General features: G+C 33.1%; 1 protein-coding gene across 3 annotated transcripts; it reads left to right on the top strand.

Annotated features, from left to right (window-relative positions):
- The first annotated feature begins 31533 nt into the window (after positions 1-31533).
- Positions 31534-40859, top strand: LOC123217265 (protein POLLEN DEFECTIVE IN GUIDANCE 1-like). 3 transcript variants are annotated; one of them, XM_044638170.1, is made up of 12 exons: positions 31535-32123; positions 32964-33115; positions 33490-33593; positions 34587-34675; positions 35972-36045; positions 37117-37267; positions 37350-37517; positions 39164-39261; positions 39356-39478; positions 39579-39647; positions 40343-40500; positions 40594-40859. In XM_044638170.1, the coding sequence occupies exons 1-12, from the start codon at positions 31583-31585 to the stop codon at positions 40682-40684; spliced, it is 1818 nt and encodes a 605-aa protein (XP_044494105.1). In that variant the 5' UTR covers positions 31535-31582; the 3' UTR covers positions 40685-40859. The 3 variants fall into 3 exon arrangements, with proteins under 3 accessions (XP_044494107.1, XP_044494105.1, XP_044494106.1); XM_044638172.1 differs by lacking the exon at positions 35972-36045 and having other exon boundaries at positions 31534-32123; positions 34591-34675; XM_044638171.1 differs by having other exon boundaries at positions 40343-40859.
- The last annotated feature ends 31230 nt before the right edge of the window (positions 40860-72089 follow it).

The following is a 72089-nucleotide window of genomic DNA, read 5'->3' as shown; positions in this document are numbered from 1 at the left end:
TGACTTTCTATCATTCATATTTTCTATAATGCAACTATTTAGCTTGAAAATAACTTTAAATCTTTTATCACATAGTTGACTAATGCTAAGAAGATTATGTTTAAGACTATCCACCAAAAGAACATTTTCAATGATAATGTGAAAGTTGTTACCAATATCTTCAATGCCAATAATTTTACCATTCACATTGTCTCCAAAGGTGACATGTCCTTCATCTTTCTTGCTAATTGTCAAAAATTGTAAAATATCTCCAATCATATGTCTTGAGCAAGCGTTATCGAGGAACCATTTGCTTTTCCTCCTTTTGTTTTTCCATTCCTAAACATAATGAGATATTTAAGAATTTGTTTTAGGTACCCAAATCATGTTGGGTCCTTGGTGGTTAGTTTTTGTTCCCTTAGGAACCCATACTTTCTTAGTGCTCATATGATGTTTCTTTTGAATTGGAATAATTGCAAGTTATATTTGATTCACTTAAAATTGAGGCTTTGACAAAATAATTTCTTAAATATTTTGCTTTGACAAAAAATTTATAACCAAGTCCTCTTTTGTTTAAAACTCTCCTTTGTACACCAAGTATTTTATCAAGAATGTCATTTCCATTTTTGAATTTTAAAACTATTTTAGTTAAATTTTTTGCTCCCTTTTTAAAGCTTCAATTTCACTTTTTATAGTTTATTTTTCCTTTTTAGCTATGCAAAAATCATTTACAAACTTTTGTTTTTCTTTGTCAAAAATGTAACACTTCTTTTCTTCATTTTCTTTTCCTTTAAGTTTAAAGATTTTTTGGTTAAGAAATTCATTTTCTTTCTTTAAAGACTAATTTTCTTTTTCCAAGTTTAAATTTTTCTTTCTAAGAGTTACATTTTTAGACATACAAAGTGCAAGTTTTTCATTCATTTCTTTAAGTGTATCATATAACTCTTCTTATGAGGGGTTTTCATCTATCTCATCATCTATATTATCTATATCATCAAAAGTATTAGATGAGTAAGAGTTAATTACCTCATTATTGGTAATTGTCATGAAACACATGTTAGCTATTTTATTATTCTCTTTTTTGGATTCACTTTTGTCGCTATCGTCCCATGTACCCTTTATTGCTTTCTTTTTCAATTTACCAATTTTGAGGAGAGGACAATCATATTTGATGTGTCCCGACTTCTTGCATTCAAAGCACACAACTTGTTCTTTCCTTTGTCTTTCTCTTCTTTCACCTTTAGTAGCCTCATTTTTGTTGAAGTTTCAATTTCTTCTTAGTTTTTGATTTCTTAGAAGCTTTCCAATCTTCCTAGTAAATAGTGCAATGTCTTCATCTTTATCATTTGACATCTCTTTTTCTTCTTTTAGAAACTTTTCACTCTCTTTGATAGATGATTTGAAGGAGATACTCTTTTTCTTCTTCTCCATTTTTTCAATGTCATTGTTTCATAGTGAGCTCATGAGTGAGAAGTGACCCCAAAAGTTCTTTAAGAGGTAAAGTCTTGACATCTTTTACTTCTTTGATTGTCGTCACTTTGGGATCCTAACAATGAGGCAAACACCTAAGAAGTTTCTTGACATTTTCTTGGTTAGTGTAAACCTTACCAAGATTTTCCAATTCATTTATAATAGTAATAAATCTATTAAACATGTTACTAATAGTTTCATCTTCTTTCATTTTGAATAACTCATATAAGTATGTGAGCATGATAATTTTAGTCTCTCTGATTTGTGAAGTTCCCTTATTTGACACTATCAATAATTCCCAAATTTTTTTAGCCAAGGTACAAGCTTGTACCTTGTTAAAGTTATATTCATTTAATGCACAATATAACACATTCATAGCTTTAGCATTAATGACAATATTTTTCTTATCTTGAGGGGTCATTTCTTCCTTAGTTTTAGGCATTTATATTTCATCTACTTCTTTCATAGGAACAAAAGGTCTATCTTATAGTACATCTCACAATTCATGGTTACTTTGAAGGAAAATTGACATACAATTTTCCCAATGGGCATATTGGTGCTATCAAATGATGGCGGTCTATTGGAGGTAAGCACTTCATTAACGGAATGGGATTTTCCTAGGTTCATGGTCGTTGCTCTAAATGGTTAAGTTTACAAAAATGAACAACCTTACTCTGATACCAATTGAAGGATCAAATGGCCTAAGAAATGGGGTGAATTAGACAATTTAAGATAATCTTTACTAAATTAAATAATTAAACTAATTTATTTGATTTAATGAATGTTGACCACTTTAATGCAATTTATGAGAATTGTAACCTCTCCTAACCATTGGGTGTGTTACAGAAAAACGGCATGAGTTCCCCTATTTTAGAGGGCCCGGGAAATTTTTTTCTCTATTTAATTACGCCCTGTAACACTCCCAATTAACAATTCACATAAACCAGTCCTACCAATCGACTGAATTTTTATCACATAATCATAATAAATAAAATAAGTACATAATAATAACTATCATAAAAATTATCACCTACAGAAACTTTATAACCAATTTTCAAAACTACTATATATATATATATATATATATATATATATATATATATATATATATATATATATATTACATATACATTATAACATTTAAGTCAACAAAATTATGGTGCTTTCCTCCCTTAGCCTCATGTCTCATTAGTGCTTCCCGGGAACCTTTGCTGCATTTCTTTACCTGTAAAATATTAAATTAAACGGAGTGAGCGACTATGACTCAGTAAGAAAATCATACTTAACACTTAAAGCATTTTATACCAGTACTAATCTTTTCTAATCTTTTCCATACTCAGCGTGTCTGAACTATTTACAACAAAATAATTGACACAGGACACGCATTTAACACATATCATAATTCTTTTCTTTCACACATTTATTCATTTTCTTACTATACAGATATGATTCACTCATTATGATTTATGCATGTATGAGTGCCATGACATTTTTATTTTCTGATCGTACATCTTTCTCAACTCTTTATCAACCACACAGGCTTGTATGCATAATTCTAATGCAAATGACTTTCATAAAATATTTACTAATTTGTTTCTCTCTCATTCTCATTGACTAGTCTAGACTACATATGATAGTACTTGCAGTCACCATACAAAGTATAATTCTCTCTTACACGCATATTTTTTCTTTGTTGTCCACACAGTACAGCTAATATTTTTTTTTGGCTGTCCACACAGTACAGCTAATATTTTTCTTTTGCTGTCCACACAGTACAGCTAATATTTTTTTTTTCTTTTGTTGTCCACACAGTACAGCTGATATTTTTCTTTTACTGTCCACACAGTACAGCTGATATTTTTCTTTGCTGTCCACACAGTACAGCTGATATTTTTCTTTGTTGTCCACACAGTACAGCTGGTTGTCGACACAGTACAACCGATTATTTTATTTGCTATCCACACAGTACAGCTGGCGTGTAAGGATTTTTTAGTATATTTTCTGCGTTCCTGTATCATATGAGTCATTATAAAACTAAAAATATTTGTTTTCCATTTTCTAAAAGCATGCATGACTTAGAAAATATTTTTCCTCTTTCTGTATTTTTTCTAAATCATGCATATGTTATGATTCCTCATGTATGTATATATAACCATAATATGAAATATGCGCATTTGTTATTTTCCCTTATTCTTTTCATTCCTTCTCAAACATCATGTTATTTTCTCATGCATTTATATATAAATATATATCATGTCTCAAATTAATTTCAATTATACAATATAAGCTTAATATAAGGGTTATTTCACATAACATGCACATAATTAAACAACATTAACCTATATCGCATAAAATGACATTTTTGCCCTTATGGCCAAAATTACCTTTTTACCCTTATGTCCAAAAATTACATCATGATTCCTAATGAATTTCTTTATCCTTTTAAGCATAAATCATCTTAATTCTAATACCTTACACACTTATATAAGTAAAGGTTATTTAAATAACCTAACTCAAATTTACTTCAAGTATGTAAAGTATGAAATTCTTACCTTTTATTGGCTAAATAGATGATTTAAGCTTATTCACCTTCTTTTCTTCTTTCTGGCAACCTTAATCAACCAAAAATATGATCATCCATCAAAACCCTAAACTTAACATATCTTAAAAATTAAATTTCTTACCTTAGAATTGACCAGAATTGACAGATCTACACTTTTTATAACTGGAGGCACTGAAAATTAGGTGGTTTAGCTAGGTTTTTGGACGAATTTTGGTTAAGGGAAGTTTTTAGCTCAAACAATGGAGGTTCTCAGCAAAATGGAAGAGAAAATGAATAGAAATAAGTTTATAAGCCTATTGGACCATTTTGCCCTTAATCTTTTCCATAAATTACTATTTTATCCTTAGCCAATTACCAAAAACCCTTAGCACCACCATATAATTTCAAGTGTGCCCTTCAATTTTAATTCCCACTTTGTCCCTTGAATCTTTATAAAATGACCATTTTACCCCCTTTAAAAAATATTGCTCATTTAGTAGTTTTCTATAATTCTTTTGCAATTTCTTTACACAACAAGTTATAAAATCAACTCTAGGGGTAATTTTGGAAGTTGAGTTTACTGACACACCTGAATTCGGATGTTACAAGAATGACAAGAGATATTTTGAATAATCAACACAATCAAAATAATATAACACAAAATATAAGTTTGAGGGATAACTCGGCCTACGTCCATTCTTCTAAGTCATCTCTCTTAGAGTATTCCACTAATCCTTAGTTGACAAAATCCCAACCAAGCTTTTTTTCAAAATAAAAATAGCTTCCAAGGTGCTATTAACCTTTACAAGTGCTAGAATTTAATTTCTCTCATTAAAAATTTTCTAGTCTCTTCAAGAGTAAACCTTAATCTTTTATAGTGCAAATTTTTGTATTAATTCGAAATATAATCTCTTTCAAAGAGTGTATATGAAAATTTAAGCTTATTACAACTCAATGCAAATGAAATCAAAAAGTGTATAGACAAGGGTTTTGAATAGAGAAGAGGATTTGCAAGTGAATAACTCAAAATTGGTTTGCTCTCAAATATATGAAAGTTTTTAGTGGCAAAAGTCAATCCCAATTGGATTTGATTGGGTTTATATAAGAGAAAATGAGGAAAGCTATCATTGTGCACAAAAAACTAGCCGTTTTAATTTTCCAAAAAATGCAAAATTTGATCGATCAGTTGTAATTCGCCAATTGGATGTGACATGGCACTTTTGTGGTGTCTACGTGGCATCAGCCGTTAGAAAATTCATAGCATAATTCGGTCGACCAAAAGGAATTCGGTCAATCGAATTTCTAAAAGCTAAAATACATGGGTTCTGGATAATTTGAAAGCTACCATCAAAAAATTCAGCTGGTAAATTTTGGTCAACCAAATTTTATTACATTTTTACCCATAAATTTTTAAAAATTTTACTTACCTCTTAAACCTTTGAAAAGTGACAATTTAACCCATTTTTGAAAATTCTTTCAAAATCAACTTTGAGATATGAAAATGTAGTTCACAAAACTTCATCATTTTAAATGAATTAATAAAATTTGATAAATATTTGGCTTAATCTAATAAGTTTGAAAAATAACATTTTAACCCAAAATGTGAAAGATATGCGAATAAGTTTTTGAGTAAGCTTTCACATACAAATAAATATTCTTATTAAAATAAATGCTTCAAGATTACAAACATATTTACCTAAACTTGAGTTTTTCTTCAAATCTTCATGAATTCTTCATTTGAGTCTTGTCTTTGATTTCCATCTTGATATTCCTTCAAATGCATTAAGTAAATTCTTGCAATCTAAACTTACACTCAAGTAAAGTCATTAGTTAATATGCTCAAGGACATATTGGTTTGTTATCATTAAAATAAGTGTATGATGACTCTTTGAGTCAATAGAAAATCACTAGGGAAGAGATCTCAAAACTTTTTAAGTAAGGGTTGAACTAAGGCAAGGGATTCACTAACTTTTCCCTCTTTTTTCCTTTTAACTATAAGTAATGCATACACGGGTTTATGTTTGAGGATGGTTCTCTCTATTCGGCCTCCACTTAAGAATAAGTTATCCCTATTAATTTTTGTCTCCTTTGGTGTTTGATGGATTTGATTAAGGCTTAAGGGTACTAGGATAATTTTTGTCTCTTTGAACCTAAAGGAATAAACATTCTTCCTACTATCAAGCTTCACACTTCTATCAAATTGCCAAGGTCTCCCCAACGACATGTGACATGCATCCATAGGTATAATATCACACATTACTTGGTCAACATAATGCTTACCAATGGACAAAAAGAGAAGTACTTGCCTTGTCACTTGAAGACTACTCTCATTGCTTAGCCATTGTAACTTGTGTAATTGTGGGTATGGTGAGAAAGGTAATTTAAGATTCTCCACAAGTGTAGTAAATGTCATATTAGCACAACTCCCACTATCCATTATGATCAAGCACACTTTGCCATTGATAGTGCACCTTGTTTGGAAGATGTTGAACCTTTGATCCTCATAAAGATTTTTTTATATGAGTAAAGCTTGCCTAAGCACCAAAATGTTACCATTGTCTGCCTCTTATATCACCTTTTCTTCCTCTTCATGTTCAATCGAGTCCTCATTCCCTTCATTATCTTCATTTTCCATGCATTAGTAAGCCTTTTCAATTGCTTGAATCTCTTTAAGAGTCATCACACTTCGATTAGCATAATTGGCTTAGAAGTGCCCATAGCCATGGCACTTGAAACATTTTTTGTCATTTTGGTTAGTTTTTGTCAAGTTAACCTTATCTTTGTACTGTTTTACCACTTTCTCCTTGTTTTTGTCTCTTAAAGAAGTCTCAAGTTTGGCATATGAAAAAGACCCCTTGGAAAAGAAAGTCCTCTTGGTGAAGGTTTTAGTGGTAGAGAGTCTTATGTCCTTCTTTTGCTTTTCAATTTTAATGGCAAGCTTACACACATCCTGAAATAAGTAATCGGGTTGTAACTCCACCATGTTGGTTATATCTTGTCTTAGTCCTCCAAGAAATCGAGCAATGGTTTACTTCTTCAATTTAGGCATCTCACTCCTTATTATTAGTTTTTCAAACTTCTTTATATACTCCTCGACATTTCTTTCCCCTTGCTTAAATGCATAAAGCTTTAGGTATTAGTTTTTGGCTATGATTTTCAGGCAAGAATCACTTTTTTTTGAGTAATTTCTTTAATTTCTCCTATGATCTAACTCTTTCTTTTCCTTCCCTACTTATTTGCTTATTAAGGTTTTCTTACCACAAGGATGTATAGTTCTTAAATTTCAATATGGCCACCTTACACCTCTTTTCATCAGAGTAACCCTTATATTCCAACAGTCTCTTAATGGCATGAAGCTAATCAATAAAATCATCTAGGTTAAGACTCTTTTCAAAGTTTAAGATATCAATTTTTAGTCCATGATCATCATCCATAGTCTCTTCCTCCTCTTTGTCCCCTCATTGTCACTTAACTCACTAGTGATGTGCAACTCTTGCTCATAGTATATGGGTAGAGGTGGTTGTCTAAGTGGTCTTTGGTGGTTATGGGGTTGATAGGATAGAGGTGATGGTGCTTGGGCTTGGTGAGATGGGTTAGGTGTTTAGTTCAGTTAGAGGTTTCTCACAAGTTATAAAACTTAGCCTAACTATTCCCTAAGTTCATGGATCTCTTTTTTTAGTTTTTGGTGCCTATATTACCGAGGATGGGGTAGAGAAGATGATTCTCTCCTTTAGGACATTTGTTTGTAAATGTGTTGTTATGGTCTCGGGTTTGAGTGTTTGCGGTCTTGGGGAAGATTTAGGATAGTGTTTGAGTCAATTGTGTCTCGGCTATGATGGATTTGAAGGTACGTGGGTGGCGTTTAGTCAAGGTTCAATGGTGGAAGGTGTATGAGAGGGTGAAGCAAAACAAAAGTACACATACAAGCTCAACAACAAGCAAACCAACCAACTATTTTCGACAATAACAAGTCAAGTAAACTCACCTCTTGCAATCAAAACTCTGATACCAAATGATGAGTTCCAAGTTCAAGTCAAGCTTTTAGTTCAATAGTTAGGTGAGTTAATGAAACAAGCATAAATAAACAACATGCAAGGTTTAAAGAATTAAATGACCAAAGAGAATCTAAGGCTTTAAGAAGTCACCACCGGTCAAGGATAATCCATCACTAACTTCGGTCACAAGAGGTTGGATAAAAGAGAAAAAATGTGCTCAAGAACACAAGACATATATTTTCATTCATCAAGCTAAAGAGTATAAAATGAGTTTATGACCTTTATAAAGGCTCTAAAAGATACAATAAACTAATACATTTAAATTCAAAATAATATAAAATAAGGTATCTAGAGATCTCAACCAAGATAATCAATAGTTTATGGGATATGTCAAAAAGGGTAAGGGATAAAGAGCCACTGTAGCCTTGCACTCTTGTCCTTATTGAATTAAGTAGCCTTGAGTCACCCACTTGTCCACCTTGCCTCCTTCATTAATTGCTCATTTGACTTTGTTTTTGTACTCTTCCAAGCTAGATACAAACTAAATATAGAAGTTTAGCATAACTAAATACAAGATTAAGCTAATACATGCATGATTAAACAAAGCTAATAAAATAACACTCCAATGGACTTGCTTTAGGCTTAATTGCTATTTGTGCCCAATTGAACGACTTGAACCCATTGAAGCTTGTTGGGCCAAATGGAGAGGAGAGTGAGCACGAAGTTGGACATTATTGTTAAGGATGGGAGTGTTGGAGCTTGATTGCAAGACATGAGTTGGTTTCTCATCAAAAATTGAGGTTGGGGGTGAAATAAGAGTTTTCAAAACACAGGATGAAAAATGAGATAAAATTATATAATTTTTAATATTATTGATAAAATAACGATTTAACCCTTAACCATAACAAAAAATTTTAACATCAATTAGTTCATAAATGGATGTTTAAGTTTTTAAAGAGTTGCGTATGTGTATTTACCTTTGTATTAAAACTTGGGTGGAAATTAGTCTTTTGGCCAAAGGTGTATTGAGTTTCTTACAATAAAGTCAAAAACAACTTGGTAAAAGTGATAATGTATTAAGCATTTGGATTAAATATTTAGATTATGAATCATTTTGTTATTTAGTTTTTAATTTAAAACTAGACCATTACTACTACTACACATTATCATACTTTATCTAATTACCTATATTTTAATTTTTAATTTTCAATTATTTATTTAAATATATAATAATAAAAAATTGCAACATTATCTCAACAATATTTTGGTATTTTTATCTTATTATAATTCGATTTCTTTTTATCTTTATTTCAATTTTAACATAACATTTAGGGTTTATAATTATATTGTGTATTGTGCTAATCAATATTTTTAAATCTGGCTAAATAGATGGATTATCTCTGATCTTTTAGGTAACCTACTCAAAAACATGTATGAAATTTAAAATTTTGAATCTATATCCGTTTAGATCCGCACTCATTTATAATAGATTTTTTGCAAACGGATCGAGTATGCTTGTAAATATCCACATGGCACCTACGAATTTTTTTTTTTTTACTCATCTTCTTCTAGCTTTTCAACATTAGACTTACAACCTATTCAACATAAACTTTATATATTTTCTCTTTTCTTGATATAAAATGAATTCAAATTCACTTTTAATTAAAGAATTTATTGTATTAAAAACAAATTTAAAGAATTTGAACTCTAAACACTTTGTTATAGTACTTAATACTACAATTCTTCAAATATATAAAAAACATTTTTATAATTTGAAGTAGTTTTCATTTCTCCACAAAATATGTATATGCATAAAGAAAAATATTAAAAATTATGAAATAAATACAATAAAATGATAAAAATAAAAAAGAAGTTTTGAGAAATTAATGTTATCAGGGGTGACTCATACCCACAGGGTTGGGTATGAGTTTTAAAAATTATTACTTATAAAAATCAATCCGTATTGCCCAACCCGCATTGAATATTTTGGATACATCAGTTACTATCAGAAATCCATAGGTGTCTTGTACATTTCCAAAACTTTGAGGAGTAAAGGGTCATATGAATATCCAACTAACAATTAAAAAAAAGGGAAATTAATTAAATTGCCCCAAAATTAAGGCGGTAAAACGAAATTACCCCTAGATTTCACTGTTAAACAAAAATGCCCCAAAATTAGGAAGAGACGAAAATGCCCCTCAGAGACGAAATGGATGTTAACCACGCGCATTCGGCCAAACACACGAAAACAGAATTTTCAAATTCGCGTTTCGCGCACTCGACAACATCGATTTTCTCCGGCCATTTTTGCGATGTTTCCGACAACGAAGATGGACAAAAAGGTTAGTAAAACAACCCTTGTCATATCTTTATGCATTTTGGTTGATGATTTGAGCGATTTGATGTGAAATTACCCAGTTTAGCGTTAGGGTTCCGATTTGGTATGATTGACGAAAATGCTTGATTTCTTTGTGATTTGGATGAATATTGTTAGGGCTTTTGTGTTATATTAGGTGTAGATTTTATTGTTGTTGAAATGGAGTTTGAAAAACGAAGTTTGGAGCATGAAATGTGGCCACACGAATTCGGTGGTCACCACACGAATGACGCAGTGACCACACGAATTCGTGTGGTGAGAATTGTTGAAGACGGGGTTATTTTTTGCACTTTTCAAACTTCGTGGACTACACGTAATAGTGTGGTTGGGGGTGAAACTGCGCGTTTTCATCGTGTGGTGGGGCATAATATAAATTGGGAAACTTTGTGGACTCTCATAATTACAGTCAACCCACGCGCGAATTCGCGTGGTTGACGTGCGAATTCGCGTGGTTGATGCACGAATTCGCGAGGTGGGGGCAAATTATGGTTTTCCAGAATTATCTAGCATGCGTTTCTTGTGGTTGGAATCAGGGGGCAGAATGCGATTATATTAAATTTTAGGGTTTTTTTGATATTTTCTATATGGGATCAAATTGAAATTTATCCATCTTAAGGTTTTTTGACATGCAGAATTCGAATTTGATATCTGTTTTTTTAAATAAGGCCTATATGTATAGAATTGAATAATTTATTCCCTAAAATTTATATAAATTTAATATAATTGTAATTTAATTTTCATACAAAGAGCTGTACAAAAGAGAAAAAGGGACGAAAGCAGAGATGAACTGCGATTTCCTCTCGAAAAACACTTCAAGGCTTAAGTTACTACACGTGGATATAGAGATGTGGGAGCCATAACAGAGAGGCAATTACAAATGTTTCGACGTACCTATTTCGGACACTTCCTAGACTTGAAGGATAGTCGATTTAGTGGGGTTCTAATACATTCCTTCATCCTTCGAGCGGTAAATAAGGTGTCGGGAGAGGAGTTATGGTTTCGGGTTAATGATATGGATGTCAGATTCAGTGCGTATGAGTTTGGCATTATGACAAGCCTTCGATTCAGTCATCTGGTAGATATCGACCTCTATATTCCATCGAAGGCCACAGATCGAATCCTCCAGACATATTTTCACTGGTGTAAATCAGTTACATATGCTGATTTGAGTCATGTTTTCCAGTAGAGACTGTGGGGGGAGGATGACACTAATGCAGTGAAGTTAGCACTGTTGTTTTATCTTCACATAGGGTTATTAGGGAGTGATTTGAGGAAAACAATTCCCTAGAAGATATTACAATTAGCTGATCATCTTGATGGGTTTAATGCATACCCGTGGGGAGTACGAGTGTGGCAGATGACATATCGCTCTATATGCGATAATATCTCTCGAATTTCTATAGATTTTGGCCCAAAAAAGAAAAAGAAAAACCAGCTTAAGCAGTATGACATCATGGGATTTCCACTAGCGTTTCAGGTAATTATGGTATTTATTAATTCAAAGTAAAAATTTGTTTTTAAAATAAAATTATGTTTTTAAAATTTGTTGATATTACAGTTTTGGATATATGAGACGTTGGACTCGTTATATCGATGGGTAGATATGTCGCCGATTGTAAGAGTCATCCAGATGTTGAGATGACACACGAAGGACATTCCGAGATGGGATTCTATCTCAACTATCTTCACTAGAGATACAGTAAGTACTAATTTATTAAGCATTAACATATAATTTGGATATAACAATAATAAATACTGAAAATAAATATTTTGTCGGATGATGTTAATTTTCCATTAAATTTATCTCCCGTTGAGAGAGATACGAAGTGGTATAAGGATGTCATCCGATATACATGGGTGTCGGATAGTCGATCTTTTTCAGCATTAGAAGATGCATCATCGAGTCCTCGTGACATTAGTTATTCGATCGTTGCTTCTCCTTCTGTTGATGCTCATGTTCAACCCCCTCCCATGTGCCCGATTAGTGACCTTGTCGAGGAGCTTATATCACCGGATCCCGTGCCTATGCCCCCTACCACTGAGCAGATATCAGATGATCCTTCTATCACTAGACCAGATTTCTCCATTTATCACTTCGATGCTGTATTGGCTCGATGGGAAATCTTATCTTAGCTCGACTTATTGGGTTAGAAGCTAAGATGGAGGATAGGTTTAGTTGCATTGAGGGTAGGATGACTCTTATGAAGGATAGATTGAGTCGTATTGTGGATACGACGACTTGTACAGAGGCCGGACGATCTCATCACCATACAGATACTGTCGGACAGGTAAAAAAGTTAATACTTTACATGATATTTCTTCTATTTATATACACAATCATATAAACCTTATAATAATTGTACATGCTATTACAATCTTCTCGGGATGATGGTGACAGACTATTGACAAGGGCTTTGACATTCCCGTCTCCACCTATTGTCGATGTGAGTGCTAACTGTTTCGAGTATTTTAAGAATGTTACTTTTGAAATAAATTTTAATCTGTTAAAATTATTACAGCGTCAGTTGTTTGATGAGAGACCATCCTAAGAAGATATGATATTGACTCTTGATATTGGCGATTATATATCATCACATGAGGTCTTCTCGATGACACATTCTATGATGGTTCAGGTAATTATAACGTCCTTTTGAAATAAATGTTATATCTGAATTCTTTGATTGTACATCTATTAATCCCGTTAAATATAACTCTTCGATTAATTAATATTAATTGCTAATACTGATACAGGATGTTGGTGACGATGGATCATTTCACATGAGGTCTTCTCCGTCGACACGTTCTATGATTATTTCGGTTAGTATAACATAGATATACAATATTATATCTCATTTACACATCTGCAATTTGATTTTCTCTAAACTTGTTATTATCGATATTGTGACAGCGGCCTGACGTTTCTGCAGCTGCACCGATTACGGATCCCATTATGACGTCTGTTTCGACATTAGAGGTACGTACATTGTATAATGAATACTTTGTTGTTTTTTTATTCAATAGTTTGATTTACTAATATTAAATGTTAATGTTGTCATAGGATATTGCCGATGTCGATCGATTACCACATGCGGATGCTCCAATATCGCTTTATGAGGAGGTTGAGGTGAAGTGTCAGAAATTTCATCTATTAATTATTACATTTGTTAATTTCAACGATCGTTATCCTATTACAATAGGATCTCTGTTCGGTCTATCTCAACACTCCAAGCAAAGAAAAATAGGTGATCGATATTGTTTCCCAGGATGATGAGGTCACTGATGATGTTGTTGAGATCCCTGCACACGAGGACCAAGAGTAGGTAATTAAATTTTCAAGAAATTTAATAACTACAATTGAAATAATTTATCATCCCATTTAGTCAATTCATGTATTTGAATACAACCGGTCTCGAGAGAAAATGTATTCGATATAGCTTCACTTGCGGATTCTATAGCTATTACTCTAGCATTACAGAAGATATTAAAAAGTTTAGATTTTTAAAAAATTTATTAAGTTCGGTTGGAATAATTTATTGTTTATTTTACCTAACGTATTATTTGCATTGGGGTAATATTTTCGTACAGTTCGTGGTAGGATTGTCAAGAAATGACCCCTAATTCATAGTCTATACAAGAATCCTCTTAAATCACGGAGCCAACGAACGAGACCGCCTATGTAGTTATCGAGCACTGAGCATGAGGAAATATTCAAGAAGTGGTATACAGAACCAAACCTGTTCGAGAAACGTCATGTATATGACATAGGTGAGAGAACTAAAATTGCATTTTGGGGTACACTTATGGACACCTCTGGATAGTTGTTTGACGATGTGAGTTAACTTTAACAAATGAATTTCGTATTTTGGTTAAGTAATCCTTCAATGGCCTGATAACTTTATATTTTCTATTTTTCCAGCATGTTGATTCGTTTTTGGGGTTATTACGTCGACGCCAGCATGATGATACAATGAATGTTCGACAGAACTGGACGACGATTTTGAGTTGCTTTGTAGAATACATCCCTCATAAGTATGCGGCCTGGACAAGAGATTAGGATAGCTACCAGTTTCCTCCGCTCTTTACACGTATAGTGAATGCAGATTACCCACCTGAGTTGCATTTGCAACTTTGGGGTATGATTGATGAGGTTAGTATTCGAATCTCAAGTACCTTTCTTCTTAATAATGGATTAAGATCTAATATGTATTATATCAACGTGTGCAGGTTTACATCCCAATAAACTTCGATAATGCGCATTGGGTAGCAGGGGTGTTGGATTTAAAGGAGTGGAAGTGATGTGAACCTTGACGATTTGTCGCAAGACCCAACACTCAAGAAGATATTTTTCCCAGGATTGAATCGGTTTCGTCACGTAATTAAACCATGACCCGAATCGATATGGAATCGAATGAACCTTGGTATTGAGAATGGTGAACGCCACAAGACAAGCTTGATAAGTTCAGAGATTGTAAACTCAATAGTAAGCAAGCTATTTGTGAAAAATAAGCAAAAAGTTTTTTTCATCATGAAATGTTTTGTTTTTATAGTGCAATGCCAACTTAACCCTAACTACCCATGACCCAATGGACTTCCAAACTTCCCAAGCCCATTACCTAAGTAACTACCCAAAGCACTAATTAAATTAAAAGAAAAGATGTCACTTGGGCTCAATAAAGTCTAGCCTAATCACAAACAAGATCAAAAATCATAAAACTGAAAATCCTAGATTTGGGTAACAAAAAAACTATGAAATGCGGACTGAAATGACGTTATTTGGGCCTCCAACTTGAGTTCAACCAGAAAACCTCCAGGTTATGGTTATAAATCTTGAAACGAGCTTCGCGTTGATATATTACAGGCCCCATAACTCTTCCCGGATCAAAAGTTATGGCCGTTCAAAGTTTGCTCGCACATAAGCTTGGGCCTGAATCAAGTTGATCTCTCTGTTGGCTCCTTCAAGCATCCAATCGTCCTTGAGTGAGTTGATCTTAGTCTCCAAGCCCTCCACGAGTCCAACTAAGGCTTGTTGCATCTTCTTAGCTCTGCTCCTCGTAATTGGCCCAATCGGAATATGTAGCGGATCTTCTTAAGGGCTCGATGCGTCTATGATGCCTCTATCATCCCCTCCCTCTTGAAAAGGATTTGTCCTCAAATCTGCATCATCAAAAGGAGATAAGTCAGAAACATTAAAAGTAGCACTTATATTATACTCACCTGGAAGATCCAATCTATAAGCATTATCATTGATCCGCACGAGTACTTGAAATGGCCCATTGCCTCTCGGATGCAACTTAGATCTACGTTGGGATGGAAACCGTTCCTTTCGCATGTGCACCCAAACCCAATCACCAGGTTGGAAGACCACCTTGTGCCTTCCTTTGTTAGCTTGTTTGACATATTGCTCAGTCCTCTTCTCAATATTTTGTCTAACTTTCTCATGAAGCTGTCGAACTAACTCTGCCTTCCTTTTGCCATCTAAACTGGTACGTTCCTCAACAGGCAAAGGTAACAAGTCCAAAGGTGTAAGTGGATTAAAACCATAAACAACTTCAAAAGGTGAATAACCAGTAGATGTATGCACCACCCTATTATATGCAAATTCTACATGTGGCAAGCTTTCCTCCCAAGTTCTCAAATTCTTTTCTAATACAGCACGCAATAACTGAGATAAAGTTCTATTAACTACCTCTGTTTGTCCATCTGTCTGTGGGTGACAAGTTGTAGAAAATAGTAGTTTAGTACCTAACTTACCCCACAATACCTTCCAAAAATAACTTAAGAACTTCACATCACGATCAGATACAATACTTCTTGGAACTCCATGCAAACGCACGATCTCCCTGAAAAACAAATCAGCAATGTAAGTTGCATCATCAGTTTTACGACATGGAATAAAATGTGCCATTTTTGAAAACCTATCAACTACTACAAAAACTGAATCACTACCCTTCCTAGACCTAGGTAATCCTAAAACAAAGTCCATAGAAATATCCTCCCACGGTACAGAAGGAATATGTAAAGGTGTATATAAACCATGGGGTAAGACTCTAGACTTGGCCTGTTTACACTTAATACAACGAGTACAAACACGCTCTACATCTCGTTTCATATGTGGCCAAAAGAAATGCTCTTGTAGTACATCTAAAGTCTTAGCTATACCGAAATGACCCATTAATCCACCCTCATGTGCTTCCCTCACAAGCAATTCACGTAAGGAACTCATAGGCACACATAATCTATTTTCACGAAATAAATAACCATCATGCCTATAAAATTTACCAAATGCAGTCTTCTCACAAGTTTCATAAATACTGGAAAAGTCAGAATCATTCACATACAAATCCTTTATGTACTCCAAACCAAGTAATTTAGTATCTAAAGTCGAGATTAGAGTATACCTGTGAGATAACGCATCTGCCACAACATTTTCCTTACCTTGTTTGTAATGAATGACATAAGGAAAAGATTCGATGTATTCAACCCACCTTGCGTGTCTCTTGTTCAACTTACCTTGTCCCTTTAAATGTTTTAGGGACTCATGATCTGTCCTGATGACGAACTCACGTGGCCAAAGGTAATGTTGCCACATTTCTAATGCTCTCACCAAAACGTACAACTTTTTGTCATACGTAGGGTACTTTAAAGCAGGTCCATTGAGCTTCTCACTGAAATACGCTATGGGTCTATTTTCCTGCATCAAAACAGCTCCAATACCAATACCTGAAGCATCACCCTCAAGCTCAAATGGTTTAGAAAAATCAGGTAGCGCAAGTAAAGGTGCAGAACTTAACTTATCCTTAATTAATGCAAATGCACGCTCTTGATCCTCACCCCACCTAAATCCTACATTCTTTTTAATAACTTTAGTTAGTGGTGCCGCTAGTGTACTAAAGTCTCTTACAAATCTCCTATAAAAACTAGCTAAACCATGGAAACTCCTAACCTCAGTCACAGAAGTAGGTGTTGGCCACTCTCGGATAGCCTTGACCTTCTCCTCATCTACCTTAATTCCGTTAGATGAAACCACAAATCCTAGGAACACAACTTGGTCAGTGCAAAAGGAACATTTCTTAAGATTACCAAATAACCTCTCTTTCCTAAGCACAAGCAGCATATCATGCACATGTCCTATATGCTCATCTAGACTACGACTATAAATAAGAATATCATCAAAATAAACGACTACAAACTTGCCAATAAATGCACGCAAGACATGGTTCATTAATCTCATAAATGTACTAGGCGCATTAGTAAGCCCAAATGGCATTACCAACCATTCATATAGTCCATACTTGGTTTTAAAAGCAGTTTTCCATTCATCACCCTCTTTCATCCTAATCTGATGATACCCACTTTTTATATCAATTTTTGAAAAGATACAAGATCCATGCAACTCATCAAGCATATCATCTAACCTAGGTATAAGATAGCGATACTTTACAGTGATTTTGTTGATGGCAAGACAGTCAACGCACATTCTCCATGTCCCATCCTTCTTGGGCACTAGAATCACTGGTACGGCACACGGACTCATGCTCTCTCTCACGTATCCCTTCTTCATCAACTCCTCCACTTGCCTTCGAAGCTCTTTTGTCTCATCAGGATTACTTCTATAGGCTGGTCGGTTGGGTATCGCCGCTCCAGGTATGAAGTCAATCTGGTGCTCGATCCCACGAATTGGAGGTAGTCCATCAGGAATCTCTTCAGGGAATACGTCTTCAAACTCCTGCAAAAGAGAAACAAACACACTAGGAAGGGAATTGTCAACATTAGTGAAAGATATAAAACTTTCCTTGTAAACTAACAATAATGGATATTGTTTAGTCACAAGGGCAGTCCTCACATCACTCATCTTCCCATAAAAACTCTCTTTTTTTCGCTCCTTGTTTTCTCTCTTATTTTTTCTCTCATGGCCGAATTGCTCCCCCTCTTTTTCCTCTCCCCTCTTTTTGGCCTTACTTTTTCTTCGCTCATCTTCATTCACATTTTCTCTCTTTTTGTTTTCACTCTCACTTTCTTTTCTCTCTTCATTCATCTTTCTTCTCCTCACTTGATCCTCAAAAACTTGCTTTGGTGACAATGGTACAAGTGTGATGAGTTTATGGCTTATTATGAAAGAGTATCTATTCTTAAATCCGTCATGTGTCACCTTTCTATCATATTGCCATGGTCTCCCTAACAAGATGTGTCCAGCATGCATGGGTACTACATCACATAACACCTCATCTTGATACCTACCCACAGACAAAGCCACCACTACTTGTTTGTTCACCCTAATTTCTCCACAGTCATTCAACCATTGAAGCTTATAAGGTCTAGGGTGTTTGATTGTGGTTAAACTAAGTTTTTCTACAAGTTCGGTACTGGCTACGTTCGTGCAATTAACCCCATCTATAATTAAAGTACACACCTTACCCTTCACATGACATCTAGTATGGAAAATATTCTCTCTTTGGTCGTCATTTTCTTCCTTATAATGTAAACTTAAAGCTCTCCTAGACACTAATGCCTCACCCTCTACTGCATACTCCAACTCTACATCACTAGCATCCTCTATTGGTGGCATAGACTCATCACTAGACTCTTCCTCTGTCTCATATTCACCATCCTCTCTCAACATCATGGTTCTTTTGTTAGGACATTGGGAAGCTATGTGACCCCTACCCAAACACTTAAAACATTTTATCTCACTGTTCCTCTTTGATGGTTCAAGTTTAATATTAGACTTTTCTCGGCTAGACTCCTCTCCCTTAGGTTTAGAGTACTCAGTTTTTGGCTTAAAAGGTGGCCTATCATCTCTCTTTGACACACTCGATTTTCCAAGACTAGAATAGAAAACTACATCCCTTTTACCCTTACGCTGTAATTGTCTTTCTACCTTTATTGCCATATGTACCAAATCCTCTAGCTCTACATAGTGTTGGAGCTCTACAACATTTGCTATTTCCCTATTCAACCCATTTAAAAACCTAGCCATAGTGGTTTCCCTATCTTCCTCTATATTAGCTCTAATCATGGCTATCTCCATCTCCTTGTGATAGTCCTCCACACTCTTAGTCCCTTACCTAAGCCCTTATAACTTCTGAAGTAAATCCCTATGGTAGTGACTAGGAACAAAACGCTGCCTCATTACACTCTTCATATCATCCCAAGTATCTATAGGTCTACCCAAGCTCCTACGTCTACTTTTCAACAACTGGTCCCACCAAATGCTAGCATAATCAGTGAATTCTACAGCAGCCAACTTCACCTTTTTCTCCTCGGAATACCTATGTATATCAAAAACCTGATCTACTTTTCGCTCCCAATCTAAGTAGGCTTCCGGATCGTTTCTACCCTGAAAAGGTGGAATTTTCATCTTAATGCTACTAAGGTTACTATCACTCTGCCTACCCTCTCTATACATACTATTTCTATGACTTCGATATCCTCCTTTACTCCTTATATTATTCAACCTATCACTTATTCCATCATCCTCACTATCGGTAACTATCCTATCCTCATCCCTCACTACTGGTGCTTGTCTCCTACCTTTAGTTGTACTACTTTCCCCTCTATCACTTTGTTGCTGTTCTAATTTGTCCAATCTATCATTAACACTCCCTATTACATTAAAAAGTCGCTCAAACTATTGTTGGATTGCTTGCAATGTAAAAGCCTCGGTTTTACCCGAATCTTCTACCATGTTATAATTTAGAAAACAAAATGTGTTTGTGAACAGTAATCCTCACAAGCTCCCTCACGTGTTTGCACTCGCGCTCGTGTTTTCACTCTAATGTTCTCACCACTCTTTAATCAAAACGATACTTGTGACAAACAATCACCAGTCAATCTAGGTTATGTTACGATTACCGACAACTAAAATAAAGAGACTAAGATTCAAGAAGAAAAAAAATTTTCAGAATCAGAAAAAAAAATGACACAATTTCAAGAATGAATAGTCAAGGGAAAGAAATTCAAAAGAGATGACAAGAAAAAAGGAAATCAAATTCAAAAGAGAGATGATAGAGGCATCGTAGACGCATCGAGCCCTCAAGAAGATCCGCTACATATTCCGATTGGGCCAATTACGAGGAGCAGAGCTAAGAAGATGCAACAAGCCTTAGTTGGACTCGTGGAGGGCTTGGAGACTAAGATCAGCTCACTCAAGGACGATTGGATGCTTGAAGGAGCCAATAGAGAGATCAACTTGATTCAGGCCCAAGCTTATGTGCAAGCAAACTTTGAACGGCCATAACTTTTGATCCGGGAAGAGTTATGGGGCCTGTAATATATCAACGCGAAGCTCGTTTCAAGCTCTATAACCATAACCTGGAGGTTTTCTGGTTGAACTCAAGTTGGAGGCCCAAATAACGTCATTTCAGTCCGCATTTCATAGTTTTTTTGTTACCCAAATCTAGGATTTTCAGTTTTATGATTTTTGATCTTGTTTGTGATTGGGCTAGACTTTATTGAGCCCAAGTGACATCTTTTCTTTTAATTTAATTAGTGCTTTGGGTAGTTACTTAGGTAATGGGCTTGGGAAGTTTGGAAGTCCATTGGGTCATGGGTAGTTAGGGTTTAGTTGGCATTGCACTATAAAAACAAAACATTTCATGATGAAAAAAAACTTTTTGCTGATTTTTCACAAATAGCTTGCTTACTATTGAGTTTACAATCTCTGAACTTATCAAGCTTGTCTTGTGGCGTTCACCATTCTCAATACCAAGGTTCATTCGATTCCATATCGATTTGGGTCAAGGTTTAATTACATGACAAAACCGATTCAATCCTGGGAAAAATATCTTCTTGAGTGTTGGGTCTTGCGACAAATCGTCAAGGTTTACATCAGTTGGTATCAGAGCCGAGTCGAATCAGGTTCCGTATCTATCTTTCTTGTGTTTTCGAGTAGGAATTCTCTTCTTCATTAGTCGTGATTTCGTTCTCTTGGTAATTTCGTTTTCGTTTTTTTATTGTGTTTTGGTGTCCTTGTTTCCGTCAAATTCTTGAATTCTTGATTGTCTTTTGGTGTCCTTATTTCCATCAAATTCTTGAATTCTTGATAGTGTTTTGGTGTCCTTGCTTCCATCAAATTCTTAAATTCTTGATTGTGTTAGTGTCCTTGTTTCCATCAAATTATTGTGTTAGTGTCCTTGTTTCCATCAAATTCTTGAATTTGTGATTAACCTTGGAATAGTCAAATTCTAGGTTGTGTAGGTGTCTAATTGTCTTCTTGATTGATCCAAAAAAAAAAAAGAAAAAAAAACGAAATAAATTTATTGTTGAGGCTGAAAATATATATCCTTTGGGGAGTGAATTAGGGATTGGCTTTGTGTGGGAAAATAGCTTCTTGAGTGTTGGGTCTTGCGTCAAATCGTTAAGGTTCACATCAGGAAGATTACGGTTTACGACTCCTTACAGAGTTTCACTGCTGACCTGGAGCTATTTAGGCAAAAGATGTTGGGATATACATCGATGATACCACATTTGCTAGCTGTGACATCATTTTGGTCTGAGATGCGCCGAAGTCCACGGGACGATCCATTTGCATTGCATAGAGTGGTGGATGTACAGTAGTAGGCGCCCCTATCAGGTGACTGTGGGGTGTTCATGTTACGATACATCAAGTGTTTAGCACTTCATCGATTGTTATCCTTTGAGGGGGAGGACTTGTTACGCCTGCGCACTCGTTTAGGCACACAGCTATATTTTTAGGATATTGATTGACGATTATTTTATATGTTACTTGTATTTGTATATATGTTTATTTATTCATTTGTATATATGTTTATCCATATATTAATTCATTTATATGCATTTGCCTTTTATATAGTTACCGTAAGTGACAAATATAATGGGAAAAAAACGACATAAAAACATAACATCCTATAGTTAGAATCTGTCATCTGTAACAATCACAAGCATTTGGTTTACAGAAACATCTACAAGGACAACATTTATATTAAAATTAAAAGCCACAAACATTAGAGTTACAAAAACAAGTACAAAAACAACATCTATATTAAAATTAACAAGTACAATTAACAGGTGCAACTATTTTTCATCTTTCTTCTTTTTTCCTGAACTTGATGGTACAGAATTAGGTACTGGAATAGGGCTTCTACAATTTTGCCTTATATGTCCAGGCTGGTGACATCAGCTACAGATAAGTTGTTTAACAACCTCTCCTTGAGAAGGACGTCTGTTTTTATTTGTTGGATGACCTGCAACACAACGATGCACATACGGTGGGTGGATAACGCGTGCTTCCTCCAGATGAATCCACTCTGATTAGTCTCCCAATGGATTGACTACGTCTGCATAAACTGTACGATAAAAAGCTGTGTTGTAGTATGGATGCACCCATTGAATGCAGGTTGTGAGCTTCATATATCTGACTACAATAATAACATGCATGCAGGGAATCTGTGATAATTGAAATTTTCTATAGGTACATATATGCTCCGTCAGGTTGACCAGGGCATCATATTGGCTACTACCAAGGGCCTAGTATCGATAAGATGTTATAGGACGCACCTCCAAGTTTGAAGACTTCCGTACGCGTTTTGCGATCTTATCTTCAACCCAAGGTATGATTGGGCTGGTACAAACATTTGTAACTCATATAAATATAAACACATTTGGTTAGTAATCAAGTATAAGTTTAGTAACACGCAATTATAACATATTATAATATTGAATATGAACTTACTGGCATGATTTCTTTTTTCATAAAACCATCGTTGCAATGTACCTCTTATGAACTCGATCAGCATCGTAATAGGTAAACCTCGAGCGTGTCTGACCAAGGCATTAAATGATTCAACAATATTGGTAGTCATTACATTGTACCTATGCCTTGGAAAATATGCTCGTGCCTATCGCTCGAAACCAACCTCGTACAGGTATGCAGTTACCTCAAAGTGCATACGGGCCAGTGACTTCATTACTTGCTGGAATTCATACTCTGTGTATGCCTTAGCTGCTTTCCAATACATCCATGCGACTTTGGCATTCTTCTTGTACTTGGACCGCATATTACAATAGAGGTGGTGACAGCAATAACCGTGGTGCACACTAGGGAATACTTCAGCCATTGTAGAAAATATGTTGACATGTCGATCTGAAATGATGGCTAAATGGGGTACCTCACCAATAAAATCCCTCAGCTTTATTAAAAACCAACACCATATGTCATGATTTTCCTTGGGACCAATCCCAAAAGCAACTGGATATATTTGATTATTCTCATCCAATGCAACAACAATAAATAGTTGACCTAGATATCTACCCTTTAAGAAAGTAACATCAATACAAATAACCGATCGAATATGTTGCTGAAATGCACGGATACTACAACCGAATGTCATGTAAAAGTATTTAAATCGATCGTGTTCATCCGTTAATGTATGTGTTACCGTCCCCGGATTACAACGTTCTAAATTGAGGCAATACTTCGATAGTGATATAAACGACTCTTTTGGTGTCCCCCTCAATGATTGAAGCGCCCAATTTCTCGCTCGCCATGCTTGTGCATATGATATATCAATTTTATATCGATCGGCGATATCAGCAATGATCTCTTTCTATCGATAAACACGATCAACTAAAATGAATTTGGTCCTCAAAATTTGTCCCGAAGCTCGGACACCTGCTTGCCTATGATTAGGTAATATCTGATCTCTGCAACATGTGTAACAGCTATCCATACGACGTAATTCAAAGCTATCACTTTCTCCCACCCTAACTGCCCATGCACGCCATTTACATTCTTCGTTGCGATATTTAACCACCCATCTAATCGTGTCTTATTTGTCCACGAAAAATTGATATCCCTTACGAAACGCGTCTTGATTTATCGCATCAATGACATGTTGTTTACTAGGAAATAATGTACCAACTTTTTGAGAATCAGTATCGGTTGATGCTTTAGAGTTTCTAGATGTAGATGGTTGATCAGGAAAATGTGGTAACCAATGAAATGCATCAGTAAGAACATTCCTACCAGCAGGATTTGTTTCTGGAAAATAACTTGTACCTCTAATATCGTTATTAACATAGGTCCTCTCTTCAACCTCTAGTTCTTCGATTGGAATATCATGTACAACCTTTCCATTAAATTCACTCCACTCTAGAAAAGTTGTTTCGTCCCTATTAAGGAATTCTTCTGCGCGATACAATGCATCAACATTAACTTCATTTATATATGCAAAATTTTCCTCTAAGAATTTTTGTTTCGGATTGATCTCGATATTTTGAATCTCTTCTACACTAATAGTTTGATTTTCTGGATAACTGCTCGGCTCACCACCTTGAAAATCTTCATCTGCTTGTTGAGCTTTATAACTATCATTAGTAACTATAGTTATAACAAAAACTGGAACACATTCTTTGAAGAAATTAGAAAGATCGTTAAGAACCTCAACATCTTCATCATTCAAAATTTCAAGATGCCTCAGTTTCATGCTTAACTGAATGTTAAATATCCGTCGATCTATATTATACTTGTCGCTCACTATTTCGATTAATTCTTCGAATGATGTGTGTTCTGGAATTTTAATCAATTTTCTATTACCTCTAACATATTTTATAACATTGTCACCATTTTCTATCCAATTTTCCTCATATCTAATTGAAACATATCCAGTCATTTAGATTAATCCTACAATAAAATATATAATCAACATAAATAATACGACTAAAAATACTATTTACAGATGTCTATTGCACAATTATACCTATTCCATAATTCAATTATATATTGTGTCTATTTTTATCTTATTATAATTCAATTTCTTTTTTATCTTTATTTCAATTTTAACATAACATTTAGGGTTTATAATTATATTGTGTATTGTGCTAAATAATATTTTAAAATCTGGCTAAATAGATGGATTATCTCTGATCTTTTAGGTAACCTACTTAAAAACATGTATGAAATTTAAAATTTTGAATCTATATCCGTTTAGATCCGCACTCATTTATAATAGATTTTTTGCAAACGGATCGAGTATGCGTGTAAATATCCACATGGCACCTATGATTTTTTTTTTTTTTTACTCATCTTCTTCTAGCTTTTCAACATTAGACTTACAACCTATTCAACATAAAATTTATATATTTTCTCTTTTCTTGATATAAAATGAATTCAAATTCACTTTTAATTAAAGAATTTATTGTATTAAAAACAAATTTAAAGAATTTGAACTTTAAACACTTTGTTATAGTACTTAATACTACAATTCTTCAAATATATAAAAAACATTTTTATAATTTGAAGTAGTTTTCATTTCTCCACAAAATATGTATATACATAAAGAAAAATATTAAAAATTATGAAATAAATACAATAAAATGATAAAAATAAAAAAGAAGTTTTGAGAAATTAATGTTATCAGGGGTGACTCATACCCATAGAGTTGGGTATGAGTTTTAAAAATTATTACTTATAAATATCAATCTGTATTGCCCAACCTGCACTGAATATTTTGGATACATCAGTTACTGTCGGAAATCCATAGGTGTCTTGTACATTTCCGAAACTTTGAGGAGTAAAGGGTCATATGAATATCCAACTAACAATTAAAAAAAAGGGAAATTATAAAAAATAGCCAAAATTTAGGGGGTCTAAGCGAAATTGCCCAAAATATTCAGGTTTAAACAAAAATGCCTAGGTTTTGTGAAATGACGAAACTGCCCCCATATATAAACACAACAAATTTCCTTACTTCCACGGTCATTTCACTATACAAATTCAAAGAAAATTCAAAATTTCCCACTATCCCACGGTCATCCCACAGTCGACCAGATTTCCATCGATTTTCTTGCTTTCTGACAACCGCAAATGGCAAAGAAGGTTAGTATATCTCCTGTAATTTTGTTTGAATCAAGTTATTGCTCATATTATTGAGATTTGATTGAGATTTTGTGGTTTGAAATTTTAGGGTTTCGATTTGAATAATACTTAAAATGTTTTGATTCTTGGTTGTTTTCGTTGAATTGATTGAGGGGTTTTGTGTTACACAACGTGTAGATTTGATTTATGTGGAAATCAGAGGTCGAAACAACCAAAGTTTGGCCAAAAATGGCTGCCGAAGGATCGGCAGTCCGACCGTGGGAACAGTGTTTCCCACGATCAAACGATTTCTCTCACGGTCAGCAGACATTGACTGTGGGTTAGGGGGGTAAAATAGCTTTTTTAAAATATTGAGGTGTCTGAGAGAGTCCTTAGCCCACGACGGGTTTTTCTAAAATTTGCCACGTGACCGTGGGTTTGGCAAAATTATGAAACTGCCCCTATATATAAACATAGTAAAATTTACTTACTTCCCACGGTAATCTTTGCGATTTTACTGTACAAATTCAAAGAAAATAAAAAACTTCCCACTCTCCCACGATCATCCCACGATTTGAAACTTCCCAATCAGATTTCCGCCGATTTTCTTACTTTCTGGCAACGACAAATAGCAAATAAGGTTAGTATATCTCCCATAATCTTATTTGAATCAAGTTATTGCTCATATTATTGAGATTTGATTGAGATTTTGTGGTTTGAAATTTTAGGGTTTCGATTTGAACAATGTTTAAAATGTTTTGATTCTTGGTTGTTTTCATTGAATTGATTGAGGGGTTTTGTGTTATACAATGTGTAGATTTGATTTATGTGAAAATCGAAGGCCGAAACAGTCAAATTTTGGCCGAAAATGGTTGTCGAAGGATCGACAGTCCGACCGTGGGAATAGTGTTTCCCACAGTCAAACGATTTCTCCCACAGTCAGCAGACATTGACCGTGGGTTAGAGGGGTAAAATAGCTTCTTAAAATATTGGGGAGCCGACAGAGATTTCTTAGAACACGAGTTTTTCTGAAATTTGCCATGTAACAGTTGACCTGTTTTAAAAAGGAATTTTCATGAGGGGGTAAATTGAGAATTTTCTTATCTAGGGTTTCTGATCGTGTAGTTTTCGAATTTTACATCCGTTTTTTTCTATTTTAGAGTTTTTCCATATGTAATTTTCAAATTTGAGATTCGATTTTTTGAATTTTGGTGCTTTTGGCACATTTTACGATGTAATGACGTAATTTCAACTCAATATTTCGATTTTTTCGTTTATAGGATATATTGATTCGTGTTTTTGAATTTTAGTTTCGTTTTTTCGTATTTTATCTTTTTATGATATATCGATTTGTATGTTTCAAATTTTCAAATGATTTTTTGGTTAGTGACATTCATAGGTATTTTAACTGATAGAGTTCGAATTTCAATTCCGTTTTTTCGATTTTCACCGTGTTAGGATAAATCGAGTCTTCTTTTCAAATTATCTAACAATTTTTTGATTGTTTACATCCTATGGTATTTTATCGTATAGATTTCGAATTTCATTTTCTTTTTTTCAAATTTCGCCGTTTCAACTTTTAGAATTCGAATTTCAATTCCGTTTTTTCTAATTTTACCGTTTCAGGATATATCAACTCGTATTGATTCATTTCTGAACAATTTTTTGATTATTAACATTAAAAGGTATTTCAATATATAGAATTCGAATTTCAGTTTCTTTTTTCGAATTTCACCATTTCAGGATATATCTACTCGTATTTTGTTATTTTCGATCGATTTTTCGATTGCTAATATTCTATGGTATAAAAACTTATAGAATTCAAATTTCATTGCAGTTTTTTCGAATTTCACCTTTTTAAGCTATATCGACTCATACTTTCTAGATTTTCGAACGATTTTTCGTTGGTTAGCATTCTAGGGTATTTGAACGTATAGAATTCAAATTTCAGTTTCATATTTTGGAATTTCACCGTTTTCAGACACTTAAATCTTATTTGTTAAGTTTTGTCATTTCCTTTTTGATTATTTGGTATTTGTCATCTTTTTATGTTTTTTCCACGAATACATTTATTTACATATTTGTTTTTATGAATGTTTAACGAATTTTTAAAATTGTTACAGGATATTTCTCGCAAAAGAAGACGGGTTAATGGCGAGCTGCGAATCCCTGACAAGTCCAGACACTTTCGAGCAGATGCAATATGTCGTGCACAGCGTACCGCATTATCTCGGATTACTTCTATATTGACCTGGGATCAACTACGACTATTTGATAGGACATGTTTTGGGTCTCTCCTTCGCTTACCCGAAACCAAATTCTCTAGAATATTGATTCATGCATTTCTACTTCGACAGTTACATCCACCCTTTGCCAGAGACGAGTTTTGGTTTAGGGTTAGTGGGGTTGATGTGAGATTTAGCCCGTTTGAGTTTGCGTTGGTGACAGGTCTTTCGTTTAGCCGACGGACTGATGTTTCTTCATATATTCCTCGCTCCTCCGGACATAGGATTAGGGATACGTACTCCGGAAGTTGAGGTTAACTTTTTTTAAAAATTATCATTGATTGATCTGTCTTTTCAATTATATTGTTTATTTAATGATGTTTTGACTCTTTTTCAGGACGAGCGATTATGGTTACTTATTGATATCCCGAGCTCGACCAAAAAGATAGTGGATATAGGTTCACAGGAGGAGGACTTCCAGGAGGACGATTTTGAGGTCATCCATATTGAGGTATATCAATTATACTTAGTATATAAATATTCGTATATATTGGTCACTGAGATGTTCAAAATTACAATTTTCTAGTCTGTTGAGGGAGCACGCATTGTGGACTTGACCGTGATTCAGGATTCTCCAACTAAACCTCCTCCCGCATACATGAAGAAGGTAAAATAAATCGATTAATGCTAATTGTTACGTAGGATAAATGATGAATTAATTATTTTTTAGGATCATGCAGATGATTCGTACAGCACGTGGCCGAATCGTCTGGTAGGGTCCGCTGGTTCGCACCCCGTATACAAATCCACTCAAAGGGAAGACGAAACGACAACTTAGGACCATTCCATCCTCTGCCTCAGAGCGTGAGGAATCTTTCCTCACGTGGAACACCAGAGCTGTGGCTTCCGACGCATATGATGTTTACTTCATCAGGTCGAAGTCAAAGGATAGTTTTTGGAGGCTTGTGGTAGAGTTACGCCAGTGGCTGACCGACGATGTAAGTTGTCTATACTATATAATTCGGGAAAAAGTTTGATATATTTACCAATAACTAACACATGTGAACTTGTTTATACCATTTTAGTATGTGGATTCTTTTTTGGTTTTATTACGTCGGTAGCAGGATGAGCACCATGCCACTGTTTCCCAGCATTGGACGACTACCCACACATTCTTCGGAGGCCATATTGAGATGGCTTGGAAGAGTTAGCAGACCATACCGATTGACGAGTTTGAGTTTTTGGGACTCTTCAAAAGGATGGTTGATGCAGCGTACACCCCGAGATTGTTGTACAAACCATAGGGGATGGTTGATCAGGTATAGTATATATATATTTCTATTACATTGAATTGGTTGATGACAACGATAATTAACTAAAATTTGTCACTGTTTATAGGTTTACATCCCTATAAACTTCGACAACGCACAATGGGTCGTTGGAGTTATAGATTTCTGTGAGTGGTCGATTACGGTATACGATTCGGAGGTATCATATTCGGGGAATTAGAGACTCTTGAGCAGCGCATGCGACCGTATATGACATTCAACCCCGCGTTATTAGAGGCGATGAGTTTTTGGATAGCTTCTAGGAGGACTCCATAACATGATTCCCTCACTTTGCATCAAGCAATGGATGTCCCTCAGCAGGGATTGGGCTCCGGTGATTATGGCGTGTTTATGTTATGATTTTTTGAGTGTTTGGCGTTGTCACGGAGCTACGATTTTCCCCGAGAGTCATCTACCTCTATGCGTCGACGTTTAGCGACACAGTTGTATTTTCACTGTATCGAGTAGCTCACGGATGTATATTTAGTTGACTCATTGTTTATTTATCGTTCTTCCTATGTTTAGATGTATATATTTATTGTATGTGCATATGTGTATGATATACTTTATCTGTGGTTATATATAGATATGTGATTTCAGTGATGTTACTATTAAGCATGAGTTGATATATCCTAAAACGATGAAATTCGAAAAAACAGAACTCAATTTCGAATTCTAAAAGTTGAAATACCCTAGAATAACAACAATCGAAAAATTCTTCAGAAATCTAAAAAATAAGAGTCGATATATAGTAAAATGGTGAAATTCGAAAAAACGAAACTGAAATTCAAATTCTAAAAGTTAAAATACCCTTGAATGGTAACAATAAAAAAATTCTTCAGAAATCTGAAAAATAAGAGTCGATATATCGTAAAACGGTGAAATTCGAAAAAACGGAGTTGAAATTCGAATTCTAAAAGTTGAAAAACCCTAGAATGACAACAATAAAAAAATTCTTCAGAAATCTGAAAAATACGAGTCGATATATCGTAAAACGGTGAAATTTGAAAAAACGAAACTAAAATTCGAATTCTAAAAGTTGAAAAACCCTAGAATGACAATGATCAAAAAATTTTTCAGAAATCTGAAAAATACGAGTCGATATATCGTAAAACGGTGAAATTCGAATTCTAAAAGTTGAAATACCCTAGAATGGTAACAATCGAAAAATTCTTCGGAAATCTGAAAAATACGAGTTGATATGTCGTAAAACGGTTAAATTCAAAAAACAGAATTGAAATTCGAATTCTAAAAGTTGAAAAACCCTAAAATGACAGTAATCAAAAAATTCTTCGGAAATTTAAAAAATACGAGTCAATATATCGTAAAATGGTGAAATTCGAAAAAACGGAATTGAAATTCGAATTCTAAAAGTTGAAAAACCCTAGAATGGCAACAATCGAAAAATTCTTCAGAAATCTGAAAAATACGAGTCGATATATCAAAATGCCCCCCAAATTTTAATAACATTTCATTTGACTACTCAATTATCTATTCCTAAAATTTTATTGAGGAATTTATAATGCTCTTATAATGTTTAATATCAAAATATCCCATAATTTTAATAAAATTTTATTTAACCCCTTCTAGTGAGTGAGGAGGTTTATATAAATGAAGGGAAAGGTAATTTTGGTATTTTAAAAAAAGTCATGGATATTTTTGCTCAGGAATAGTGACTTTGGGCATTTTTGTTTGAAAATAGTGACTTTGGGCATTTTTTATTAGTGAGAGGGTATTTTGGCCATTTTTAATAATTTCCCTAAAAAAAAATCCCTAAAAATTCCAAATTAAAAATATTCCATCACCTCTTTCTTCTTTCTTCTCTGCTCCAAAATTAAAAAAAAAAAAAAAAATGGGGTTGAGATCTTCAGAGAGAAAACTCTCATTCGATATCCTTAGCTTTGATAATAATAAAGAAGATGATTCGCTTTCCCTCTTTCGCTCTATCTCCGATTCTTCTCACAACCGGACGAAATCTGATGCCGATATCCCACCTACTCCGAAAAGTCGGAAGAAGAAAAGGCAAAAGAAGAAGAAACCGACATCTCCCAGTTTCGATGCGATCCCGGAGGATGTGGTATTGGATTCGGATGAGAGAATTGGGAGTGGGATTCGTTTTGAAAGCAGAAGCGATGTGAATTGCCAGAGTAGTAGTTACGGCGGGAGTGTGTGTACAGTGGTGGCGGCGAGTGGTGAGAGTGGGACTAGTTTGAGGCAGAGGAATGTGAATGGGACTGATGACTTAGCGGCGGAGGAGAGTCCGTCGGAGAAGCAAGAGCGGCGAAGTGAGACGATGCCTAATGGAAGTAGTGGTGGTGGTGGTGGTGTTCTCACGAAGTTGGAGACGGCGGAGTCGTTGGATTGGAAGCGACTCATGGCGGAAGATCCTCACGGTGAGAAAGCGAGCCTTTTTGTTCTCATTGTGTTTTAAGTTTGTTTTTATATGCGAGTATTTGAATATATTTGATCGAGTTAATTCTAGTGTAAGAAAAGTTTATAACGTAACACTATCGGATGAAGTTAATCTTTTTTTTTTTTTTTCCCAATATCAATAAAAAAGTCAGCAATTTGAGTGTTAAGGAATTGAAATATGTGTGATCGAGGGTTTTCTGGCTCTCTTTTTGTCGTTTAAGGTTGTGCATTACACTAGTGTTGAGTTTTTTTTGTCAAGATGGTTTTGATATAAGCGCATTTGGTGATGATGCTGGGATTAATGACTAAAGTGGCTACCAGAATGAAAATGTTTTTGTTATTTAAAGGTAGGTGGAACATGTGATCTTTGTAGCTATATTGGAGATTCGGAAAGACTGAGGAACATGTTTGCTACTAAGAATAATTCGCATGAGAAAAATCATTGAAATATGAAATAAGGTAGGAGGAAATGAGAGATTTTTTATTTGTTAGGGAAATCGTAAAGTTGTTATAGCTTGGATGGGCACAGTGAAACATAAGATTTATTTATTTGAGCTGAAATTTTTGCAATGAGTTTTGTTGTGTTTTGTTATGTATTTTCTGACATTAAGTAAATTATAAACTGATGATGCTGTTTCACATTTTAATATTCAGCTTTCACAAATTATAGTTTCTGGATGTATATTTGATTTTTCAAAAATGTAATTAATTCAATGCTACTAATTGTTGTGGTGGCAACAGATTGTTGTTATCACAGACTATTATCAAGCATTTCTATCTTCTACTTCCCCTTTGATTTTTCGCAATTTTTTCTCTCTTAGGTACTTATCCAATAGAGCAGTCACCTTGGAAATACTTTATGGAAGCAATGTATAGTGGAAATTCATTGCAGAGCACAACAACAATTGGTGATGAGAAAGAACGACAGAGAGTATATGATACCATTTTCCGCTTGCCATGGAGATGTGAGCTGGTAACTTTGGCCCTTTTTTTTGTACTCAAATAAAAAGTGGGCAATCTGTTAGGCTGTGATGTATAACTATTCACTTTATCTTGCATGATTGAGTCATTCATCTCTTATTTTTGTTTGCTTTCTGTTTTATTACATGCACAGAACTTTTGTTCCTTGAATTTTGGAGTTCTATCAAATTTCTGAAATGGTGCACTGCTTAGTTTGCATTGGGAATTATTCTCTTTTCCTCCCAGAATCATTCTGGAATTTTTGAAGTTTGACACTGAAATGACAGCCTGCATTAAGACACTTTAGTAATTGAATAGTTGATCGACTGATTTATTGGTACTTATATCATTGTGGTTGATATTCTTAAGTAAGATTTCCTTTTTCAGATTATAGATGTTGGCTTTTTTGTCTGCTTGGATTCATTTCTGTCATTGTTAACCATCATGCCAACAAGGATTCTGATGACTCTTTACAGGCTTCTAATTAAAAGGTTTGTTACTTTGTTCAGCCTTTTTTAAATGAGCTTTAATATCTTTTTTCTCTAATTTAAAATTTTAAGGATTTATCTTTATAAACTATTTCAAGTCTTGTTATGGTTGAATGTGGAAATCCTTTTTTACACAATCATTGTAAAAACTGATAAATGATGTCTTGAGACACTGAAAGATTTCTTCTACACAAAATCTTTAGTTTGTTTTATCCACCTAATTGAGTATTCAAATTTAATGGTAGAGCATTTGAATTTTGGGTAATTTCCAATGACCTTCCCTCACATTTGAAGAAATATCAGTTGCAGCCAAAAGTTTTTGAATTATAAGGAGACCTCCCTTTAAAAGAGCAATCCAAAGGCATTACTGTGATTTTACATGCAAAATATTTTATATATATATATATATATATATATATGTATATGTATATGTTAAAAGAAGTTAAATGGCCTAATCTCCCTGAGGTGTGGTAATTAAAAAGTTTTTATTTAAAAAGTTTTTGGGTTTTAAGGAGACATCCCCCAAACCTCAAGGGAGTGATTGCAAATCACCCATTGTTGTAATTTTTCTTTTGATAAACCAAAGTTTGTGAGGTTTGTTTCTCCAGTTGCTGCTGTGTCAGACTGATTTGTTGATTTGAGTTATAAAGATTGGGAAGAAGTGTTGTGTATAATATGTTTCGGAAGTTGATGGTTAGAAGGTGGATAATATTTTGGTAATTTTAATTGGCTGACTAGGTGTTAAATTGTTTCTGCATGTTGGAAGCAAATAAACTAAATGTTTGGGACTCTCACATCTATGTTTTTTTGGATAAAATTGCCTGAAGATATTATGTAGTGAATCTTGCATGTGGTCGCTATACCATTTCCAAGATACTAAGCATTATGTTTATCATTTGGCTACACAATTGAATCTTCCTACCTCTTTCTTTTTTACATGTTAAAGTCATGGTATGATGAAATATTTGTAGAATAACCTAACCGTGCTTGTGGCAGGCAGTTTAATAGTCCTTCTACTGCTGTACTGTGTGATTTTTCTTGCTTCATTGTGCTGGCTTGTGGAGTCACCCTTTTGGAGCGAACAGGTGTAGTAAGGATTATTGCACTTTCCTTTTTTTGTGATTTTAGAAGATTAAATTATATTGGCTGCCTTTGAAGTACCACCAAACCCACTATTAATTTAACAACTTAATACTGAACCCCATACTTTGAGGCTTGTATGTTAGTTGCATCTTCTGTCAGCCATTGCTTAAATGGTTAAATTTACTGAGTGAATTGGAAAAGCAACCACCAAAGGAAAAAAATTGTCAAAACAAGATGAAAAGAATAATATAGTCTAATGACCTTTTTTTTATTTCTCTTTATTATTATTATTTTTTATGGTTATTTCATAAATAAGATTTTATATGGTTGCATCTACTATTAGTGATAGCAACACTAGAATTCAGCAAAAAATGTATGTTATGAGTTTGGTACTCATTTGGTAAATGTTTAGCCAGTGAGAGAGAGAGAGTGGTTTTGCTCTAGGAAAGGTGGGTCCTTGGTTTTGCTCATTATTTTATGGGACATTCATTTCCCAAATAAAAATCATATTGATTTTTCTATTCTGACTGTCACTCTACCAGATTTTGTACCAGAAATCTTCTATACCCTCCCTTTCACTGTAAGTACAGGTGCATTATAAGTGCAAAATAATCCCTCTTATTTTCCCAAGAAATTCAAGCATGAGAGGTGCAAAGCTTGGGTAAGAGAAAAAGAGAATATTTGAGAGTTTGAGATAACATTGAATGTTTTTGGGATATTGGGTTTGAGAGTTTCCTCCATATTTGATAGTGATTTTTTTTTTAAACTTCACCCATTGACACAGGCTAAAAGTGGAACCATGTTTGTGTGTGCTGTTATTTTTCTTATTAGCCCTCACCATTAGTTCTTATTCTTATTAGCCCTCACCATTAGTTCTTATTCCTAGGGTTGGGCCTATCGCAACAGTTTACATTCTCCCTTTCTTTTCATTACAGTTTAGCTTCCCTGTGTCTTACCTTTCTCTCTCAGGGTTTATAGGGCAGATAAATTTTTTATATGATTAACATGAATTGAGAGTAAAGCGTAAAGTGCAGGTGCTATAAATTTCCATTAATCATATAATTCTGTGATGGACTCATAGCCCAGTTGAAAATAAGTTTTGTCGCTATGTATAGTTTTCTCAAATCTTGAGGGTGGCCCCTGTAATTTACTCTATTAGACATGTCTGCTAATTACTAGAACTAAGTTATGAAGTATTTATATGACACGTACTTATGGTATCCTCTGATTAGTTGGACCAGATGGTGAATATCATTATCTTTTTTGTGCATTTTTTAATGCTATTTTTGTTATTTCAGATATCAGTTTAATTTATCACATGATTCGGGGCCAAGGAACAGTCAAACTCTATGTCGTGTATAATGTCTTGGAGGTGAGAAGTATTTAATGAAGTTAGGATTCTCTTGCTTCTGAGGAATATGAACTTTTTAGTTTAAAACTTTATCTTGAAATTCAGGAAAAAGGTATTTCTCAATTTAAATTTGTAAATCAGATGAATTGCTCATCTAACAGTTTATTACTTTTATTGAAAAGGATTTCTGCTTGATCAAAAGTTCGGTAACTTATTTCAATAAAGAAAAAAAAGACCATGGAAAAAAGACCATGGGCATCTTTTTTTCAACTGGATCCAACTAAGTATGAAAGACTGACTGTTATTATTTTATTAAAACTGAGATTTAGATAATAAGAGTAGCAGCATCTTGGAGAGATGAATTGATTTCTATGAATACTTTTATTGAAAAGGATTTCTGCTTGATCAAGAGTTTAGTAACTTATTTCAATAGAGAAAAGAAAGACCATGGGTGTCTTTTTGTCAACCGGATTCAACCAAGTAGGAAAGACTGCTGCTAGGATATTTGAGTTGGGTTCCTATCAACTGCCTGATATAATTTTATTAAAATGGACATTTAGATAAGAAGAGTAGCAGCGTCTTGGAGAGATGAATTGATTTCTATGAATACTTGATATTGTTTTTGTCTTTTGGGGTTTGTACTGATTTATAAGGTCTTATTCTGTTCATGTAGGAATGATTACTAAGTGCAGTTTGTATAGGATTGTTAACTGTTCCTTGGTTTTTCTACTCTCTTTGGACACCCAGTCCACAACTTCTCCTTGTTGTATTATTTTATTTTATTATTTTTAATATAAATTATGTAGTTTTGTTTTATAGATGTATGTTTGATGGGGGGAAAAAAGGAAGAAACTAAATGTCATCAAGTAAAAGAGAATGATAAGACTTTATATGCTAATTGAAGGGTTATAGTCTAGCAAGAGTAAGGGGTTAATCACATTTGGAATGAACTATTGTATGCATTAGACCCGATGTAGATCACGTGTAATGAATAGGCATAGTTCTTTGACATCATCCTATCATATTTTTTTGTTTCCTGACTTTTTTTCTTTAATGACGTGGCTGAATGTGGAATTTAACTTGATCTTTCAGATATTTGATAGACTATGCCAAAATTTTGGTGGAGATGTATTGGAGACACTATTTTACTCTGCAGAAACACTAGCGAATTGTTCAGAAGAAAACAGGAGCTCCTGTACTTGGAAATTCTTTTATGACCTAGCATTAGCTACAGCTTCTTCAAATATCCTTTTTGTTGCAGTGCTCTTTTCTTTTTGTTGCTTGCATATTTTATTTTCCCAACTTGGCTCCTTGACACTTTCTACTCTTTCATTCTTTTATTTTATTAGCTCAGGCAATTACTTTATCGACTTGTATTGTTGCTCACAATAATGCTTTACTGGCTTTACTGGTATCCAATAATTTTTCTGAGATAAAAGGCAGTGTGTTCAAACGCTTTAGCAAGGAAAACATTCAAATACTTGTGTATGCTGGTGAGTTACCTCTTTATACTTTTTCTTGTACAGTCTAATTAAATCATCAATGATGCTGTTCTTTGTCATTTTGTACCATTGTATATAATAAAATACTTGTTTACTTTAGAGAATAACATTAATTATCTTGATTTATGTCTTGCATGGACATTGTTTTCCTCAGTGTGCCATAGTTTTATGGATGCATCAGAAAACTAATTGGATTGTTTGATGTACAGTTGAGTTGATCAATGTCTGCCGGCACAGTCCAGCTTATAATCACTAAACTCAGATTGCTATAAAATTTTTAAATCTTTCTTAAAATCTTGGATCTGCATACTCTGACCCATTATTGAATCTATATAGTGGGAAAAAGTGTCATTGGGCTGGTGTTGGGTGATAAAGAACCTAGAATCTAAGTACAATTCATTTCTATTCTGTGATACCCATACATAATCAAGAACTGATTAGATCTTACCCAAGTCGTAAGTGAATCTTACCTTTTCTTTTCCCTGGGTAATGCTGAACTGGAGTTGGGCAAGCATACATTTCTCTAATTTCATTAAAATTATCTTGTTTCTTTGTGTGATCATGGAAAGGTTTTGTTCTTTTCTTTCAGGTGATTATTTTGCCTTCTGAATCATAACCTGAGGTGTCTACTTTAATGAACTTTGGACCAGAGAAACAAGAGAATATATGATGATATATCAATTGAGAGTAGAGAATAAGATCTTTGAGCAATTAAGCTGGATTTGAGTGTGAATCCATAAAAAGAACTGGTATTTATTATTCTTTTTCCAAGTTTCTCAACAGCCTAATAAAATATTAAACAAAAAAGTAGAAAGAAGAGAGGATGGATCAAAGAATTCCTTACAAATAACCATGTCTGCACCCTCTCCCTGTTGACTTTGATAGAAGTACTCATTAGTTTGGTCTCTGTGTGTCCCTCTCTTCACAATTGCCCGTCTGCCTTGGGTTAATATATGAAATACCGTATTTATATCCATTTCTATCATTAAAGTTCCTTGCTTAACCAGTTACAACCCAAAATAAGTGAATGGCAGGAGTTGCAGCCTCTGTATATCATTAACTGAAATTTCTTTTAGCCTCTATATCCATTTCTTGCTGTTGGTTGCAAATGGGATTCCAGTTCTTTGGCTTGTTGTTAGTTGGGCTTCCTCCAGCAAGGGGAGGAGGCTATTGAACAAGCTTTACTTTGTAGAATCTCTTTGATTCGGAGGATGAAATTAAGACTGCTTTGAAATGGCTGGCTGGGGTTAATATGCCTTTCTGTTTTATTCATTTGATTGAAGATTTAGTCTTTTTTCCTGTATCTTATTCCTTGGGGTTGTTAGCATCACTTTGTTGTCTCACTGAACTGACTAATTAACTTTTTTTACGTATTAATGATTGGTGAACTTGTAGAAAGAGAAGAAGCTCAAAATTAAGAAATATTTTAACATGCCCTTGTATCTCACTGGCATTTTGTAACTAAAATATTTGTGAACTAGAATGGCATATATATTTTTTACTTAACATGAGACTGTTTCAGCTCTGTAATTGCTTCAATAAGTTGATATGTAATCTCTGTATTATCATTTGTATTTTCTTTTCCAGTGCATATATGCAGTTCTTCTAAAATGTTGTTTTGCTTTGCTCATGAACAGATTCAATTGAGAGATTTCACATTTCAGCATTTCTCTTGTTTGTTTTGGCTCAAAATATTCTGGAGGCTGAGGGTCCTTGGTTTAATAGTTTTATTTTTGTAAGCTTACCTGAAATTTTCAGAACTATATGTTGTAAAAGGGTTTTATGCATAACTTGTTTTGTTTTCTTATTTGCTTTTGTTTTTTCCACAGAACGCTCTTATGGTTTTCTTATGTGAGATGTTAATAGATGTTATAAAGCATTCATTTCTTGCTAAATTCAATGGCATAAAGCCCATTGCTTACTCTGAGTACCTAGAAGACCTCTGCAAACAGGTATTTGCTGAATTGCTAAAAAAAGTTATTCTAGTTTATTTATAGTTTTTTTCTCTCTTGTATAGTTTGTATATGTTGACAATATCTTGTCTTCTCTCAGACTTTGAATATAAAAACTGAGAACGAGAAAAAAATGCTGACTTTTGTTCCTTTGGCACCAGCTTGTGTGGTAAGTACTGATACTGTTGGCATGGTGGTATTGATAGTGATTGCTACTTCAGTAATGCTTTCCTCGTGTCCATAAGAAGTGACATGCACATATCCTGAAATATATATTGTTTGTCATTAGAAGGGAGTGGTTTAAATTAGACAACACTGAGGCCCTAAACAGAAATGTTTTCATTTTCTGTTTCTAATAAAAGCACAAATTATCTTCCTTCTCATTTATAACTTAAGATAACTATTGAAACATTTGTTGTAATGTCATGTAAATGAGAAATATATCGTGTAAAATAAAATGCGAAGATATCGTTCCTAAGTTAGATAAACGAAGTTAATAACTTTCCTAGGTTAGTCGAACTCACTTTCTATATAATATTGTTCTTTCCTTTTAATCAATACATTAAAATTATTCTACAAATTTCATTTTTCACATGGTATTAGAGCCTATATTAGGCTTCTAAAAATTTTTCAGTGATCTTGATCCACTCTCCAATGAGTCCATGTTATTTTCCGATTGTCGTCTCTGACCACCACATTTTTGTCCTTTTCTAGTGGTCGTGCATACACCATTATGACTAGAACAAGTTCGCTGACAAACCCCTAGAAAGAGCATCACCTTTCACCTTTCTCTAGTTATTTTATCAACTTGTTGGTTCAAGTTTTCTCAGGCGATGATACATGGTTTTTGTTCTTAACTTTCAGGTCATCCGAGTATTAACTCCTGTTTTCGCTGCACACCTGCCTTGCAATCCTCTTCCATGGAGACTCTTCTGGATTTTTCTCTTATCTGCCATAACTTATGTCATGCTCACAAGTCTTAAGGTGATGATTGGCATGGGTCTACAGAAACATGCTACATGGTACGTTGAAAGGTGCCGTAAGAGAAAACACCATCTTCATTCTGATTAATTTGAAAAGATTTTGCTACAAATACATAAATCTGCTTGTTTCAGTGCCACAATCTTCCTTCTGCCAAAACCGTTTATGATTTATAGGAGAACCATCCCGGTATACATGTTAGACATTGATCGGCGGTTCTTATAGAGCTAGAGCAGCCCTTTGTACAGTTTGAGATAATTATTTGACATGGCATTTGCTTCCAATTTTGATATGATATAGATGAATATTTGATTACGGGAATCATAACTGTATACAAAATTTACAGGAAATTTTTTTTGTTTGGATCGAACAATCTGAGTTATGGGAAGGAAATTAGCTATCTCTCTCTAGTATAATTTGTTTCATTTATACCAAAGTACAGGCTTAGCTCATGAATCAATATGCATAAGGATTATATTTTTTAAATTTGGTGAAACCATAGAAGGGAGTTTTCATTTATCAATAAATCTGTAGTTAGTACGCAAATTTGTATATATTATTAGTGGATATAGTCTTTTTCTTTATTTGTTTCTTTAATATGAAAAATAGACAAAAATTTTTTTTCTCATTATATCGTTTCATGAGTATTTATGATATGGGTTTGGTTGCATATGAATCATATTATACCATTACCAATCTGACTTTGGGCCAAACCTATTGAATTCGACTGTTTTGGGTTCAGGGTAATTTAATTTTGGGAAAAGGATTATTTCCAACCCAAAGTTTAGGTCATTTTTAAATCTACACTCACGGAAAATGAAAAACCTCTATTCTCGTTCATAGGTAAATTTCTGTTAAAGGAAGGGTAAAATAGTTATTTTACTGTTTAGGTCATTTTTAAATCTACACTCACGGAAAATGAAAAATCTCTATTCTCATCCATAGGTAAATTTTTGTTAAAGGGAAGGGTAAAATAATTATTTTACTGTTTATATTAAAAAGTTATAAAATTTATTATTTTTCATCTCCCTTAGGTTTTAGAAACTAACATTTCACTTTTACCTAAAGTTTTTAAATTTTGAAAAGTAATATTTTCACCTTCAAACTTAGGGTTTCTATATTTTTCAAAACGCAGTCGTCACTTATAACTTTCAAAAATAGTAGATTTACCCCCATTCTTCAACTTCATCTTCCAACGTTGTCTTCAGCATTGTCTCCGGCCTCCTCCTTTTGGTGCGATGAAGAGATCTTATTTCTTCGTCGCACCACCATGCGATGAAGGGGTCTCTTTTCATCGCTCCACCCAGATGACGAAGGACAACGCTTCGTCATCCTTCGTCGCTCGTCACGTTGTCTAGACGCGACGATGAAGGACGTCGTCCTTCGTCTATTCTTTCAAATCTCGATGATGCTTCGTCGTCCAAATCTAGGCAACGAAGGGTCGTCTTTCGTTGTCCTTTGTAGTCGGAGATGAGAGATCGGTGGAATATGTCGGTCGTCGGTGGTGGTCGAAGAAGGAAACAAACCCTAGGGGTGAAATTTAAACTTTTCAAACTTTAAGAATGGGTTGAGGTATTAGTTTTTAATTAGCAAAATTATGTACACTGTGATGATATATTTTTACGTGATTATATATTTTAAATAAAATAATTTTTAATTATATGTTGACACATCATTATTAACACTTAAATTAATATTTATTATATGTGTTCAATGCATCACTCTATTTTAATTTAAGAAAAGACATTTTAAATGCTTATATTACAAAATTAACTAAGAAGACTATTATATATTATTTTGTAGGGAAATTATAATAAATGCCTATTTCACCCTTTCATTAAGCAAAAATGCCAATTTTTCTTATTCTTAAGCAAAAATGTCTATTTTTCTTATTCCCAAGCAAAAATGCCTTAAAGTTTTTTTAGAATATCAAAATTACCGTTCACCACATCTATATAAACCCTCTTATTTACTCTTATTACACATACTTATCATATCACTCAAACACTTACTCTCACTCTCATTTTTACTCAATATTAATTAGTACGAGTTCGTTAGGAAGGAAAAAGTTTAGATTTCTAAATTCGAATAAAAAAAAGTCAGATCGTGAAAAAAAGATATTTATACGAATCTTAACTCAAAACTTAATTTTATTTGTTAAATCTAGTTTGTATGTCATGTAAAGAGGGTATGTGAATATTAGATAATAATATAGGGGTTAAATGAAATGTTAGAAAAATATGGGGGTATTTTGATATTACACAATATATAAAAGATTTAAATAACATGTTAAGAATATATGAATATATTTTGATACAAGACAATATACAAGGGTGTTAAATAAAGTGTTAGATAATTATGGGAGGCCAAATGAAATGTTATAAAAATATGAGGGTATTTTGATATTAAACATTATAAGAGCATTATAAATGAAATGTTAGGAATAGATAGATGCATTTTAATATGAGACAATATACAAGTGTGTTAAATAATATATTAGGTAATTATAGGGGGTAAAATGAAGTATTAAAAAATACAAGGGGTATTTTGATATTACATAATATATGAAGGATTTAAATAATAGGTTAAGAATAGATAGATGAATTTTGATACAAGACAACATAAACGGGTGTTAAATGAAATGTTAGATAATTATAGGGGGTTAAAAAATATTAAGAAAAATATGAGGGTATTTTTATTACATAATATATGAAAGATTTAAATAACATGTTAAGAATAAATAAATGTATTTTGATACAAGAGAACATACGAGGGTATTACATGAAATGTTAGATAAATATGGGAGGGCTAAATGAAATGTTATAAAAATATGAGGTATTTTGATATTAAACATTGTAAGAACGTTTTAAATGAAATGTTAAGAATAGATAGATATATTTTGATACAAGATAATATACAAAATTGTTAAATAAAATGTTAGATAATTATAGGGAGGTTAAATGAAATATTAGAAAAATATGGGGGTGTTTTGATATTAAATATTGTTAGAATGTTTTAAATAAAATGTTAAAAATAGATAGATACATTTTGATACAAGATAACATACAAGGGTGTTAAATAAAATGTTAGATAATTATAGGGGTTAAATGAAATATTAGAAAAATATAGAGGGTATTTTGATATTAAATATTGTAAAAACGTTTTAAATGGAATGTTAAGAATAGATGATGCATTTTGATATAAGATAACATATAAGGGTGTTAAATAAAATGTTAAATAATTATAGGGGGTTAAATGAAATATTAAAAATATGAGGGGCATTTTGATATTAATCATTGTAAGACTATTTTAAATAGTTATTACAGATTTTTTATTATCAATGATTAATTTTTTCCAAAAATTTGTCATTATAGGATTGATAATTAAAATGGATGGTTATGCATCGATTCGTTACCAAGAAGAATGGATTCAAGGTGATGACAACACAATGAAATATGTTGGAGGATCCAAACAATTGATTAAAATTCCTTATGGAACAATATTTGAGGGATTTATTCATCTTTTGAAGGAGTCTTGCAGTCTTGATCCTAATGAAAAACTACCTTTAACTACCAATAAAGCCAAGAAAAATTGAGCTTGACTGCCTTGTACAGATCCAAAATGATGAAAATGTCCAGAGTCTTATTGATATGTCTTAATCCTTATAGGAATGTATTCTTGTTTTTTTTACATATACCCTAATTGAAGGACAAGAGGAAGAAGAAATTAGTGGAGTGAAAAAAGAATATGATTTGGAAAACTTGATTGATTTCAGTAATGACCCATTGTACATTGCAAACTCATGAGCTCAAAAAGAGAAAGATAGGGTTCTTGACTGGGGTGACTTTGATAGAAATGATATGCCTGATATTCCTTCTGAAGAGGTAAAACTTGAGTATATGTCACCTGTTACCGAGGGTATGAACAATTTGTAACTTGAAGATTCTATTTCAGGTGGTGGAAATTATTCTGGGCCATTTTTTGACAATGTCCCTACCAATCCGTTTAGTTGGCTTCCTGATTTTCCTCCACAGCCATCAACATCATCAAGTGGTACAAAATCGATCCGAGAGAAGAATGGTGAAAAGCTTGGTGCTATTTTCCATAATAAAGTACAATTGAAAGATGCTATGAAGTAATTTGCCTTACTGAAAGGATTTCAATTCTAAGGCAAAAAGTCTGACAAGGGGTGATAGGATATTAAGTGTAAGGCTAAAAATTGTCAGTGGTATATACATGCAACCAAATCCAAAGTCAATGAAGTGTTTCAAATCAACCAAATGAATCCAACCCATACATGTTCAGTTGATCAAATAATGTCACATCACAGACAAGCTGGACCGAGCTTTAGGTCAATTAATGAGGTCAAAGTTTGTATTGATTGATCGAATTTATTGACCTAAATAAATAATTGTGGATATCACCGACCGGTATAAAATTGACATTTCGTATTCATAGGTTTGATGGGTAAGAAACTGGGCTTTAAATTCATTGAGGAGCTCACTAGAGGAATCATTTATGCTCTTACCAAATTATTGTTACAATCTATAGTGTACTAATCTGGGAAAAGTTACTGCTATTGAAACGGACGATGACCATCGATTTAAGTATTTTTTCATGACATTAGGATGTTCCGTTTGTGCATTTAGAGAATTTCTCCGACTTGTTATTTGTATTGACGCTGTTTTCCTTAAAGATTAATATCTAGGTCATTTATTCCTTACGGTGGGCCTTGATGGTAATAACTAGATATACCCCATTGGTTTCGGTGTTGGTAAAAAAAGAAGATCATGATAGTTAGTGTTGGTTTCTCAAGAAGATTAAAGAATGCATTCATGACCTCTCCGAGTTGGCGATAATCTCAAATCGACATCATGCTATATACTCTGCAATGATTGAAGTCTTTTCAAGTGTCCACCATAGATGTTGTTGTCATCACCTTCTGTGTAATATGCAGACAAAGTATAAACGAGAGTTAAAGGTAACGTGTTTAAACAAGTATTAAAATTTTATTCTGTTTAACTTTTTTATATATTTTGATCATAAAGTTCTCATATTATTTACTATCTTGTAGGTTGCGGGTGCATATTAGAAAATCGCAAAATCATACACGGAAGCAGATTTTGAGACTATAATGCGATCTCTTGATGTGATGACCCCTCAAGTTAGGGCTTATCTACATGAGGTCGGATTTGAGCGTTGGAGCAGAGCATACTTTCTGGGGCATCAATACAACATCATAAAAACTAATATTGTGGAGTCATTTAACGCCGTTGTCAACCTATCATGATGCTTGTCGAGTTCATTCGTGGTACCATGCAACGATGGTTTTATGAGAGGAGAAATACGTACGCAATTGTTAATAACTATGTATTTGATCATGTACTTCTTCCCTTATGTTTGTTATTAATAAATGTGTGTTAATATTTTTTGAAATTACAGATGGATGACCTAACTTTGTCACCCCTTGGACGGAGGAGAAAATCAATCGTTGTCTGTTAAAGTCTACACGCTTGGAAGTTCAACCAATTACACTTACTCAGTATCAGGTTGTTGGTTTTGGTGGATTCATGTGCATTGTGGACTTCAATGAAATGTCTTGTACGTGTAGAAAGTTTCAGCTTTCACGTATTTCGTTCAAACATGCCATTGCTATTGCAAGAAACATGCGGCTCCCAAATGTCAATGATGGGTTCATCCATTTTTCTGCCTTGAATTCTACCGTGCAATATATCAGGAACTTGTCAGTCCTATTGGAAATCAATCAGAATGGTTGCATTCACCAAAAGAAAGAGTTATTCTGCCCCTCATTCTGGATAGTCGTCGTTTGGGTCACCATTTCAAAGAGAAAATGTTACACCCAGGATTTGTAGTCATTGTAAGGAACCATGACATGTCTGAACCCAATGTAAAAGCCCAACACCAGTCCCGAGCTCCGCCCCATAGCGTTCATCCAAAAAAGGTAAAGGGTCGAGATCTTGACAAGCTTCCATTTAGTTTTGTTAGTTATATGATTCATCATTATTGTTTAAGCGATATGTAATCGATATATTTTCATTATTGTTTCAAATGTGTAATTGTATTCACATGTGATATAATAAATTTAGTGTAAATAATTTCTTCATTTCATATTTGTTAGAATGAGCTTTTTGAGTATTTCACTAATACCATAATTTAATGCTAATAACATCATTCTAATCTCATATAATTATTTCTGTAACAAAATTATTTAAACAATGAAATCAAATACATATCCATATATAATGATAGATAAAGTACATCATACACATAAACATATACAATAAATATATACATAAGAACATTTGAAAAACGATAAATAAACAATGAGCGAACTAAAAATACATTCGTGATCTACTCAATACAGTGGAAATACAACTGTGATGTTAAATATCGGTGCATAGAGGTAGACAACTCTCGGAGAAAATCTACGCTCCGTGACAATGCCAAATGCTAAAAAAAAAATGTAACATAAACAAGCCACAGTCACCGGAGCCTTCTCCCTGCTAAGAGACATCCATTGCTCGATATAACACTAGGGATCAAGTCGTAGAGCCTGCCCAGAAGCTATCCAAAAATTTGTCGCTTCTAATAATGCGGGTATGAATGTTGTGTAAGGTCACATCCACCGTTTGAGACACCCTATATTACCTGAGTGTGATACCTTAGAGTTGTACACCGTAATTGACCAATCATGAAAATCTACAACTCCGACCACCTAATGTGAGCGATCGAAGTTTATAGGAATGTAAACCTATAAACAGTGACAAATTAAAATGGTTACACATGTAGATTATAAACTAATTCAACGTGAAATATAATAAAAATACTATTATACTATACCATATCGATCATCCCCCATGGTTTATAAAATAATCCCGAAATATAATCTGCCTCAACCATCCTTGTGAAGAGCCCCCATTCTGTAAATAACTCTTTCAGGCTATCTCAATATGTCTTACGAAGAATGTGTGGGTAGTCGTCCAACGTTATGAAACAGTCGAACTGTGATCATCCTGGTGTTGACGTAATATAGCCAAAAAGGAATTCAAATGTTGGAATGGTATAAAAAACTTCAAATATGTTAGTTATTGACGAATATATCAAACTTTTAACCAAATTATATAGTATAGACAACTTACATCGTAGGTCAACCACTCGCACAACTCCACCACAATCCGCTAAAAACTCTCTTTTGACTTCGACCCGATGAAGTAAACATCATGCGTGTTGAATACCGCAGCTCTGCTGTACCACGTGAGGAAAGATTCCTCACGCTCTATGATAGAGGATGGGATGGTCTAGATTTATCGTTTTGCCCACCCTTTTATTAGATTTGTATACGAGGTGCGAATGAGCAGACCTTTCTGGACGATCCGACTGTTTGCTGTACAAATCAACTGCAAGTACATATAACTATTAATTCATTATTTCATCTTATGTAACAATTATGAATTAATCGATTAATGTTACCTTATCCATGTATGTTGGAGAAGGTTTGACTGGAGAATCCTTTATCATGGTTAACTCAACCATGCATGCCCCCTCGACGGACTGTAAAATTATAATTTTGAAATTATCAGTGATCAGTATATATTAATATTTATATACTAATTATAATAGATATACCTCAACATAGATTGCATCGGAAACATCCTCCTATGAACTAATATCTATTGTCCTTTTGCTGGAGCTGCGAATATCAGTAAGTAACCACAACCGCTTATCCTGAAAAGGAGACAAAACATTGTTAAATAAATATAATAACTGGAAAGACAAATCGATTAATTACATTTCTTTAAAAAACACCACCTCGATTGATAATACCTCAATGTCGGTCCCTATACACATGAAAAGAAAAAAATGGTAAATGATATTTCATATAAAATTTAATAACTACAATAATTTTCATACCTCAGGTGGGGGATTTGAAGCAACCAAAGGTCCAATCGAAAGACCTTCATGAGGAAGACCCCATACGAATATATAAAATTAATTAATCAAGGGAGAAGGACTATTTCCCACCCAACTTTAGATGCATTTTCAAAATGCCACCCACGGTAGATGAAAATCCACTTTTCCCACCCATGGCCAAACTGCCGTCCAATTTTTCAGTTAGAGACAGGGGCAAAATTGTCATTTACTATTTAAAACCTTAAAACTTTAAAATTTTACCATTTCCCCCCTCCAGGTTTTAAAAACTAATAACTAACCCATCCTCAAAGTTTGAAAAGTTTAGATTTCACCTCTAGGGTTTGCTTCCTTCACTGGCCACCACCGATGGCCTACACAATCGATCGATCTCCCATCTCTGACTACAAAGGACGATGAAGGATGACCCTTCGTTACCCAGATCTGCACGATAAAGCGTCGTCCAGATCTGGAAGAATAGACGAAGGACGACGCTTTGTTATCCTTCGTCGTAGCCTCTGGACCACGCAACGAGCGACGAAAGATGACGAAGAGTTGTCCTTCGTCGTCTGGGTGAAGCGACGAAGAGAGACCTCTTTGTGGCACGGTGGTGCGACGAAGAGATCTCTGTCGCTTCGTCGTACCATGCGACGAGGAGATGAAGATCTCTTCATCGCACCACCGTCGTCACACTAGGAGAAGGAGGAGGCCGGTGACGATGTCAGGAGATGAAGTTAAAGAATGAGGGTGAAACTGTTAGTTTTGAAAGTTATGGGGGGCGGCTGCATTTTGAAAAATATGGAAACCCTAGGTTTGAGGGTGAAAATGTTAGTTTTCAAAGTTTAAAAACTTTAGGTAAGGTGAATGTTAGTTTTTAAAACCTAAGGGGGGTAAATGGTAAAACCCTTACATCAATTTTGGGATGAATTTTACAGACTAAATTGAGGGGTATTTTTGTCATTTCATCTAACAAGGGTAAAATGGACATTTTACCCTTACGCAAACAGAAATCATCCATATTAACGGCTCATAGGTGGGAAAAGTGGATTTTCATCTGCCGTGGGTGGCATTTTGAAAATGCATCTAAAGTTGGGTGGGAAATAGTCCTTCTCCCCATTAATCAATGACAATTAATTAAAAAATAGAATTCCACCGATAAGTGATATACCTCAGATCGGAGAGGTGATGTAATAGAAGGGCCAAGCAATACCTTGTAGCGACTACCCTAAGGTAATAGTAATAATAACTTGATCAGTGACATTTTATATAAAAGATTCATCAAAATATATTAACAACATTTAACATTAAATATTTATAAGAAATTAAATACAAACCTCATGTGGCTGATGGGATGGTATTGACCTATCAATGAGAGAGGTCATCCCGACACCATCGTGCGTACCCTGTATGAAGTTAATTTAATTGTCAGAGTAATAACAAAATACATTTTTTATAAGCAATAAATGAGATGTGGTTTTACAACCTGATCGACTGGGGCTGAACATGTACGTGTGACTATTTCCTCCAAACAAGTCAAACGATCCTCTAATCAAGTCATCTAAGAGGACACATCTTCACGTAATTGAGTTATCTATGAAGACAACTCATCGCGAAAACAGAAAATCTCACATAAAATCATAGCGCCCCAGTGTGCTAATACAACATCTATTGTAGATAGACGAAGTGATACAGAGGGGGGACACTCCTCTGTGATAGGATAGGTAGCATGGTCATTAACCCTAGGAAGGTCTGTAGTCTCGGTCGCTAGGCTTTAAACTATAGGGGGAGATGAAGGTTGCTCCATAACAGAAGGCTGATGTGGCTCTTCAAGTATCTTAGGAGTATCGACGGGTATATCTGAATGTGACATGACAAGAGAAGCCCCGTTTCCTGTCGGGGGAAGCATCAAAGACGATAAAGAGGAATGCGTATTTGACAAACTGGTGTACTCACAGATATCTGTATACTATGGTAGACCCTCCTCAATCAGTGATAGACGAAGCGAGGATGTGACATCATCTTATTCATGAAGATATATAACTCAAAATAATTGAAATATTCAATGAATCAATCGACTAACTGATTAACGATTACATACCCGGTCACCAGTGAAAATAGTGCCCATATGACTTCAACTAGAAACATCCCACGTATGCCACCTAAACATCCGTGGACATGCATGGATATCAATCATATCAACCCAATCATACAAAGTGTTCAACATCTCATATATCCAATACTGCAGTATAAACATTAATGATTAAAATAAATCAATTCGTATTTTTGCCAATTAATATATATAATCAATAAATTTAAACTTACCTGAAATGCGAAAGAAAATCTGTAGAGGTCATATTTAAGCATTTTAGGCATCCGTTTGGAGTAGACTCTATCACTCGCCTATGACATAGACTCGTACGTCATCTGTCACATGGCAATGCCCTAGGGGTAGGAATTAAACCCGTCCAAATGATCAACCAACAGTAAGTCTTCGACAGATACTTTCTTTAATCGATCATTCCCTAACAACACCATATGAAGACAATACAGTAAGGCCATCTTGACGACGTCAATATCGTCATCCCTTTATGGCCTGGCCAAAAAAACATGCTCTATGTCGTGATATTGCACTTTTGAACAACCCAAAAAATATGTATTTCTAATCTTATGTCTGGATGAACGGGGAATATACGATGAAAGAGTAGTGAGTCAGCTAAATGATAGCCCTGTCATAAAAAAAAACTCAAACGGGTTGAATCTCACATCAATCCTGTTAACCCTAAACCATAACTCATCCCTGACGGAGGGTCAATATAATTGTCGTAGGAGAAATGCATGAACCAATACTCTGGAAAATTTGGTTTCGGGTAAGCGAAGGAGATGCCTGAAACATGTCCTCTCAAATAGTCGAAGCTAATCTGGGGTCAGTGTAGAAGTAATCCTGGACAATGTGGTGCTCTGTGCACGACATATAACCTTTGCTAGGAAGTGTCTGGACTCATCAAAGATTTGCAGCTCGCTTTCGACATGTTTCCTTTTATGAGAAGTATCTTGCAAAAAATTTTAAAAATTCATAAGACATTCATAAAAAACAGATATGTAAACAAATGTAGAAATGACAAATAAAAAAAACATAGAAAGATAAAAAATAGAAAAACAATCAAAACAAAAACGATGAAAATAAAAAAAACAGAACTAAAATTCAAATTTTATATATTGAAATACCCTAAAATGTCAACAATAAAAAAATCATTCAAAAATCTAAAAATACGAGTCGATATATCTTAAAATGGTGAAAATTGAAAGAACAAAACTGAAATTCGAATTCTATACTTTGAAATACCTTTGAATATCAACAATAAAAAAATCATTCGAAAATCTGAAAAATACGAATCGATATATCCTAAAACAGCAAAAATCAAAAAAATGAAACTAAAATTCATATTCTATACATTGAAATAGCCTAAAATATCAACAATAAAAAAATCGTTGAAAAATCTGAAAATACGAGTTAATATATCCTAAAATGGCAAAAATAAAAAAAATAGAATTCAAATTCAAATTCTATATGTTGAAATACTCTAGAATGTCAACAATAAAAAAATCGTTTGAAAATCTGAAAATACTAGTCGATATATCCTAAAATGGTGAAAATAAAAAAAATGAAACCGAAATTTGAATTCTATACGTTAAAATACCCTAGAATGTTAACAATAGAAAAATCATTCAAAAATTTTAAAAATACAAATCAATATATCTTAAAATGGCAAAAATCGAAAAAACGAAACTAAAATTCGAACTCTATACGTTGAAATACCCTATAATGTCAACACTCAAAAAATCATTAGAAAATCTGAAAAATACGAGTCGATTTATCCTAAAACGACGAAAATAAAAAAAACAGAACTGAAATTCGAATTCTATAATTTGAAATATGTTAGAATGTCAGTAATCAAACAATTGTTCAAAAATCTTAAAAATACAAATCGATATATCCTAAAACGACGAAATTCAAAAAAACAAAACTAAAATTCGAAAATACGAATCGATATATCCTATAAATGAAAAAACTAAAATATCGAGCAAAAATTTCATTATTATAATGTAAAATGTGCCAAATAAGCACAAAAATGGAAAAATCGAATGTCAAATTCGAAAACTACATATCGAAAAATCGTAAAACAGAAAAAACTGATATAAAATTCGAAAACTACATATCGAAAAACCTTAAAACAGAAAAAACGGATATAAAATTTGAAAACTACACGTCGAAAAACTGTAGATGTGGAAAATATCAATTTACCCCCTCAAAAAATTTCTACTGTAACACGTCCAATATTTATCCCTTGCCCCCTTAGCAATTTTCTAATCTCTTAGCGCCCCTACAATTTAAAAAAAGTAAATTTCCCCCCAACCCACAGTTTTCACAGCATTAACCCACTGTCTCATGGCAAATTTCACAAAGACCCCTTGTGGACTAATCGCTCTACCCTAGCTCCCTAATATTTTGAAAAAGCTACTTCACCTTTTAACCCACAGTCAATCTCTCCTGATTGTGGGAGAATTCATCCTGACCGTGGGATCTATTATTCCTACATATAGGAGCGTCGACTATTCTAACCCCTTTTTCGATGCAAAAATCATCGTTTTTGCCTCCAATTTCAGTACAAATCAAATGTACATATTCTATAACACAAAACCCCTCAAGAAATTCAACCAAAACAACCAAGAATCAAAACATTTTATGCATTATTCAAAATCGTAACCTTAGAATTTCAAACTGCAAAATCTCCCTCAAATCTCAATAATTTTAACAATAAATTGATTCAAACAATAGTAGGGAAGATGTACTAACTTTCTTTGCTATTTTTGATAGCCACAAAATATGAAAATCGACAGAAATCGCTTTGCCTGTGGGATGACCGTGGGAGATGCAAAAATTTTAGAATTTGCATAGTGAAACTGTGGGAAAATAAAGGAGAAAATAAGTAAAATCCTTGGTTTATATATAGGGGTAGTTTGGTCATTAAAAAAAAGCATTTTTGATTATTTCTGATTGTTTTGGGTAATTTTGCTTAGACGCCCTTAATTTTGGTCATTTAATATAATTTCACTATTTTGTATTATTATATGACTTGATATTGTTTAAATATTTTTTCTCCTTTGTGGTTTTGTTATATATCATATGCCCAAAAAGATTAAAAAAAGGCGTTTTTAAAGTTATTTTTTGACCTAAGATAAGGGGTAGTAAGTTGATAAATCTACTACTAAAGTTTAATATTTCATCAATTAAAATATAATTATTTATATTTTCATTTGAAATTTTTCATGCAAAATTTTCTTATACCAATGAGAAGTACATAAGGTTAGACTAAACACTAGAATATGATAGTTGCAATTGAAATTAATAGAATAATTTTGTATCCATTATGCATGATAAACAGATACACTTGACAATTTGTGTTATTGAATTGTGTTCATTTTTGTGTTTGTGTCTTGTCAATTAATAGGTTTTGGGCCACAGATCACCAACCTTAACCTAATTCGAATTAGAATTATGTTGAAGTCTCTTAACATTAATCTGACTTGAACAATATTTAGGTTGACCTAATACAACTTGAATTAATATGAAATCGTCCATTAACTGATTTTAGCATTTCAATTTTTTTTTCAAATTATCCTAATATACTACTAACAAAACATATAACACAACATTACATACCAAGACCCTTTAAAATACATCAATAATCTTAATAACCAAACTTTATTCTCACAACCAAAAAATAAAATGAAAATAAAGAATAAAGTACAACTACACAAAGATACAATTATATACAATATATAAAGATTTTAGTTGCTACTAATACTTGTCCTTTAATATTTCTCTAATGCACACCTAACAAATTCCACTACAATGACATGTCTCCAACACATTTGAGTTAGTTGGGTTGGTTTGTCTTAACCCAAATACAACCCAATTTAGTTATGAGTCATGTTAGGTTGATTCGAACAAAATTTTGTGTTAAAAAAAAACTTAACTTTAACCTTTTTTTTTTCCATCATATCATGTTGAGTTAATGAATCATGTTGAAAATTTTCAACTCTATAAGTAGGGATAATTATGAATGCATAAGATTATGCAAGTGAGAAAAAAAACAAAAAGAAGTTTTTAACATGTTTCATCTCATTGCTTAAAAGTATAAGTCTTAGTTGTATTATTTAGTTTTATTTATTTGAAAAGAATTCTAGTTAAGTATCAATTATGTAATTCAAGAATAATTGTTTTGTGACCCCCCTATCTCCAAAATTACCCTTAGAATTGATTTTATAAGTTGTTATTTAAAGAAATTGCGAAGGAATTCCTTAAAACTACTAAATGAGCAATAATTTTCAAAAGAAGTAAAATGACCGTTTTAGAAGGATTTAAGAGATAAAGTGAGAATGTAATTGAATTGCACACTTGAAATTACATGATGGTGCTGTAATTGTATAAGGATATAATAGTTATTTTTGGATAAGACTAAGGGTAAATTAGTCCAAAATGGTTATAAAGACAATAAAAAAATGTAAAAAACAAACTTACTATTCATTTTCTTCTTCCTTGGCTAAGACTTCTCTATAAAACTTCACTAAGGTTTGCTTAAAACAAAAATTCACCAAAAACCTAGCTAAACTACCTAATTTCTAGAGCCTCTAGTTATAAAAATTGTAGATCTGTCCATTTTAATAAGTTCTAAGATAAAAAATTTAATTTTTAAGAGATGTCAAGTTTAGAGTTTTAACTGATGATTATGTTTTTGGTTGATTAAGGTTGCTAAGAAGAAGAAATGATGGAGAATAAGCTTAAATCACTCAACTACTAAAGAAAATGTAAGATTTTCATACTTTACATACTTAAAGTAATTTGAGTTAGGTTATTCAACGAACCTTTACTTATACAAGTGTGTAGGGTACAAAATTAAGGTGATTTATACGTAAAATGATAAGGAAATTCATTAAGACTAATAATGTAATTTTTGGCCATAAGGGTACTTTAGACATTTTATATTTCTAGGGTTAGCTTAGCTGATTTTGTGTGTTGAGTATGTGAGAAATGATGAATTGATGAAAGAACTTCGACTAAGGGTAGGCATGTAATTTTTGGCTATAAGGGTAAAAGTGTTATTTTATGTGATATAGATTAATTTTGCTTAATTATGTGCATGATGTGTATAAGAACCCTTATATTAAGCCCATGTTGTATATATGTATATTAATATGGAGAAATTAATTTGAAGCATGAGACATATGTAAATGCATGAGAAAACAATATGATGCTTGATAAAGACTAAAAAGAATGAGGAAAAACAATGAATATGCATATTTTATATTATGGTTATACATGTATACATAAGGAATCATAACATATGGATATTTTCAGAAAAATAAAGAAAGAGGAAAAAAGTTTTCGAAGTTATGCATGTTTTCAGAAAATGAAAAACAATTGTTTTTAGTTTTATAATGACTCATATACAGGAAAGCAGAATGCATGCTTTAAAAAAAAAACATTTGTATATACAAGAAAAACAAATGTGTTGATGTTCATACACACACACACACACATACCCAATAATAAAAAATATATTTATATATTTCCATGAGTATATACTAACCACCATATAGATGTATATGAACATCAATACATTAACCACACATATACATATAAGAACCAAAATATATATGCATATTTAACTATGTATATCAAATATATATATACATATATTCACATATACACCCAAAATATATAAATCGACAAAAATATGGTGTCATCCTCACTCAACCTCATGTCTTGCCAGTGCTTTCTAGGAACCTTTGTTGCAACTCTTTACCTGTAAAATATTAAATTATACGGAATAAGCGACCATGACCCAGTAAGAAAATCATACTAAATACTTAAAACATTTCATACCAATGACAATCTTTTCCATACTCAGCGTGTTAGGGCTAGTCATATACAAGATAATTTACATATAACATGCATTAACCACATATCATAATTCTTTTTATTCATACATTTACTCTTTTCTTTACTATGCAAGTATGATTCACACTTTATGATTTATGCATGTATGAGTGTCATGGCTTTTCTATTTTCAGATTCTTTTTCTCTCTTTTCTTAACTCTTTTATAATCGTACGTCTTTCTTAACTCTTTATTAGCCAAATAGGCTTGCATGCATGATTCTAATGCAAATAACTTTCATAAAACACTTGCTAATTCTGTTTGTTTATAAATATTTTCATTGATGGTGCATATTTTTCCAAACATGCAACAATCATCCAAAAAATCAAAACTATTTTTTATTATTCATTTGGCATATGCAGTTTTTTTGTTCATTCAATTAACCAACCAAATCAACTCCAAATCCAACTGAATTCATATCATCATAATCACAACACAATGAACTTTCTTTCAAGCTATGGTAGCCCTTAAGATTTAATAGATAAAGTAGTCAAAATGCTAATCAAAGTCAGTGGCAAAAACCTAATTATAGTGCAACTCTCTGCCATAAGCAAAATTAACACACATACACATTCTAATTTAGATTTCTAAGAAAACATAAAATGTAACCAAGGCATAAAGGAAAGTTCCACCAACCTTGGGGTCTTCCACCACCAGTCTTCCACTAAGAATGATTGGATAAAAGAAATGAGATAAAAGCCAACAAAACTTTCTTCAGATTTTCATTCAAACTGCCAACCAACCCCTTACAAATGAAAATTCATCCCTTTATATAGGAGACATGGATGACAATGATACAATATTTCCCACAAAAGTCAACTAAAAATGACATGAATTAAGTTATACCATTCATTCTAAACAAAGCCTATACATAGTAATTAACTAAAGATAAAAGTTAGTCGCTTTTTCCTTAACTTTAGGAATGATGTTTCCTAACTAAAACAACCAAATTCTAATTTAGTTCCAACCACTTTTGGGCCAAAATTGAAGGTGCAATGCTTGAGATTTGCTAGAACTTCATTCTTCTTGGCTTCAAAGGCTACATAAAGACTTGAAGATGGCTTGGAAACCAAAAATGACAATGGAGTTGTGTATACATCAATTGATTGATCTAGACTACATATGACAGTACTCACAGTCACTATTCAAGGTATAATCCTCTTTTACACGGAATCTTAATCTCACGGATTGTACCCACATTATAAATTTTTTCTTTGTTGTTTACACAGTACAACTGACATATTTCTTTGTTGTCCACACAGTACAACTGATATCTTTCTTTGATGTCTTCATAGTACAACTGGCTATCCACACAGTAAAGCTTGCATGTAAGGTTTTTTTTTTTTAAGCATGTTTTCTGCTTTCCTGTATCATATGAGTCATTATAAAACTAAAAACATGCTTAATATAAGGGTTCTTACACACATTATGCATATAATTAAGGAAAATTAACCTACATCACATAAAATGACACTTTTACCCTTATGGTTGAAAATTACATGTTTTACCCTTAATGCAAATTCTTCCATCAATTCATCATTTCTCACATACTTAACACACAAAATCAGCTAAGCTAACCCTACGAATATGAAATATCTAAAGTACCCTTATAGCCAAAAATTATATCATGAGTTCTAATGAATTTTTTTATTCTTTTATACATAAATCATCTAAATTTTGTACCCTACACACTTATACAAGTAAAGGTTCGTTGAATAACCTAACTCAAATTACTTTAAATATGTAAAGTATTAAATTCTTATATTTTCTTTAATAATTGGGTGATTTACGCCTATTCTCATTCTTTTCTTCTTCTTAACAACCTTAATCAACCAAAATCATAATCATTAATTAAAACTCTAAACTTTACATCTCTTAAAAATTAAACTTTTTACCTTAGAACTTACCAAAATAGACAGATATACAATTTTTATAATTGGAGGCTTTGGAAATTAGGTAGTTTAGCTAGGTTTTTGGTGAATTTTTGTTTTAAACAAACCTTAGTGAAGTTTTATGGAGAAGTCTCAACCAAGGAAGAAGAAAATGAATAGTGAGTTTGTTTTTTTTCATTTTTTATTGTCTTTATAACTATTTTGGACTTATTTACCCTTAGCCATCTCCAAAAATGACTATTATATCCCTATACAATTACCAAAAACCCTTAGCACCATCATGTAATTTCAAGTGTGCCATTCAATTTACATTCCCACTTTGTCCCTTAAATCCTTTTAAATTGACCATTTTACTCCTTTTAAAAATTATTGCTTATTTAGTAGTTTTAAAGAATTTCTTCACAATTTCTTTAAACAACAACTTATAAAATCAATTTTAGGGGTAATTTTGAAAGTATAGTTTACTGCCCACCTTGGGGGAGAAAAGATGTATTAGGATTTAAAGAAAACTTATTGGTGGATGGGTATGAACAAAGATATTGGTGACTATATAGCTAAGTGCTTGGTATGTCAACAGGTCAAGGTTGAGCATCAAAGACCTTTAGGTTTGCTCCACCCACTTAGTATTTCTGAATGGAAGTGAGAGGATATCTTAATGGATTTCATCATTGGCCTACCTCGAGTACAGAATGACTATAATGCACTATAGGTGTTGTACATAGATTGACTAAATCAGTATATTTTATTCCAGTGAAAGATAGTTCTACCTCAAATCAACTGACTTAGATTTATGTAAGGGAGATTGTGAGATTACATGGTGTACCCAAAACTAAAAACATGAGTTGTACTGTATGGAAAGCAAAAATGACTCATATGATATAGGAAAGCAAAAAGCATGCTTAAAAAAAAAAAATCCTTACACATGATTTGTACTGTATAGACAACAAAGAAAGATGTCTATTGTACTGTATGGACAGTAAAGAAAGATGTTAGTTGTACTATGTAGACAACAAAGAAAGATGTCAATTACACTATATGGACAACAAAGAAAAAAATTGTGTAGTATAGGTACAATTCGTAAGATTAAGATTACATGTAAGAGAAGATTGTACCTCGAATAGTGACTGCGAGTACTTTCATATGTAGTCTAGACCCGTCAATGAAAATATTTGATAAACAAAAAAAATTAATCAATGTTTTATGAAAGTCATTTCCATTAGAATCATGCATGCAAGCCTATGTGGCTGATAAAGAGTTGAGAAAGACATACAATCAGAAAAGAGTTAAGAAAAAAGAGAAGAAGAATATGAAAATAGAAAAGTCATGACACTCATACATACATAAATCATAAAGTGCGAATCATACTTATATAGTAAAAGAAAGAGTAAATATATGAATAAAGAGAATTATGATATGTGGTTAATGTGTGTTACCTGTAAATTAGCTTGTATATGACTAGCCCTGACATGCTAAGTATGGAAGAGATTGTCATTGGTATGAAATGCTTTAAGTATTTAGTATGATTTTCTTACTAAGCCGTAGTCGTTCACTCCATATAATTTAATATTTTAAAGGTAAAGAGTTGCAATAGAGGTTTCCAGCGAGTATTGGCGAGACATAAGGCTAAGTGAGGATGACACAATATTTTTGTTGATTTATATGTTTTGGGTGTATATGTGAATATATGTATATATATACTTGATATACATAGGTGAATATGTATATATATATTTTGGTTTTTATATGTATATATGTGGTTAGTGTATTGATGTTCATATACATCTATATGGTGGTTAGTATATACGCATGAGAATATATAACTATATTTTTGATTATTGGGAAGTGTTTGTATATATATAGTTGTTGAAATTGGTTATAAGGTTCTTGTGGGTGGAAATTTTTCTGATGGTTACTATTATTTATTTATTCAATTAATTGTGATCAAGTTGATAAACAAATCCAGTTAGTTAGTAGGGCTAGTTTGTGTGAATTGTTAATTAGGAGTGTTACAGGACATAATAAAAATTCTCCGAGCCCTATAAAATAAGGGAACTATTGTCATTTTTCTGTAACACACCTATTGGCTAGGAGAGGTTACATTATATGTAAATTAGTATCAAAGTATTCCCAATACAAGTGTAAACCTATAACCTTATTTCTATTTTAACTGTACCAAAAAATAGTATAATTTCATAATCCCAATTTAATACAAATGATAGTTTTTCCATGTATACACGAGTTGAAGATAATATTATAGATGTTGAGAAGAAATACCACTAAATGGAGTTCTTATTGATATTTATAAGTGATAAAATTTCTACTCACATTCTGAGTAGTGAATAAAATGACATTTTTGATCGATAACTGAAAAGTTTATTGTTAATTAGTTACCTCTTAAATGTCGTGTTTGTTATACTCAAAAGAGAGTTTTGCTGTAAAACAAAAATAATCCTGATCATTTTATAGTTCATATCGTAAAATACAAATATTCATGCTTTCATAAAAAAATTACCGTCGTAGTTTCGTAGTGCTCCAATTAGGATATGATTATCCCTATCTTCCTAGAAAACTCTATAAGGCTACTCCATTCATTGTTTTTAATGATAAATATGTATTTTTATTTCAAAAGTACTAAAATAACCTTATTTAAAGAGTTCTTCTTAGGTACTACTTTAAGGGTATAATTGATTTGTTTTATATTGAAATGGTGTAAAATTGTGAAAAAAATACGATATTTGGGCTATAAAGGAAAATTCAATAATTATTAATCGCCTTTACGTATAAAAAAATTAATAATTAAATTCATTAAACATTTAAATGAATTTTCCTACTCTTAAAGACAATTAATATGATAAACTTAAAAAAGTAGGTTTTGATTAAAATATTAATAATTATATTTCTAAGTATTATTTTTTGAAACTGCTAAGTTAGTTTGTCCGAAAAGTCTGAATATTAAATCAATAATTTAGATTAATATATGAGGCCATGTTTAACGTTAAACATCTAAATAAATCTTCTTCCTCTTAAAGACAGTTAGCGAAATAAATTTAAAAATGTAGTTTGTAACACTCCACACCTTAAGTCCTATGTTTCGAAGGAAAATACTACCTACTTAGACTATCCAAGCAATAAAAGTAATTTAACACATCTTCCAAATTATGAAAGATTACCAAAATACTTTTTAGTAAAATCAATTGCGAAATAAAAGTATAAGTGTCAGAAACATAAAATCAACATTTAGTATGTGTAAACAAAAACAACATAAACATAAAGATCAAAGCATCTTAAACATAAATCAAAAACATCATTTCAAAGTGTCCTCTCATGTCTTTCTATCAGTTGAGTCACCGCCACACAACCACTACATCATCTCTCATTTACAAAATCAAACAAATTAGGATGAGTGGCAAAACACTCAATAAGGAAGAGTATTTGTCCTACAATAAATAAATTATCATTCTTCCTCTTTCATAATCTAACTTGCATTCTAATCTTTATCTTTATCATCATCTAGGGTTCTTCTTTACCCTACCTTAGATGACACAAAATGCATTCAGTTTTAGCGGTAAAAACATTCATATTCATTCTTCTTTTTCATCATCTCTATGTTAATCGGGCTAGATTGAAACACGAATCGACATCTTAGCCATGTGACTAAATCTTTCAAGTTATCAGAGTTCACAAAATGTATGAACTTGTCTCGACATCTTTTAATGGATGTCTATCCATGGACTCTTTTTCATAACGCCTCTCTATGAGTGCTCACTTTTTTATGAGTGCATACAATGAACAACACACTCTATAAGTATAATACCTTTCTATAAGTGCATAGCTTATGTAAGTGATGCCTCCTTGTAACAACATTATAGAAAACATATCCCCTCATTTGTGAGAAAGTCATGTTTTCATGGATCATACACGTTTCTCTCTATCTTGGGATCTCTATGTCTCACACATGCTTTACAAAACACTAGGTTCCACATGTCCCATCACCCATCTCTCTAAAATATGGATTATTTATGTTTCAATCTTATTCCTACACTAATAAGTCTTGGATATGTTTTCTCATAATCTTGAGACTATCTTAACTTATCTTAGGTTATAGTTTTCATCCATCATATAAATAATTACGATTTATGTGCCCTAGCTCATTCTCGTTCTTAGGCACTTCTTGATACTTAATATATATATATCCTTAGATATCTCTTGGGACAACTATATGAACAATTGTCTATCACCTTTCGATGAGAGTGTTCATCTTTTATTCTTATGCACAATTGTGCATTTGACCCTATATAGGTGTGCATATGGTCTTAGCGTGAACATTCATGACTTTGTTTTCATGAATATTCATGTCTTCTATAATGTATATGTTACAACTCACCTCAAAAGTCTTATCCTTCGAGGCAAAGTGCTATTAAATCTATATCATGCATATTCATCAGTATTAATGTATATTAAATCATAAACATGTATAAATCAATTTTTTTAAGTTTGAATAACCTCGATATTAATAATAACAATAATAATAAATCCAAAAATTATCCTAAGCAATAATATTAAAATCCAAATAAAAATAATCCACATGTGTACTAATCCAAACACATATCAAAATCTAAATTATAATCATAATCATATAAATGGAAATCCTATAAGTTCATCCACTGCATGCTACTCTATCACTAACTAGTTGTCTCATGTTGTCACATGTATTCCTCTCACTTGCAAAATCAAATGGAATAAAGTAAGTGAAAAACACTTTGTAAGTAGGAATGATCTATCTTACAACCCATCAATCAAATATATCCTTTTTTTTTTTTTTCTAACCTAGGTTTAATCTCTATTCCATACTAAGTAGCTCAGATCTCAAATGAATAAAGAGAACCTTCATACCAGTTCTAGCGATCAATCTCTAAGGCTCTATAGTCCTAATTGTCCTATCTTTTTGCTAATAGATAGACTTGTAGTTTTGGCGTATCAATCTATAGACCCCAATCATTAGACTCATTATGTTCTCTTGGCAATCGATATACATGTGGTCTTGGCAATTCTCTTTCTATATAAGGACACCATTCGATAGACTATACCCTATCTATGAGGGTGCCTAGCTTATAGGCACTCCTTTAAGTCAGTTTATAATCTCATAATTTATGTCTTGTAGGTATCAACTTATCACATATTTCTCACGATTGTCACATCCTTATCTATATCTAATGACTAAAAACTTTTTCGACCAATAATCTAGTTTATTTTATCTTTACCTGGGTTTATTAATCATATCTAGGTGTCTAGTTCATATCTCCATCTATAGGACACTTTTTGGCACCTTATTGGGTCTTAATTCTCAATTGAAATTGTTCAAAAATCAGATCTTGTATGATTGTCCCTTGCACAGTCACAAGCATGAATTATTCCTCAGTGCATGACCATAAGCCTAACTAGGTATAAGTTTACTTCATTTAATGCATGAACGATTAAGCCCAATAACTCACAAGTGTACACATTATATTTATCTATGCATGGGGCATGACTCTTTTGAGTGTACACTAGTGTGTCCTAGGGTTACTTCTCATCTTCTTCTTTAGAAAACCCTAAGTCAACATCTCAATTCTCTAATCTTGTACAATCATACCTATTTACATGTACAAGTATACTTGATGTTGTTGGTTAAATTTAGGCCATGAATGATCGTTCATTCTTACCATACATCCATTCTTTAGTGATTTCAATTTCTTGTGAAGGGATGTACAAGCATACTCTTCATCACATATTGGCCTACATCCCTTATAATTATTGTTCACATATTAATGTACAGTCGTGACTCCACTTGTCATGGTCATACATGATGTATTGGAAAAAGAATTCTCAACCATTCTTAGTTAGGTTTTTCAGTGTAATCATATTTTAACTATTCCAATCATATGCACATCATTCAACAAACAAAATTTCATTTCTCAAACACATATTTATACTAGTTTTTATGAGTCAAATTGGCTAACTAGTCTTTTGAAGAAAAATCTCAAGTATTCCCTATCATCTAAATTCAATAAGTTCATCAATCACAAACAAAACATAAGAAAAATAGCAAATTCCTTTAAGATTTAATTCAAGAAATGAAAAGATCACTCCTACTTACCTAGACACCAAGCAAACAGAGTTTGCAGTTGGTTATTCCATTTTTCTTGGTCACTTGAATTCTTAATCTAGCTGATATTCTCCTCTATGACTGTCAGACATCTCTCATCTCTCTAGGATTCTTTTTCTCTTTATTTCAAGGCTTGGTATAAAATTAAGGAAATATTCGTGTGTGTTTGTGTGTAGATGTGTGTATATATGTATATGTATCCAATTCTCTTTCCCTCTTCATAATCCTTTTTTAAATATAACTCTACTAAAAACACGAAGTACAATTGTACATCCCAAGGATGTACAGATGTACATTGTTTGACTATAGGGTCTTAGGGTACTATTAACTGCTAGAGTAGCGAAATTAAAAAAATTTTAAAATTATCAAAGATCCTAAAACCTATCCAAGATACCCATTTTAATGTATAGATTCATGAACATGTTAAACACGCAAAGGTGTTTAAAATTTAAACCTGCACTATTGGCTTCTCTAAAACTTCACATGGCTATGTAAAAATAGCTATCCAACCCTTTTAAGGAGGTGCCTTGGTATCCACACAAAACACGAATGGGAGGCAATCTGGAAAGAAAACTGCTAAGGCTTTTGTTGACTGGATCTTAGAAATTAGATCACACAATTGAAGCTTGCATCAACAAGATTTTAAGCATAGAGATGTGAGTTTAGGATTGTTTTGTTAAAAAATTCGGTTCAAACTAAACACTTTTATTTATAAGGTATGCTTAAATCCTAAGTTAGCGAGGACTCTAAGTATTTAGGTGATAAGGTATCCAAGAGTTCTTATTAAATTAAGACTTTTAATTTATTGAAAGTTTTGATGTATAAGAATCCTAATTAAATTAGTATTCCAACTTAACCTAAACTTTCTATCAAGCAAGGACTTTAAATTTATTAAAAGTTTTAATGCATAGTAATCCTAAATAAATTAGGATTCCAACTTAACTTAAACTTTCTATCAAATAAGGACTTTGAAGAATCCTTGTTTAACTAAAACACCTTACCTACGAGTTAACTCAACCAGTTGATTCATATCCATCATTTGGCCTTGCTCGATTGGACTCCTAAGTGAGTCTAGCCAAAACCATGTAGTGCATTTGCATGATGCCATGTGACACTATGCACACCAAATGATTCCAATCAAAACACATCCATACATTTCTCTCTTTCCATGATCTTAGGATTGTCATCAAACGATCCTTGCCTCTTGATTCGTATCAACCCTTTAATGCATGTAACTCATAAGCTCTCTATTAAACCAATAGTTTCTAAATTAGGTCGAATTTAGAAATAGACCAAGGTTAGCCTCTAGAAATGCGTCATGGCCACTCGAACAATAAAGTGTCAACGAATATCTTTATAAACGTTTACAACATCATAGTTATGTGCAATTTAATCCTTTCATCAACCAATATCTCTCAAGGCTATGACATAAAAGTATGTCTATCTTAGAAGTTTCTTGATATGAGTTGATATACATTAATGATTTATATAGATTAGACTATAACCTCATCCCATTGTGGCCACAAATTCGAGCAATTATGAATGTCTTTTAGGATTTGCTCCATAGACACTAGAGCAATCATCCATATAGATATCCTTTGGTGAGGTTAGTTCGATGAACACGTCTACAACATACACCTATGTGTTGCACCAAGCTATTATTAAATAGCTTCGACACGTGAGAACTTTCACCGCCTTTTAGTGAGGTCACTTAATACTATGATAATCCCATTACCATTATATGTGCCCTTAGTTATTACAATGTTAGGAATATGGACATTTCTAGAATGGTCATTTACTGTGTTTATAGGGTTCCTATGATCAGTCATTTGATCCCCTCATCATAATTCTACCGTTCTAAGAGCATATTATTTCCATAATCATATAATAGACAAACATATGAATTGAATAACTATAAATCTTTTTATGAATTAATGAGATAAATTATAATTAAAAATGTCAAATCAATTGGCTCTAGGGCATATATCCTAACAATCTCTCACTTATACTATAGCCAATTGGTCATTTATCTAATCCCTAATCTAGCTAGATGTCTCTCATGCTTCTATTGCGATAGAGGCTTTGTTAATGGGTCAGTCAAATTATCATCTATATCAATATTCTCTTTTTGTATGTCACTTTATTGAATAATCTCTCGGATCAGGTGATATTATCTGAGTATGTGCTTGGACTTCTGATAAGATTATGGTTTCTTTGCTTAAACAATCACTACATTACTATTGCAATAGAGTTCAATTAGCTCAGTAATGCTTGGAACCACTCCAAGTTCTATCACAAACTTCTTGATCATACAACCTTTTTTGTCACTTCTAAAAGGTAATACATTCATACTCTATTATAGAATTATCCACTGTATTTTATTTAAAGCTTTTCCAGCTTACTACATTACTAATTAAACAAAACACAAACCCAAATGGTGATTTCAAGTCTTCATTCAGTTTGGAAACTAGTATCACTTTAGCCTCAACAATGAGTTCAAAATTCCCTCCATAAACCAATAACACATCCTTAGTCTTTCTTAGGTACTTTAGGATGTTCTTGACAACCAGTAGTGTTTTTTACTTGGATTAGATTGATATCTACTATAAATACTTAAGGCGTATGAGATATTAAGTCTTGTACATAGCATGACGTATATGATTGATCTTATAATCAAGACATATGAGATCCTACTCATCTTATCTCCTTCAAATTGTAAAGATTAACACATCTCTTTCGAAAGATATACATGAGACATAGGCAAAAATCCTTTCTTGGATCTTTCATAAAGAGTCTTATTAACACCTTATCTATGTACATGTTTTGACTTAGGCCCAACAATCTGTGCTCTTTATCTCAGAAAATTTTAATCCCAAAAATGTAAAATGTTTCTCCTAAGTCTTTCATGGAGAAATACTTAGATAACCAAACCTTTACCGATTACAAGTTTGGTATTTCATTTTTAATAATCAAGATGCCATTAACATATAATACCAGAAATGTAATCATGCTCCCACTGACCTTCTTATACACACGACTTATCTTTGTTTTTGATAAAACTGAACTCTCATAAAGCTTTATCAAAATGAACATTCTAACTTTTAGAAGCTTGCTTAAGCCCATAAATGAACTTTTGTAGCTTGCATATTTAATTAGCCTGTCCAACAAGAATGAAACCATTAAATGGCACTATATAGACATCCTTTACAAGGTTACCATTCAGGAAGATAGTTTTGACATCCATATAAAAGATTTCATAGTTATGGTATGCAACAATAGTAAGCATAATCCTAATAAACTTAAACATAACGATTGACGAAAAGGTTTTATCATAGTCAATGCCATATTCTTGTATGAAACCTTTGGCAACCAATCGTGCTTTATAGTTATGCACGTTTCCTTTCATGTTAGTTTCCTTTTTGAAAACTCATTATTACCCTATAGGTTTTACTACTTTAGGTGCATCCACTAGAGTCCATACTTGGTTCTGGTACATAAAGTCTATTTCGAATTTCATAGCATCCAACCATTTATCAGAATCTCAACTCGCAACAGTATCATCGTAAGTTTTAAGTTTGTTATTAGAGATGACCAATATGTCATCGTGTTGAGTCATAAGAAAACCAAATATTTTTAGCTCACGATGTACTCGTGTAGATCTATATAGCTCTTGTGTGCTCTGAGCTTGTTCCTTTCAAAGTTAAAGAACTTTATTATGATCAACCATCTGTGATGACACATCGTCTTATCTAACATCTGTGGTATCTTGTGGTACAGGGACTTCATCAAGTTCCATCCTCATCCCTTTGGTCCTTTTAAGAATAGATTCTTTCTCAAGGAACACATTAATATGAGCAATAAAGACTTTTTACTATTTCGGTTAGTAGAAGCAGTATCCTTTAGTTTCTTTTAGGTACCTCATAGAGATACACTTTTCGGACTTAGCGTTTAGCTTGTTCAAAGTTAACTTCTTGACATAAGCTTTAGAGCCCCAAATCCTCAAGTATTCTATATTTGACTTTCGTCAAGTCCATAACTCATATGGAGTTTTATCCACAGATTTACATGGGACACAGTTCAGTGTATGGGTAGCAGTCTTTAGGGCATATCCCTAGAAAAACATGGGTAGATTGGTAAAACTCATCATGGCGCTGACCATTTTCATCAAGGTCCTATTTTCCTATTTAGATAACCATTATGTTATGGTGTATCAGGAGGAGTGAGTTGAGAGACTATCCCATGTTTCTTCAGGTATCCTTTGAATTCATCACTTAGGTATTCACCTCTACAGTCATTGCAAAGGATTTTAGTTTTTTTTTCCAAGTTGCTGCTCTTTCTAGTTCTTAAATTCTTTGAACTCAACAAAAATACACAGTCATATCTACTAAGGTTATCAGTAAATGTGACAAAGTAGACTTCCCCATCTTTAGTATCCACTCCCATGAGCCAACACACATCACTGTGAATGATCTTTAATAGTTCAATCGCCCTTTCATTATGTTTAGTGAATGGTGCTTTGGCTATCTTATCTAACAAGTATGATTCATGTTTATCATAAGATAAAAAGTCAAATGATTGCATGACTCTTTGTTCAAGAAGTCTTGATATGCATTTTGATCCTATGTAGCATAACCTGTAATGCCATAGATATATGGTAGTCAGTTTATTTGTTTTCAAAAGTTTATTATTTTGCACATTGAGAATTTCATTATCTAATTTTAGAATGTACAAACCATTATGCAAATTAGTCGTTCCATAAATAATATTATTAAAACTAATGGTCATAGTATCACCAATAATAAAAAATTAATATCATTCCTTGTCCAAAACAGGAAAAGAAATTAAATTTCTGGAAACAAACGGACTATAATAACATTTATTAATTCTAAAACAAGCCAGTAGGCAACCTAAGATAATAAATTCCTATAGCTAATGCAACAATGTCTAATCCGTTTTTAACTCATAGGTCAACCTCTCTTTTGGTAAGCAATATACTGTGTCATAGTTTTTACATAGTATAACAAATGTAAGTGCTACATCCTATATCTACAACCCAATATGAACAAAAAGAATAGTTTATCTCAATGACAAATATACTTGAAGTAGAGGCTTCAACCGTCTTCTTCTTTTTGTTTTTTATGAAAGCCTTGCAATGTCTTCTCTAGTGACTAGCTTTGTCATAATAGAAGCAGACAACCATTCCCTTCCCTACATGTTTTGGGCTTGGACTTAGCCTTGGCTTTGCCTTTGCCCTTGGCCTTAGATCTAAGTGCATGAGTTTCAACCATAAGCACATTAATTTAGCCTACCTGAGTATATACAACAATTCATTAAGGGTTTTCTCTTTTTTGTTTAGGTTAAAGTTCATGATAAAATTAGCCCATGATTAAGAGAGATTTCAACACTAGGTCAATAACAAGCTCACTGTTTATGATAAAGCCCAAGTTCACCAACTACTCAATATAGCTAATCATTTTGACCATATAAGGGCCAATTTGTCCTCCTCAGAGAGTTTACAATCAAAAAAATGCACATTTGTTCTCCTAATCGCAATACTAAAATTTAATGCCAATTCTCGAGCATTACTTTCACTAGGATGGTAGTACATGACATCTAATATCAAGATTTCAAGCCAATTTGCCCATGTTTCTTCTATCCAAATGATACCATACTATCTCATATTACAGTTTCATCAAAATAATAACAATAAAAACCTAACTAGATTATACAAATATGGTTATTTACATTTAACCACTATAGACAAAATTTTGTTTTCCTTACAAATTAATATACTTAATTTCGTTATTTTAGGCAACAATACAACCCCAAATCAGTATCCATATCATACCTTTACTATCATGTTATCATCATCACCAATTTGATAGTCACACTAAAAAATCATGTTATTCCATCATATCTATCTAGGTACAATTCTATCATGAATCCAAGCTAATTCAAGGCCAATCCATATTAATGTATATCAAAATAGAATTAGGATGAAAAAACAGAACCCCTACTTTAATGTGAATCCAAACTAGCAGAGTTTAACATAAATTCCTATACTATGATTGCTGGAAGTTTTTCTTTGGTGGCCAGAATTAACTAGATAATCTTTTACACATCTATCTCTTTTAAAAGTTGATAATGATGAATAATGAGATATGGCCAAAATGATGGGACATGATTCTTTAAATAATCAATAATTGACGTCACAATCATATGTCCTTTGATTCGCGGTCATACACCTTATCACAAATCCTAGCATGACACGATAACCATATTGTCCACGTGATAGGCTCTTGAATGGATGTGCACCCTTCATGGACAATTGTTCACTAGACCAAAAATAATAATTTCTTCTATATTTAGTTATTTTTCAATCCAAAACATGCATCAACCATAAAATGACTATAATAACCTTATAAAGTACCTCTAGGTATTACATAGTCTTAGATGAAATTTTCAATAATTATATTTCAGAGTATGAATTTTGAAACTCATAGGTTAGTTTCTCCTTAAAGTATGAATGTTAAATCAATAATTTAGTTTAATGTGTGAGGTCATATTTGACATTAAACATTTATATGCTTCTTCCATTTAATAACAATTAACAAGATAAGATTAAAAAATAGTTTTCATGAAATTTTAATAACTATACTTCTAAATATGATTTTGAAACTCCTAGGTTAGTTCTCTTAAAAATATGAGTAATAAATCGATAATTTAGGTCCGAGGTCATATTTAACATTAAACTTTAATATGAATCTTCCTTGTCATAATGAAAATTAACAAGATAAGCTAAAAAAGTTGTCTTTGATAAAAATATCAACAAATATATTTCTATATATGATGGAGGCATCATGGGAGCATCGAGCTATCAAGGAGATCCGCTACACATTCTAATTGGGCCAATTAAGAGGAACAGAGCTAAGAAGGTGCAACAGGCCTTAGTAGGTCTCGTGGAGGGCTTAGAGACTAAAACTAGCTCACTCAAGGATGCCTAGATGTTTGAAGGAGCCAACAGAAAAGTCAACCTGATTCAGGCCCAAGCCCATGGAGAAATCTAAATCCAAAACGCACAGGCAAACTTTGAACGACCTTAACTTTTGATCCGAGAGGAGTTACAGGCCCCATAACCTATTTACACGAAGCTCGTTTTGAGCTCTATATCAACAACCTACTTTGCCGGTTGTGCCCAATTTGTAGGCCCAAATAAAGGCCATTTCAGTGTGTATTATGCAGTTTTTGTTTTACCAATTTTAGGATTTTCGGATTTTCATGAATTTTGGTCTTTCTTGTGACCAAACGAGACTTTATTGAGCCCAATTGTCATATTACATTTTGATTAGAGTTTTAGGTAGTTAATTAGGTAATGGGTTTGAGAAGTTTGGAAGTTCATTGCGTCATGAGTAGCTTTAGGGTTAAGTTGACACTATATAAACTAAATTTTTATCATGAATGAAAACTTTTGGCCAACGTTTTGCATAGTTTTGCCTACTATTGAATTATCAACCAGTTGAACTTATCAAGATTCATCCTGTGGCGTTCACTATTAACGATATCAAGGTTCGTTCAATTCTGTATTGATTCGAGTTAACGTTTGCATTGACGAAACTGATTCAATCTTGGAGAAAATATCTTCTTGAACGTTGGGTCTTATATC

Source organism: Mangifera indica, chromosome 5 (genome assembly GCF_011075055.1).
Source record: "Mangifera indica cultivar Alphonso chromosome 5, CATAS_Mindica_2.1, whole genome shotgun sequence".
Lineage (NCBI taxonomy): Eukaryota > Viridiplantae > Streptophyta > Magnoliopsida > Sapindales > Anacardiaceae > Mangifera > Mangifera indica.
Note: the sequence above shows the minus strand (reverse complement) of the source record. Positions and strands in the feature narration are given on the sequence as shown.

Coding starts and splice junctions, on each gene's coding strand:
- LOC123217265 (XM_044638170.1), top strand. CDS start 31,583: ATGGGGTTGAGATCTTCAGAGAGAAAACTCTCATTCGATATCCTTAGC. Junction 39,262..39,355: donor GGTTTAATAGTTTTATTTTT/GTAAGCTTACCT, acceptor TTTTTTCCACAG/AACGCTCTTATGGTTTTCTT. Junction 40,501..40,593: donor CTACAGAAACATGCTACATG/GTACGTTGAAAG, acceptor TGCTTGTTTCAG/TGCCACAATCTTCCTTCTGC.